The 61,746-nt window shown below is 38.3% G+C and overlaps 4 protein-coding genes across 4 annotated transcripts; 1 reads left to right on the top strand and 3 right to left on the bottom strand.

Moving 5' to 3' along the window:
- Window positions 1-1,199: 1,199 nt before the first annotated feature.
- LOC115628985 (GTPase-activating protein CdGAPr) lies at window positions 1,200-25,465 on the bottom strand. Its single transcript, XM_030525264.1, has 7 exons — window positions 25,310-25,465; window positions 8,394-8,792; window positions 6,410-7,680; window positions 4,711-6,333; window positions 4,076-4,394; window positions 2,050-4,010; window positions 1,200-1,981 (listed from the first exon to the last, which is right to left on the bottom strand). Exons 2-7 carry the CDS (start codon window positions 8,751-8,753, stop codon window positions 1,903-1,905), a joined length of 5,613 nt encoding a protein of 1,870 aa, XP_030381124.1. The 5' UTR covers window positions 8,754-8,792; window positions 25,310-25,465; the 3' UTR covers window positions 1,200-1,902.
- Window positions 25,466-26,817: 1,352 nt separating this feature from the next.
- LOC115629003 (probable RNA polymerase II nuclear localization protein SLC7A6OS) lies at window positions 26,818-29,255 on the bottom strand. Its single transcript, XM_030525289.1, has 4 exons — window positions 29,030-29,255; window positions 28,536-28,975; window positions 27,431-27,612; window positions 26,818-27,368 (listed from the first exon to the last, which is right to left on the bottom strand). The coding sequence occupies exons 1-4, from the start codon at window positions 29,195-29,197 to the stop codon at window positions 27,094-27,096; spliced, it is 1,065 nt and encodes a 354-aa protein (XP_030381149.1). The 5' UTR covers window positions 29,198-29,255; the 3' UTR covers window positions 26,818-27,093.
- Window positions 29,256-30,293: 1,038 nt separating this feature from the next.
- On the bottom strand, window positions 30,294-31,082 carry LOC115629041. Its single transcript, XM_030525344.1, has 3 exons — window positions 31,071-31,082; window positions 30,934-30,996; window positions 30,294-30,844 (listed from the first exon to the last, which is right to left on the bottom strand). The coding sequence occupies exons 2-3, from the start codon at window positions 30,965-30,967 to the stop codon at window positions 30,366-30,368; spliced, it is 513 nt and encodes a 170-aa protein (XP_030381204.1). The 5' UTR covers window positions 30,968-30,996; window positions 31,071-31,082; the 3' UTR covers window positions 30,294-30,365.
- A 117-nt stretch (window positions 31,083-31,199) lies between these two features.
- Window positions 31,200-34,168, top strand: LOC115628984. The gene is made up of 2 exons (XM_030525263.1): window positions 31,200-31,353; window positions 31,418-34,168. Exons 1-2 carry the CDS (start codon window positions 31,273-31,275, stop codon window positions 34,058-34,060), a joined length of 2,724 nt encoding a protein of 907 aa, XP_030381123.1. The 5' UTR covers window positions 31,200-31,272; the 3' UTR covers window positions 34,061-34,168.
- The last annotated feature ends 27,578 nt before the right edge of the window (window positions 34,169-61,746 follow it).

Below are 61,746 nucleotides of genomic sequence, written 5' to 3'. Positions count from 1 at the left end.
AAAACTGATGAATTAGTTCCAGGTAGCAAAGTTGAATACATCTCTGGAGAGACTTGGCTAAGGGTACTCCTTAGAACCTATTTCCGGAATACCAGGAAGGATAAACAAAAGGCATACCAAGTAGGGCTAGTTATTCGGATTACTTGTTGAATGTTGTTTATAATAAGAAATAAGGAAACATAGTAATTTCATGACCACTAATTTCATTGCCATTTATGCTCACCGAATATTTCTTCGAATAGTAATTATTTAATAGATTTTTAAATACTGTATTATTTTGTCTATATGTGTATACAATTTCAGTACATATAACAATATTGAAAAATCCGAACGTGCCTGCAATCATACCTATGAAAGCTATTCGAAATACTATAGTCCGCTGACTTTGCTAAAACTTCTGAATTTGAGACATTTAAGGCATTTAAGAAATTAATAATTACCAAATTTGGTTAAGATACCTAAACCAACAAAATAGTTGTTAGTATTCGGATTGATTTCCACAGCGGCCCTTTCTGTGGCAGCTATATCATATAAGATATGGTAAACTGATTTCGATATTACTTCAGATTTTGGTTACAATATTCTGAATAACAAACAAGTTCTTGGTACTAAGATTGATTTCTGCACTGATCGTTCCTATAGCAGCTATATAAAATATTGCGCCTATATATGTTTAGTGATGAACTTGCTGTGCGCATGGATAAGACAAGCCTACATACCAATGTTCGTGTCCCTAGCAGTATGGGTTCTGAGTTTATTGGTGTTCATACAGACGAACAAACGAACGGACGATAAGTTCTATATCGAATGTCATTATCTTGCTGACATCGGCCTCATCTCATACTGCCTGTCTCATACATTTGGCGCTTGGGCTTTCTATTACAGCGTTTCGCCTTGCGGATGTAAGTTATACAAATTCTCTATAGTATAGGTAAACATTTTTAAAATTATTCCTCAGTTTTTTGTAAGCTTCTTATTACAGCATAGTCCTTAGCTCATTAAATTTGTTAAGCAATCTCCGCATTCTTTTGAACTGCTTAGTAAAAAATGTATAGCATTTTTCCACACCTCTTCCCGTTTTTAAGTTTTAAACGCATTTTGAATTTTCAAGCGTAAAGCATTAGAATTGGAATTAATAAACGCAAGCGCAGAGTATTTACAAGTGTTGTATTTCGTGTTAAGTTTATAAAAAAAGTCAATGAAAATGCAGTAAATTTATTTCGTTTACAAATATAAATTAATCGTATAATAATAATAATAATCAATAAAAATGCACAAATGTGAAATATGTGTTAACAAATCATCATCAACATGAGCGCTTCACTTAAAACTTAAACATACATTTGAAATTTTGTAGCAATCAAACAAAACATTCGAGAACAAATCACATCATACGTCTAATTCGAATTTAAAAACATTCTTTATCTTCTTGTTTTTTTTTTTTTATAACAAACCAAAAACTAAATTTTGTTTAATTCAATGAAACTTAAATTTAATGTCTGTGGGCATCAAACTCGCATTCAAAATATGCAATATGAGGCGGTCTTTTTTCTGTTATTGTTTAAATATTTTTGTTGTCCATTACAGCTAATGTAAAACAAAATTAAATTTTGCATTTTTTAAGAAGGCATGCCAAAGCGAGGGCGTGTCTCTGCCTATGTCTGTGTTGTGAGTGTTTCATGTGTCTTTGGAGCCTTTGCAATATATAGCTATGTATATTCATGTATGTATGTATGTAGTATAGGTATGTATGGATGTAACGTGCTTATAAGTAAGCTAAAAAACAAAATAAATTATTTAATCTTATAATTCGCAAAGTCCATTTCAGCTTTGTGTGTATGTCTGTGTGTGTGTGTGTATGTGTGTATATGAGTGAGTGTAGCATTCGATGTCTGCCTAAGCCTATTGATTTTGTGAACGAGATTCGAACATAGCGGTCATGTCCCGAATTGAGAATTGTGGTGAGATCTTTTCTCTGTTGCTGCAAATAGAAATAAATATATATTATTGAGAATTTGCACGGCACTCTAACTTCAGAAAGTTACTTACTTTGCGCTCACATTGCTTTCGCTGACTCTGTTGGCACGATCGCGCGTTATGCCGCCCGCAAAGTCTATGGATTTGCGCTCAAATTTGGGCGCCACAGTTTTATTTGCGGCATATTTCTGGGCCGTTGTCTTAACACTCTGCAAGCTGCTAGCCACGCCATTGTTGGTATCACAATTTTGATTCTTCTCATCCGAAATGCTGCGGACACGCTGCGTAGCATAGTCAGTGGTTACGGCAACACCACCGATTCCAACTCCAATACCACCAGCACTGCCACCGGTGGTGTTCAGCGTGCTCTCCGAGCCAGCCGCACGCGCCAGCTGCTTCAGATTCATGTCCATGTCCTTTTGCAACGCATGCATATCTCCACGCGATTTCGATTTGATGCGCAGCGATTCCGTGGTCTGAAAGTTGTTGTCGTCCTCCTTGCAGGTGGAGTTGAGCTCCGTTTTGGAGCGCGACTTAAGCGAATCTCCATAGTATTTTTGTGTTAGCTGTTGGCGCCGCTCCTCCTTGATCTTGTCAATGCGTTCGCGATCCAATTTAACGCCTGTTAGCACACTCTTGCGTCCGGGCACATTGAGCGATTGCGTGGCATTGGAGTGTGTCTGTTCTTTGGGCACATTATTCTGCTGTATGAGGGAGATGCGATTCTCTGTGGTGGGCGTGATCTGTTCCGGCAACTTTGGCGGCGGCTTCATACAAATCTCTTCTGTGATGCTCATGCCCGGCAATCGCTTGGGGGGATTCAGTGTTTTGGGTCGCGTAAAATCAAAGCTTTTGCGTCGATTGTTTAGCTCCGGTAATTCCGGCAATTTAGCCATATCTTGCAGCTGTTTGCCGCCAAATTCGCGCACAAAAGCGTTCTCATCCAGCGAGCGTGTTATCTTTTGCGTATTATTTAGCTTTTTCAGCGCCACGGGCTTCGGTGCTGGCAGCGGCGCTGCTTGAGCTGGTGGTGGAGGTAGGCTGAGCTCATTTGGTTTCTTCATTGAGCCACCTCGCAGGCTAAAATCAAAATTGGGCAGCTGTTCCACGGGGGAACTTTCAAACTTGGTAGCCAGCTCTTTAACGCTAAATGAAGGTGATTTTCGTGCGGAGCCGGGTGCGGCCATTAAATACTCCTGATTGTATTCCATGTCTGATTGTTCTGTGTCTTGTTTCAGGCTCTCTAAACTGTCCAGTTCAATTCTATCACTCGGCTTAGTATCTGTGTCGTTCGTATAATTATCGAGTTTAATATTAACATTGAGTTTCATTTCCTCGCCCCGTAGATTCTCGTAAACCGTTTTCGGCTTTCGAAGCTCAATGTTCTCATAGAGCAGCTGCTCCATATTGTCGCTGTTGCCACTCAATCGTAGCAATTGCTGCGCCATTTCAGCCGCCTTGCTAGCACCACCATCCTCCTCTTCAATTTGCTTCAAACTATGCCGATTACTGCCCACTGTCTGTGGCTGTTCAGTGAGCATCTGATTTACCTCCGTGACTGAATTGCGAAAGAGTTTAACCTGCTCGTACACGATATTCTCATCGAAATTTGTCTCCAGCAGTGCCTTCGGCTTCTCCTTCTCCGGCGATTTGTAGGTAATGCTAATTGTCGACTTGATCGGACTTGCCAGCTTTTGTGGTGTAATCGCATTGCTTGGCGTATGTTCATAGTCCTCATAGACAGGAGAACTCTCCTCTGTCTCGAGCAGCGACCGCATACTAAGCTGACGCTGTAGATGCTGATAGCCGAACTCGCTCGGCGTAACCGACTGACTAGTGTTGTCCGTGAAGTTGGAGTTGTTTGGGGAGCTCATTGCCGCAACTGCGGCCGCAGCCTGCAGTTGCTCCTTCACAGGCAATGTGGCGGCTCGATTGGGAGCCTGTGGCGAGCGCGAATGCAGCGTCTGTAAGTCCAGAGATAACTCGCGCTTCAAAGCATGCATATCGCGACGCTCCAACTCGTTCTGATTGAACTGCAAAATGCAAAAAGCACATATAAATGAGAAAACTCAGCCTCAAACCAAAGAAGTATACTTACGTGCTGTCCCAGACTCTCGTGCGAGCTACCCAGATAACTGCTGGCTGCATCCACACCCAGCAACAGCTGCTGTTGCATGTTCGAGGAGACGCCTGACACGCCCGACATGGCAGAGTTCAGCATCAGGGGCTCCAGATCGTACTGCGGTGTATTGACCGCCGAGCTATTCTCCGAGCTTTCCGTTTCGCACAACAGCAGCGAGTAGCGAGGACTATGTGCTGGTGTAGTAGGTGTGGGTACCGATAGCTTCACCAGGCTATCCTCATCAGCCAGCTCGACAACTTGCTGACGCGGCTTGGGACGCTGTACGCTTCCATTGCTGTGAATAGATGGAATAATAAGAAAATTAGTATATAAAGTGGCTTTAACATTAATCGTTCTTTTCCCAGTTGCATGAGCTTAGTAAAGAACTTGTTATGCATATTGATGAGACAAATCTACATACAGAATTAAGTCCCACTTATTGTCAGGGTTTCAAAGATATTGATGGTCTTACAGACAGACAGAGGGGTGTACGAGCAAATGAACAGATGGACATGAATATATTGAGTTATCTCATTAAGATAATCAGCGGGTACACTTTCATTTATTTTTATACACCCTTCGTTTATAGTTTATGTGTTTGGTTTACTTACTGCACAGGTCTGCCTGTTGGTTGCTGTGGCTGCTCGACGGGTGCCAACTTAATGGATGGCTGCTGCATGAAGGTGCCTTGATAGCTAAAGCGTTCCTTGGCCGCCTGCTGCTCCTTGCGCTTGGCGCCCAGCTGCACCGAAGGATAACTATAACGTGCTGCTGCAGGTGATGTGAGCTCCGGCGGTGGCTGCATCGCTCGGGCTGGCTTTGGCGGTGGATGTACCTCCACGCTGGCAAATAGTTGCTGCGGTTGTTGCTGCGCCTGCGCATGCTCCGGCGTACCGCAATCTATGAACTGTATGTCCGAGAGCTGATCCTCCAGCTTGTAGCGCTTGCAGCAGTTTTCCGAGCTTGCAGCTTCATGACCGCAAGGCTGTGTTTGCATTGTGGGCTCTGTAGTGGCGCGCATGCGTGCCGAACTGGGCGACAACAGATTGAGACGTGGCTGTTTCTTTGGGCTGGGATTGACGCTATTCGTCTGACTGGAGAACTCCTCGGGGCGAGCGCGCATTATGCGACGTGTGGCACATCCGCTAGACGAGGCAGACGGCGGCACGTTCTCTTTGCCCACACGGGGCGAGCTGACCAGAGACTCGCTCTCGGAGAAAATGCGCATTTCCGGCTCCTCGCGATCGAAATTGAGACCCAGTTCGGAGAGTTCTCGCGAGGGGCAGGTGGTCATGTGTCCGCGCTGCGGAGACTGCAGCAAATCGAAATAGGAATCATGGGACACTGATCGGGAGTGTCCAACGGTGCGAAGACTATCAATGGAGCTGGAGCGTATGCATAGCTCTAGGGGTTTACTATTTAGTGAATCACGTGTGGTCTCCAGCAGCTCAATGGACTTGGGTTTCTCATGCTGTGCGAGCTCCTTATTAGCCAGCACATGTGAGGCGTCCACAAAGGTAACACGGGACGAGGCAGCCTCCTTGTCTGCTTGAGCCTGTGGAGCGCTTTTGTGCATCTCGCTGCCCTGTCGCTGACTGCGCGTGAAGATGGACTTCCAGGAGGTTGTCTTGTCAGGCTTCCTTTTTTGCCAACTGCGTGGCACTGACAACACCGTATGATACTTATCCGGCAGGCTTGAGGGACCACCGCCTACCTCAATGTAGGAGCCCATATTTGTGGCTGCATTGCTGGTTACCATGTTAATAGGCAAGGATTGTTTCATATCAGTGCCTCCCTCGATGCGCGAGTGCCGCTCCTGAGCCTCCTCTAAGCTAATTAGCTTAGCAGCACCACCGGTGCTCAAGCTCTTTGGACGCTCAACCACCTGCAGTGATTGGTCCTGTTCGCGTTGTTCCACCAACAAACTCTCACAGTCAGTCAGGGACTCCAAGCGTAGCTCAGCATGCGCGGCGGTGTTGGCATTGCCCACATAGCTCAATCGTGCATTCTGATCTTCCAGTGCATCGAATATGTTATGGCAATTGCGTATCAGGTACTCGGTGACCACCGCTTGCACGCCGACGCCACGCAGCGCAGCCACACCCCCAGACTCTAGAGCCGGCGAACGCAGCAAATTTGGTGCCCAGACTATGGCCAGATTCTTGTCAGTCATGCCAGTGCGCTCATGGTGCTGTGAGACCTTGTGCAGGTGCTCCGACAAATATTTAAGGGTGCTATGAAAAGAGAAAGAGAGAGAGAGAGAGAGAATTGAGATAATATTTCCAACAGAAAGGTTAAACCTCCACTTACCGGTAATGCGGGGGCGGTAGCTTCAGTACCGTCTCCTTCATCAAGCGCAACCGCTCTTGCGGCTCATCAGCCTTCACTTGTATAGCCTCCACAAAGTTATCGTACAGCTGGTACGTGCAGAGCGGATTGGGTAGCTCTCGGAAATACATTTTCAGCAGCGAGCTGACAGCATGTATGTCCTGCTTCATTTCGGGATTACCCAAGTCCGGCACACGCTCCTCATCGAAGGCGCGTCGCAACCGCTGTATATTGGAGGTAATGCCCGAGAGTCTGTAAATGCCGTCAATGACGCCATAGTTCTCAATAAACTCAGCGCAGGAGCGCAATACCATCGGTATGTCCTGGCCACTATTCAGTAAATGTTCCGAAAGATCGCAGGAGAACACACGCTCGCGATAAATGCCGCTCTGTTTGAGGCGTCGTCTTGAGGGACGCGACAAAATGAAGGAGCGAAAGAAGGCAATTAACTTGCCATGTTTGCGCAGCACTGGCTTCGTGGGTGAGGCATCTAAATGGCCAACCAGCGGTGCCGGCATGGGAAAATTACGCGGCACCTTGTCGCCAATGGTGGCCACACACGATTGCGGAAAGAATCCGACCTCGTAGATTGATTTTTGCAGATGTGACTTTTTGCCACGCCACCAAATCGACTCCGCCGGACTGGGCATATCAATAACGGATATCATATCTCCCACCTCGATATTTATCTCATCCGGAGCCTGCGCCTGGTAGCGTCGCACGCCATACGCAGCACCCACTGCGGGCGTATTAATCGTACGTTGTGTCTCACCATCGGCCAAAGGCAGTCGCCGACCCTTGTTGTCCAACTGCAGCCAAGTAAGTATGGTGCCACAGGTGAGCGAGTCTGAAGCAATTTTCGAGAAGCGCTCAAGATACTTGGCCACTGCATACTCCACATCCTGTTCGGTCTGCAGCTCCAGCTCCTGCATGTTTCGCAGTCCACTGATCTTGCGATCGTAGACACAACGATGCAGCATCTCATCGAACATTTGCATGTTCTCGAAGCTGCGCTTAATCAGAAAAGGCTCGTGCCGATGTGGACAGACTCGTATGATGAACCAACAGCTGTCCGGCGAGAAGCTGCGGAGCGAATTGTGCTGCGCCAGGTCTCCGATAATCGATTGCGAGGCAATGCTACTGCCCATCTGCTCCGATTTATCGTCGCTCAGCTGCACAGACAGCGGGCCCAATTGTACGCGTTCGTAATGAAAATGTGCGCATTCCTCCAGCTTGGGAAAGCGACAGGATTTCTGTGGAGTAAGTTATAATGAGTAAGCTTGTTGGGAAGATAAAAGTACAAAAGATTTTGCAAAATCGTAAACAAAAGCTCTCAAATTAAGATCTTAACTGTACTTAATTTCCAATCGATTCACCTGCAAAAAGTATCGCAACTAAAATGTCTATGAAGTCTATGAGTGACGTCTATAGTTCCTATAGTAGCTATATGATATAATGCGGCTACTTATGATTTGTAATAAACTTGACATGCATATTAAAGAGACACATTTTCAAACCAAGTTTGCGGTCTCTAGCTCGTATGGTTCATTTGTACTGGCTGTTCATACAGTCGAACGAATGGCCGCATCGTTTCATCATTTATACTCGTTCTAAGAACATCTTTGTAAAACGCACCTTATTGACAATAAAATTTAGATACCACAGAATCGACAGTATCTATTGAATAACGAATCTTTGACAATTGCCATTTTATGATGTATTTTCATTTTAAATAGGACTTCTTAGGATGCGTCGCAAAAGAAGGAAATAGATCTTTGTTACATAGACGACAAAATTCTAGTAAAAATAATAATGGTAATAAAGGTCTATTCAATTATTTTGGATAAAATATGTTCTCATAATCGTAAGGATTCCTGTTGCTTTGGATCTAATGCCCTGTAGTTAGAAATTCTCAAAATGCTAGACTGCTCTGAAGAGCTTTTGATTCAAGGATTTCTCTGCTTACGCTATTCAGCGACTGCACAGCCATGTGTCGACTGGGTTTGGGTGGCGCTGTCATCGTTGGAGGACTGCAGCTGGATTCTGTGGAGGCATTGGAGATTTGTGATGTGTTCATGGCCGCAAAGACTTCCTGAAAGCTGCTGCTCTCGAGGGGCATTATTTTGAAATTGAGCTGAGCGCCAACAGCGGCAGATGTCGACGCGTCTGCCTCAAGCGATGTCGGTGGCAAGATCGGCACATCCTTGGTGGTAGCGGAGGAGCCACTGTTCGCCAAGGTTGGACCATGGCAGGGCGCATCGCCAGTCATCAGCACATGCGAATGCATTTGGCTGACCAAGGCCGAGCTAACCTTTTCGGACATCATGGGTGGGGCGTTACTTTACGCTGCCAACTGGAACTGCATCTGCAAGTGAGGGAGAACAAAAATTGGGTGCGTTAGTTAAATAGTGTTTCTTGCAGTGTAGCGCGTTTACTTTCCACGCACGTTTTTTTTTTTTATTATTATCAATTATCCAGACTACCAGCATTGTTGTTGCTGTTCGTTCTACTTTCGAGCAACAACCGCTTGCCTTTATTTGGCATCACAAGTCTACGAATAACTGAGCATTGAATAGGGTCAGTGGCTCAGGCGATGATGATGATGACGGCGACGACAATGGCTTAAGGAAGTGGCAAATGGTCAACTTGCCAGCACATATCTACCACACTCGTATATCCCATCGATATACATCTTTATAAAATTCAATTCGACTCAATGTCGTACGAACTAACGGCCGAAGCTAGTCAGTCGGCCGAATAAATCAGCCAAGCAGCCAGCCAGCCAGTCAACTGCTCTTGGATTTATGCAGATGTTGATGATGCCTAGCGGTTGTTCTTTTAAAATAATGCGGCACGAAATGCAATGCAATGCGCCGTGCTGGCTACGCTTAGACTTTCATAAACTAAACGAGACAGACGTCTCGGTCTCGTGTCCGAGCACCGATCGGCGCTGTCGAGGCACAACTGCGGAGCGAGACGGAAACAGGTTTTGGCCATGACTGCGACCCGTTCATCAAATGCAGCCGCAACTCAAGCCCGCCGATCCGCAGCACAACTATTAAAAATGCTAGTGTTAACGGTTCCAAAATGCAACTCATAAAAACCAATGACAAAACGCATATAAAAAGATCGGTAAAAACAATTTGGTAAAAACATACGGAGGCAATGGACGCTGTGGGGTCAAGATAACCAGAAAACAAAAACCTGTCCCTGTAAGCTGGCAGCTGTATACACTATGATATAAAATACTTTTACTGTTGATCATGATTATTTAAAACAAACCTTTAAACACCTATGAAAATGATTGACAATTTTGATTATAATTTTCTTAGAGGTCTGAGTTTAGGCTTATAGATAAAAGGCTCTATTTTTATTGTCAACTTTATGAAAACGTCGAACGATTTTGGGACCAAGATTTGTGAATCCAAAAATACACAATAAAATATACAAAACTGATAAAGAGATTGAATCAAGTTCATGATCTACGGTTTATCAATTAAAAAGTACACAATAAAATATACAAAACTGATAAAGAGATTCAATCAAGTACAGAATTATGTATTTTCAACTTCATAAAAACGGCGAACGATTTTAATAAATTGGCAATAATCCTTAATGTCAGAGGCTACCTAATCTTGCATTGTGAACTTTATGTAAGATTTCAATCAACCTTGGGGAGTAGGTTGTTGTTAGCCTTACTCTGAAAATTATAGTTATGCTCAATAATATTATAATATAATAATAAGATAATTATAATTATGTTCATAGATGTAATTGGCAATAATCCTAAATGTCTGAGGGGAGTAGGTTGTTGTTAGCCTTAAACCGAAAATTACTTATATGTTACCTGTTCTTGCATTGCTAACTTTATGAAAACAACGAACGATTTAGTTGAAATTTACGGATATGATTACCAAATGAAAATTGCTTAACATTCAAATGACAATCACAATAAGAGGCTTAGAAAAGACTCATTATAGGCAATCTAGATTTGCATTCTGAACTTTATGATAACGACGAACGATTTTAGCTGAGCTTTAAGAAGCCTAATAAATATGGGAACAGAAAGTAAATGAATTCCATGAAAATTGATTTCCAATTGCATAGAAAAATATTAATTACGTAGGGATAACAACAAAAGGCCAATTAACAGTAACGAACATATAATCCGACTTTATTTTCCATGCCAGCTTTGTGACAGTCACGGGCAATATTAATCAGGCTTTAAGCGAAACACGATATGGGAAAATGTATAAAGAATATGATAATATTTAATGAATACTTTGAAGAGTACAATGTATATAGTCTTTTAGTTTAGTACAGCAATAATTAAAGCAACTAATAAACACTTTTTAATACAGTCAGTAATGAAGCAATTTATTATCGAGCAATATATTTTAATTTTCTCTACAAGAAGCTAATGTACTTGTATAATGCCCATCACAAATGGCCTGTTTAGGCCTAAGAAGCAATCTCTACTTAACCTAACTTTATACATAACATTGTTAGAAATTAACATAACTTGATTACTTGAATTAGTAATTTTAACAGCACGTATATCCACAACGAAACATAGTAAGAGCTCATCTGATAGAAAATATTATTGTTAAATAATACTACAAACTGGGGTAGTACGTAAATAATATTTAAAGCCTCATTACGTTTTGGCGCCTTATATTCGTATAAAATAAAAGTTTGACTCCAAAAAAGGCACAAAGGCACTGTACAATTCCTATAAATCTACATTGTTTTACTCTATGATAGGATACTTTTTTCTACGCATACATACTTTATTAACAAACTGTACTTTAAATGCGACTCTTTGACAAGATTTGGGAAGTTTAAGAATATAATTGGGTTGGGAATTTTAGTACAATTTAAAAAAAGCTGTGCTTACTTTTTGTTAATTTTTAGAAAGATTTACAAATTGTAAACAATTTCCCATTTTAAGGTTTGAAACAGTTATAGATTTTGATTTCTTATTTCTAGTTTGTGTCCTAAGCTTTAAATATTTAGAGTACTTGCAGGAATAATCAAAATAAAATGATCAACGATATTTAAAAGGTGATTAATTTAATTGATTCTATCATTAATTTGGAAATAAATAAATAAACTGCCAAGCTGCATTGATCCGATTCTTGTGTTTCCTTACATATAGTATGATACAACCTCTTAATATTCACTTCCGTCGCTAGTTGCACATCAAAGTCGGCATACTCTGTTTCTACTTTTAGGCAAATGCTTGGCGTTACAATCATTGCAGTTATATCGGGAGATTGTATTGAATATGTATCTTATCTCAACTTCACGTGCATATGCGCGCTTGATTAGCCTCCAACAACAGCAACAAGAAAAGCAGACCCAATCGAAACAACAACCAGTTACCAGTGTTGTTGTTGTTGCTGCTGCTGCGATTACAGTTGATTTGGTTGCCTATGCACTTTGGCACCCGGCATTATGAAGACATTTTCCCAGGCAATCGAATGGAGCGGCAATCGAACAACAACGGACCGACCGGTCAAGCCAACGGGCACAAGCAGCCGTGTACGTCACTTTCTCCAATCAATTAAACAGCATTGTCCATGTCTGCCTGGGTATACGAGTATCTATATAATGATGTTGCAGTTGTTGCATTGTTGGTTGTTGGTTGTTTAAGCGTTTCAATCGCTTAAAGCAACGCAGACTAATTATTGCTATGAAATAACTTAATATTAAACAATAGCTAATGACTTTTTAATGATGGGTTTTTACTTTTTATGTCGCTCACTCGGCACAGCCGCTGACCCAATTGTATCTGGATGGGTACTGCAATCACAGCTACACCGGCTCTAAAAGCAGCAGCAGCAACAACAACAACAGGAACAACACTAGCTAAGAAACCGAAAGCTTCAATTAACTGACTTGTGTGTAAGTACAGTATAATCTCGTTTGTTAGGAGTTACAAATTTTGTCGAAATTTTAGTCTTCTTTTAAGATTACTAATTTGTTGTTCTCCAATTAATTTTGTTTTCTATTTGATCGAAGTTAAGACCTAACTGAGCATCTGGTTACCAAGTTTGTTTATTCTAGCTTCTAAACTTTGTGAGATCTTTGCGTTCATACAGACAGACACGCGGAAGGACATACAACCAATCGTATTGTCATGCTGTTGTGTATTTACGGATACAGCCTTTAGTAAAAATTTTTATTATATGAAAGTATTTAAAAGAAGAGACATATTAAAACAAATTTATATGTAAAAAGTATTTTAAAAATATGACAAATTATATTTTATAAATATAAAAAAATTGGTTTATAATAATAAATGTATTAAATCTTATAAAAAAATGTTTTTAAATTAATCAAAAATTCTTTTAAGAATAAAAATTGCAATATTTCGTAAAAAATCGAATTACTATATTATAATTTCCGTTTTTCTTCTCATCGAATTTTATCTCATATTATACTGTGCGCTTATTTGTTCTGATTGTAGAGATACTACTGTACCATGAGAGCGATCTACGAAACCGATGCTGTTTGCTGTGGCGAATGCGTGTGAGCTTAACTTTAACCAGATGCGTTCGTTTCTATCTCTACACATAGAGTTGATATCTACGAGTATGTGTATTTAATAAATGCACGTTCTATGTACACATACGAGTGCTCGTACATGCATCTACAAGATATAAAAGTTGTCCGACTATAGTTTGCGCTAATTTATGTGTAAACTAGGTCAGCAGTGACGGCGTTTCTAGAGCGGCGCAATTGCAGCCAACAACGTTGCCGACGCCGACTCTTACGATGGCGATGTGGTGAATTGTTACACATTAACTGTGTCGGATATAAAAGAAGTGTATGCATAAATAATGCGTCTTGTGGATATACTATATGTTGGTACATGTGTGTGTGTCTGTGTGTGTGTGAGAGAGGGAGACTGGCTTGCAACAATGAGTAACTGTTAGTTATGGTTACAAGTTACAAGTGGAAAACGAAGCATTGTATTGCAAAAGATGTGAGAGGGGAATTGTACTTTGTGCCCTGATCTTTCAAGAGAGTTAGCCAAAAAGATATAGCCATGAGTGGGCTCGATTAAAAGCTGCTGGAAATAGTCATGAAGACAGTGATTCACACTGTGAGATCATTTATGATTGTTTTTGAAAGATTGATTGAGTTACGTTTACTGGAAAGCTGTAGTAATAATTGTGAAGAGATAGAAGCGTTAAAGAAACGTTAAAAAACTACTGAACACCATAATGTGAATTGGTTTGGAATGGGCATTGAAGTTCATGATCAAAAAACTTTTACATAGGTTTCTTTACGTTAAGCAACATTAAATGATTAATTTTTAGAAAATGTAAAGATTACTGAAAAACTTATAATCACTTCATTATTTCAATTGTTTTAAGAGTGTCCAAAAATGTATTATTTAGAACTTAATTACACACTTCTAATCATCTTAAGCATAAAAGCAATTAAAGCTAGGAAAATAAATATACATTTTAGGGTCAAAAAGCCCGACATTATGATTATTTGCAGATAGTTTTTCAAAACTAAGTACTACACACAACTATGATCATTTTAAAAGAGACTTTCTGAAGCTGTATTTTGAACCAAGTAAACAAAAACTGTAGTTGGCAGGAATAAGTAAATACAGGGACATTTTTGAATGGTATTTCTATGATCAGGATCACTTTTAGTTGATTCCATAAGTTAAGAACACGCTTATGATCAGCTTAAGAGAGATTATAGCACTATTGAAAAAACCTCGATCACTTAACTCACTAATGGCAAGAAACAGCTAAGTACCATCAAAATTTTGAGTCAAAGATCAACAGTGAGATAGACGATGAAGCCAATTTAAAACGCTTTACCATTTAATATTAGTATGTTGCCATTAACAAGTAAGCATGTCACTAGAGCGAAAAAATGTTTAAAATTAATAATGTGGTAATGATCAGTTTTAGAGAAATTATTAAGCTATTGAAAAAGTTAATCATTTGGACGCTACTATCAACTACAGCCAAGCAGCTACCATTAATATTTATACAAAATTGGGCAGTTTAAGTTGTCAAGAAGAAGGTCTACGATAATTACTTGTTTATGTGTTGGTTTATTCGTTAGCATTTGAATATTAAGAGCACCACAGCAAACCTCTTTGATTGCCAGTATTGTTGAAAGTCTTACACACAGAGCTGTTTATACAGAAAAACAGCACAATGCTTGAGATCGGATTGGAATTTGTAATTTTTTATGTGATCTTTACTGAATTATGATCGCCTTAAGACACACACACGTGCACGCTTACTGATCGTGGTTATTTCAACAAAGTTGAAAAATTGTTAACGAACGTGATCTTACGTTGAGAACAAAGCTGGTGCTGACACCATTATGCTAAACGATCATCACACAGCTTACATCAAGAGAAAAAAAATCAATGTTGACGTTTTTATAACGGCAACAAAAAGAGATCCATTCAAAGAAAAATAAAATACTTTACAGATCGCGAGCTTAGAAAAAGAACAAAACCCAACAATGTTGATGTTATTATGGCTTTTGAAAAATGATAATATCAGGTAGGTATAGAGAAAATGGTAAGTGCTGGAAAATCGTTTGATGATCATCAGCTTACAAAGGAAAACAATAAATAAAGAAACAAATTGAAAGAAAAATGGGAGGGAAATTGTGTTAGTTCTTAAAATTTATAGCTGCTACGTGATTGATTGTATAACACAACGAATTAAACAACGAACCTTCATTGAAACGGATCATATGGATTGTAAAACTATGAAACAAACAATAAACTGATATTAAATAACAACGAATTATACAAAGCATCTGTCATAAAATGGCAGAATTTCGTTAATTTATTTGCTTATCAATTTGTATATTATTCAAACTTTATATTCTGTTTATGAAATTCTTTTAAAATAATAAATAATTTGTGTTTAAAACAATTAGAAGCTCTATATAAACATTTTTGTTTGATCGAATGAATTATTATTACAAGCCAGACAGGTATTATCATTACACTTCACCTGTATAACAGGTGAAAATTACAATAAAAAATGTAATGAAAAAACCGATGCTGCAGGAAAAGCGGCGGTTTAATACCCTCTAATTCCCAAATCCCAACAACAAACATTATTTTGAAAACGTATTTTCACACATAATTCCCAACTATGTACCACTCCCCAAACACTAAGAATGATCATCCAAGAATTTAGTAAGTTCCAGCAAGATCTGTTAGTAAGCAGACACGAATTCTCATAACCCGCATTGTTGACCCAATTCAATTACATTATCAAACATTTGCCTTTTCCCTTTTAGGCCTTCTTAAGACAACTTTAAAATATGTACTCGTGAAGTTTCTAAAAATGTTAAGTCTAATACACGAATTATATTTCTTACATTAAATAAATCATTTTCAATTTCTTCAAATCTTTTCTTTACATTTTTCATCGCAGAGAATATAAAAGAGGACACACAAATTTACTTGTTTAGCTTTACTTTATTTGGTTTTTACTACAAAATCTGACTATCCCTTCAACAAACACATCCATTAAGACATGATATAGATAAACTATCATCTACAAGCAGACCAATTAGTCATTACTTTTGTGTTAAGAGCCTTCACAAATTCTTAAAAAAATACCTGAAAAGCTCTCCTATAAGTAATAAAAAAATAACTCTAAGTCTAGGTTAAGGCCCTCGAGCTTTTTATCCCATAGAAAATCACAGTATTTAGTATTTAGCGAGTCAAAGGAACTTATAACAATAGTGATCTATATAATGATCAAGCTTTCAGATTCTTAGACTTTTTTATATATGTATACATACCCGTATCCAGGCATATTAAAAGTATTATTTCTTAGTTCGAAGTGTAATTCTTTTTAAAGAAATTCCTATGTTATTTAAGTAAATACTTTTAAACTAAGGAATTCTTGAAATTCAAGCAACTTTACAATAATATGAAATGTAAGTAAGTAATAAAGTAGGTAGATAAGTATGGGATTCAAAAAGTTGATCTTAAAATGCATCTTTTGTACTTGGAAAACCATAAATAAATATTTATAATAATGATACTTCAAATGTTAATAGGAGATATTGATAAACAATTCTCTATTCCTCATATTCAGAATACAATTTTCATTTCATTAAAAAAGTCCACAAATTTGCAATAAATTGTTGAAATATAATATCTTAGATTTGAAATAAACTATGTATATGCAGATTTTACAAAAATATCTTTGATTTAAACACTACTGTATTTCCTCTCCCGAAATTGCCAAGAAAGTGTCGAATTATAACTAAATAAACGATATTTTTTGTAAGCAGTAAGATCTTTAATTTGATGTAAACTTTCCAGAGATTACCAATAAAATGAGAAAAAATCATAAATTAAAATTTGAATAAGCTCTATAATGTTACTTTTCAAAATTCCATACAGTAATATCTAAGATTGAAACTGTAAATTTCCTGTAAACAGTAATAAGTATATTAGATTTAATTTTAACTCTTTTGAGGTTGCTTTTATTAGATTTTAATTACAATTTCCTGTAGTTTCCAAAGCCTTTTGCAACAATTGTTTATCTTTTGGATTTATGGATTTACTTTATCTCTGAAATTGCGAATCTACTTTGTAACAATATCTATGAATTTAATCGCAAAATAAATATGGTATTTGTCACGACTTGAGGCCAATTAAATATTAGATAGCCCAATTATTTGTTGTTGGTTTTATTTTAAAATACAATTTCTCATCACCACAATGACTAATGGTTTTCATGAAGTCATTATAATGAACAATTAAATGACTATATAGTATGTTTATGTATGAACAATACAGTAAGCTTATTCCTCACCACAGTAGCCCGCATAAAATGTGAAACCAATGTGCGGCCACCGCCCCCTGCAACCAACATCTCTATTTTTCTCTGCTCGTCCGCGCATTTGCGACTATTGTGAGATAACTACGAGACGAAATGATGCCCCAAGGCTGCTGCCGAACTGCTGTTACTCTTCATCTTGTAGTTGGTGGCACTAATCTGTTGAACGGCAGCGTATCAATCTACGCCTCAGTTGACAGCTGGCACTTGCTGTCGTAAGAAATCTGATCTTGGTTGGCTGACTGGTTGGCTGGCTGGTTGGCAGGCTGGTTGGCTTACTCATAAAACAGACGACTGTGGCGCAGTGAACCTTTCATTGACACAATAACAGAGTCCCCCTCTTACCATGTCAGCGTTGCTGACTCACATAAAAGTTTTGTGTGTGTGACCGACCGACCACAAGTAGCTCGCACATACAATGCAATTAGACTAAATGGCATATTAGTCAACATAGCACTCTCCATCTCTCTCCCACTGCTGCCGCTGCCACTTCCTTGCTGCTCTGCTTCCTTGCTCCCTTGGTGCGAGTGTGCGCCTCAAATGGGCTTGTCAAGGGTTATTTTTAAAACAGAGTTGCGGTGGCCGTTTGCCATTTCCTAGGCCATATAATGAACGGGCTTAATTGGACCATCCACATAAATGTTTAGAGTGGGATTTTTTTAAACTTCCGGCCATTTGCTTCCGCCAGCCAACTAGCCGGCCAGGCCAACAGCAAGTGGAAAAACCACAAGCTGCGAAATGAAGGCAAAAATAAAAAAAGAAAAGCGAAATCGTTCGATCTTCGACTTGTCCATGTAAATTTTCTACTTTGACATTAGTGCAGAATTTCGCTAACATTTACACAAATACGGCCTGTCTGTCCCTCTGTCTGTCTGTCTGTCGAGCCATAAAACCTAACCTAATGTCATTTAACGACGACGACTGCGACGCGGACAGCGCTGCCCTCGTCGTGCAAACAGGTACAAAAAAACTTTTTAATGGAAGTGAAAGTTTTTGCGCGGCAGCCGCATCTACAAAATATGTACACACATATAAAATTATACGAGTATATACACATACACGAGTATATATACATACGAAAAAAGTATAACATACGAATAGTTTTTGGCTGACAAACAAGCGCCACCATGCCAAATGGCCACAAACGAGTGAAAAATATATTTATATTACAACAAAAAGAAAAAATCACATTAACAAATATGCGAAACAGCTGCTGGAAAGCGCGTTGCGGCGTCGACAGCCAAATATTTAGAAACAAACGTCAGCTATTTAGCATTTAATTCAATTATTCATTTCATTTGAAGTCAAACACTTTGGAAGGAGGGGGTCTGGGCTCTTGGGGGGTCATCGGCATAAATAAATTGTTGAACGTGGTGTTGAATTTCAATAACAGCAATGAAAACAATTACGACCACAACAACAATTGACAAAAGTATTGAAACTCAAACAAGCGAAGAAGAAAGAAAGCAAAACTGTATGAGAAATGTAAGAAAAGGTTTCGCGTTTGCGCTGCAAGGCTTGGGGAACTTCAACTTTAAATTGCGGAAACTTTTAAATTAAGCCACTTTTTGGAATGTTAACAAAAGGTAGGGTGATTTTTAAAGTTATATGTTCAGTGAAGAGTATATAAAAGCAGTGCCACCAAAAAGGATTTTGTCAGGACAGGTCCCTTCTACTATTTTCTCTATCTAACCCAAAGCAACAAAGGTTGTTATTAACAAGATATCGGCTGGGAGAATTGGCTGGAAAAATCATATATTTTATATTTTAATCCCAAATGAAAGATCTATTACTGACAAACAAAGAAAAAGGGATGCACTTAAACATATTTGTCTAATATGGTACACCTGACTACTGTAACAAGGATCACCAGAAGTGCTCGATCCATGCAATAATTTTTGAATAATATGAGAATATAATAATAATAATATGAGAGTATTTGCCCGAATATATGCACACTGGAATGTGTTTTTGACTGGGATCGACCATCAAAAAAACTCTCCCCGCAAAAAACGTGTTGCGATCTGTGTGCTGGAAGCTGCGAATAAATGCTGATTGCTATTGTGCGATCAATTGTTTTAATTGTTCTGTTAGTTGCGATCCCTATTCAATTTTTAAACTCATGCGCCCCTACGAGAAATTTCCAATGTCTGTCTGAATATATAGGCGCACAACCAGTTTAGTGTTTACGTTCACATTTAACTAATATACATACATATGTACATACATATGTTTCATTCCAATACGGTACGTCAATGTCCTGTGGAAATGCCAGATGGCAGCTCAAAGTATTTTGATCGATATGCAAAGATTACAGAAATAGTGCGACTATAATAACCGAAGCCGTTATTGCTGTGATCGAAAATATTTTCTTCCCTCTGAGACGAGGAGACGGAGGAAAAGATAGATAAGATAGATAGATAAGCCGTCTCTAATACATCAGTTATATATCTTTGTATAACTTCGTCATTCCATGTTCTTGTATACTTTTCATAAATCGCCTCTTATGTAAAACTAAATAGAGGTCAATTATATATACTTATGCATATATACACATAGCTCAATAAAATGCAAACAACATTATTGTAAATATTGTTTTTCTACTGATCAAGAATCTAAGCTTGTTGGTAAATGTGATAACTATTATCTAATCATGCTTTAATGCGCTTTTTTATTTAGAATATACAGATTTAAATTTGCGTTCTTACGACAAATATGAATGTGTGTGTGTGCGATTACTTGAGTCTACAATTCATTTTTAGTGGAAAATATTTAAACAAAAATCAAATCAAACAAAGCTTAAGGGCCGTCAAACTAACTTATTGACCTACATACATAAAATGTAACTTTTAAAGCTTCAACTAGAATAGGCGATCTCTTCAACATAGCCTCGTGCCCAACTCTTGAAGAATGCGTAGGCAAATCATTATGGATTTAATTGTTAAGTCAATTTCCTATAACATACGATCGACTTGGCGGACTTCAAATTCGACTCAGTTCATTTAACACATCATTCTTGTGGGGTTTTGTTTCCATATGAGTAAAAACAACAACAACAACTACTACAATGTTGAGCGACAACAAACAGCAGCAATGCCACCGCCGACACAGCGACTTGTCAGTTTTAATTGAAATCAATTGAGCTCAATTATTTGATACTCACACGCACACACACACACACATGCATATGTACACAAATAACTATGTATGCGGCATGGTTTACCATTTCAATATGAGCGCGTAGAATGCTAAAGCAGGGAAGGCCCGACTCTTGTATACCTTGTGTCTGGCCCCTCTTCTAAATCACTCTTTTGCTCTAAACGTTTCTATATATGCATGGAGATTATAGAAATAGCTGCATTTGATGCTGTGCACCGATTTATTATGAGAAGGTTATTAATACCAACTTTATTTACAATATGTTATCGTACAAATAAGTTTTTGGTGCTGAGATCTCACTTTGCCTTGACTGTTCCTACGACAACCGAATGATATAGTGCCCCGATTTTAATTAATCTTCAGTAGATGGTTAGTTGTTATCAAAAACGTATATATACTAAATTCTGTTACGTTATCGTAAATGACAAAAAAAGCTCTTGTTTATAAGAGTAACAATAGCACCGATCGTTCATATGGCAGCTATATAAAATAGGGACGCTATGTGTGATCTGCAATAAACTTGATCTGCACAAGTTGAAGACACGTCCATATGCCAAACTTGGCGTGCTTAGCTGCTTTGGTTTAAAAGCTCTGGATGTTCATACAGACGAACATATGAGTGGAGAAACGTACACGCCTTTTTCTGCCGCTTAAATACATTGAGACTACTTTATATGCCCTTTCAGTGCAGTGTATAAAGAAAGGCAAAGGCGCGCGCGTTTCCAGCTCATGTACGCATCTGATTGTGGGCGTGGTCAGCGTATATGGAGCGGTCATTGAATTAAAAAGAATTTGCATCAAAATCGAAATACCTGCGACGAAAACAAACAAAAAACAAGTCGAAATCAGCGCAAGCAGCTGCACAGGTGTAAATACAACAAACACAAACACGGCTAAAAAGCAAGCACACATCTTTGTCGTTGTTTGTGTTCGCTTTTTGATATTCACTCTGCAGTTGTTTCGAGTATGCGCTAAAATGCGATAAAAAGAGCCAAGCAAAAAACACAACAGATGTTGAAGTGGCAGAGTGGCGGCCATCAGGCAGTCGGCCCAGTCAGTTGGACTAATGGCCAATGGCCAGTTGTATGCTTTCGGCCACATGCGCGCAAGGGTTATGCGATGTTGTTATACGATGCTTGACGAGTTGTGCCTCCCCCTTGCCAACACCCTGCCCTCCACCTCCACCACTAACTGTCTTGTCCAAATGTGAATACATTATATATGTATGTATGTGTATGTAGGTATGTATATATGTGAGTACGAGTATGTGCAGCCAGCGGATGTTTAACTTGAGTGCGCAGCTACCGAGGCGCATCGAAATTAATCGAACTCTATGTGCACCGTCATACTATATATGTATGCAGTTGTTGTTGTTGTTGTCTGTGTGTGAGTGTGTTGGTGGTGTAGACTAAGTTTTCTAAAACAGTCTAACATCGCTAAAATCAATTTGTCAATTCTGCCACAACATCAAGTGCAGAGAGCTTTAATTTTGAACTTAATTCCACTTACCACTTTTGAATGCAATCGGATCTACAGAGATTGGTTTCAAAAACTGAAGAACCTACTGAGATCATTAAAATATATCCCAAATGCAATTCATTTCGCAGCCGAGTTGAAAAAAGATGATCATATCAAAGAGATCTCTCTATTAAGTATCAATTATGTAGAAATTTAATTAATCTCTTCATAACTATCAGATATATGTAGATATATATTATTGAAATAACTATTTTACGAATCAAATTTATGATCCTGGGAAGAATATTTTGTTGTCGGAGTTAGAATGTTCTACAAATGCGATATTTGGATGGCCGTTGGAAAGGTTTTTGGGGAGCCCAGTTTAATGAGTATACACCAAATAAAATCAATCGTAATAATAACAGCATTTGAAAACTATAGATATTTAATAAATAACAATTAATAGAACTTCTTCAACATTTCTATTTTTCAGAAAGTGAACGTTACAGTGAATGCCAGATTAGAAAATAAATTGCGGATTATTTTTATATTTTAATTTTCCCATGGATGCTGCGCCAAAAAAACTTATTAACAAATGAACTTTGCTAAGGACTCTGCTTTAATTTACGCTAGCGGGGCTCCACTGTAGCTGGTTGGCTGGCAACTTGACACGTTTCTGCAACAGCAAGCGCACTCAACTTTGGGGCTGGCATTGTGCTATGAAATGTGCCATAATCGTGCGGCGACTGCGCAACAAAAAACAACCAACGAAATACGAAATGAAATACAAAAAAAAGCGAAGAAGAAATAATAACTTGCGTTGAACTTTTTTCAAAATTACAACAGACGTGAGGCACATAACAATAATAGCAATAAAAAATAATAATAATAATGAGAAAGCTGTTTGTGCCTCACAAAAAAATTGCCAAAAATAAATGGCCGTGCATTGCGCATAGAAGAAACGAAAAACAAAATAAAAAGCGAAGAAAAAAGTAAACGTAGCGACGAAAAATGAAAGGCAGGAGTTGCTGGGAAAGTAACGAGGTCCAGTAGTCCGTTGTCCAGTCCAGTTCAATGTCAACGGCTCGGACATGGACAGTACAGTTTTTTCTTTACACAATTTTATTTTTTACTGCCACTTCCGCTGTGGTCGTGGTCGGGTCGGCCGAAAAGCCCGGCCACACCTAAGCATTAAAGAAAGAAGAAATATTTTTGCGTTGACAACAACAAGAGAGAGAGAATGTTACAGACGAGCAAGTCCGACTGCGAAATACCTTGTAAGTAGAGATTTGGTTTATGTAGCTTTGGAATTGTGATCAGAAGAGCGAAGCATCTACTATAATTTTGGAAATGCGTGGTGCTGTGATTAACCTTTTTTTATTACGAAGTTTGTAATAGAGGTGAAGAATTAGTTTATATGGCTCTGGAATTATGGACAGTATTGTGCATTCTTCTAAAGCATTATAGTCACAGATAATAAGCAGAGCAGACCTTTTGAGGTCATGCTTAAGAATGCATATAATTGTTATATTTTACTAGATTTTCTAGCATTCCAGAATATCTTAAACTTGGACGTGCCAAAGATAACTTCTTCATCGTTTTGACCAAGTTTACTTTTGTAACCATATTTCTAAGTTTTATAAGCAATTTCGAAATCTATTGTTTGCAAACATTTCCGAAATAATATGAGACAGAAGAACTCTTAAAATTTTATTATTAATTAATTTTACAATATACTTTTGAAACACATAATTGAGTACTCATGAAAAAGTTGTTTTTTGTCTTTCTTGGACTTGCTCCTATCCTATCTATCTCCATTTGGGACTTGCCTTGTTATATATTTAAAATTCTTCAGCTTTACAAGTATTTTCACATTTTAAAATTAAAAAATTTCAATAAAATTTCGATGCCTATGAAAAAGGACTCTACATATCAAAGTTTGGGTAGCCGTTTCACAAATCGCCTGGATTTCATACAGACAGACGGAAGAGTGTGACCAATTTGTACCCGGCCGCTGATCAAGAATACATATACTGGTGTAGGAAAAAGGGATTCTACATATCAAGGTTTAGTCAGGTTTCAATTGTAGCCATTTCCCACAATGCCAATTTGTTTCGTCCGGCTGATCAAGAATAAATATACTTCATGGGGCCGGAAGTGCTTCTTGCTGCCTAAGTATTACATACATTTGCACAAACCTGATATATCCTGTTTTACCCTTCGAGTACCGAGTACACAAAAATACAGGACCGTAAAGGCGGGCAAGCTTGTCACACAGACACACACACACACACACATTCACAAACATACCTATGTTTGTACATATACTGAGGCGTCAAATGGGGTGGAATGTGTTAAAACAGATAGATAGACAGACAGGCATGGACATGGACTTTGGGCATATGGTGGAGTTCTTGTCGTTGTAGTTGTGTGTGTCTCAGGTGTGCCAGTGTGTTTGTGGCGGTTAAAAAACAGGCACAGCAGGGTGACAGGACCTCAAATGCAACAACAACTACAACAACGATAACAACTTTTTACAATTCTAGTTTTTCTTTTCCATACCAACTATTGCGACAGCGAGACGCTGGCATTAATGTTAGCTCCATGCGTTGGCGTCGTATTGCTGCGCGGATGACGGCGTTCGAGTGTGAAAAGTAGTAGAAGAAGAAGAAGGCAAAGTCGCAGCAACTGAGGCGGCTGAGAGAAGGCCGTTTTATTGACCCCCAAATAGGGCGTTATTGTAATTTTTGCAGTTATTTGGCACAAAAACGTTTGCGCGCGTCTTGAATAAATATTATGAGAGAGTAGTGGAGAATATAACTGAAATATATACACACACAGATATTAGGCAACAATAACACATTAAAACAACAGCGACGTCGGCGGCGGCGAATAAAACGGTTTTGAATGCTGAGCTACGCTTTTGTTTATGTAAATGTTCGCATGTTTTATGTATATATGCACGTATGTATGTATGTATGTATGTTTGTATATACATACATATGTATGTATTTATGCACACGCGGCGGCTGCAAAGACAATGAACATGAAAAGAGCGATGCGAAGACAGGCGGCGGCTGGGCAGCCTATTATTTATTATGCCTTCTTAGCACTGCTTGTTGGCGCTGCTGCTGCCTTTTTCCACCGCTGCCGCTGCCGCTGTCAACGTTTCTGTTGCTATTGCTGCTGCTGTTGTAGAGCGCACAATACACTGACACACATTTTTAAATAGAGAAGAGATACTTTTTTCTGCCGCTGCGCTGCTCAGCTAGCTTTTCAGCATATCTTTTCTTTGCTTTGTACGCACACAGAAACATACACGGACACACGAACACACCAACACACTAACATCAGCTTGGCGTGCGCTAGTGGGCTGGAAAAAATGCCAATTTTTACACACCTTAAATGCACTTTAAACACTTGTTTTCGCGACGCGTCAATTGCAATCGTAGTTACAACATTCCGAGCAGTTTCATTTGCACTAACAAATTAGCTGGTTTTGGTAAAACAACAACAAAAACTACAGACGCACCACACACGGCAAATAACGACGTCTAACCCAATCAACAGCACAACGAGAACTCAAGCAACATACGACGAAGTGATGCCATGTGCATTTTCCATCAAGTTGGCAGTTTAACTAAAAGTGCTGCCCAATGTTAGCTTAGCTATGCATTTTTCGCACAAAGGCGGGGCAGCATTGTAGAAATAGGCCACAATAATTGAAAAAAAAACGGTTTTTCATTATTTGGCAGTAAATGTGTAAAAACTAAAGCTGAATACTGTAATCAAGTTTAAGCTCATTACAATCTCTAACGTGCGAGGTTCCAGAATAAATAAAGTACATATTTTTATAATAAACTCTTGAAAACGATAAACAAAATGTATACACATGTCCCTTTTTTTTAATAAGAACAAATATTCTGAAACCACATCTTAAGTCAACATGCAGTCAACAAGCAGTCAGCATTTTAGCTCGGTAAAGATAACTATAATGACTAATGGGTAGAATTCTTGCAATTTAATATTATTAAGTATTATGGTTATCAATAGTTGCTCGACTGCAGCGTTCTCTCTTGTTCTATAATTTAAAGAATAATAATTAATTTACATATTGAGTTCCGAAAAAACGAATCCATTTTTTTACACTATTTTCAAATTCTCTCAAAGAGGTTTACGTTGTCCGGTTTAGGTCATATTCAGTCTTATTTCAGTTTTCATAATACATAGCTTTATAATTCCTCTGACATAAAAGCTGTCACTGATTCATGCTTGGACTTGTTCAAAACTTCAAATTCGCCTTTAAAACAATCCTCAGTGAATTCCTGATTGGTTGTTTATAATATAAAAGTTTGTTAAATTTTACAATTCCATTTTTTTATTAAGGCGAAACTGCCTAAATTTGAAGAATGCTTTTGGACTCGATACTATCTCTGGAAATTATGTACGTATTTGGTTTCTGACTTGATTCCATTCCGGATATTGGCTGAGGTAGATGGGCCGTCGAAAATTGTAATGAAATCGTAGGAATTTATAAAGAAAATGCTTAATATCAGCAACAAAACAATAGCAATATAAAAGAAATACGTTTAATAATGTATTTTAAAGCTGTTTATCATAATGTAATCCAATCACATTTTAATTCAAATGGAGCGCATGTTTTAGTATTACTTTCCAAATAAAAAAATAAAATAAACTCGTATTGCCTGGGCTCAACCGTGTCGGGAATCTAGCCAGACAGACAGACGTACATGACTCTATCGATTCATCTTGTCATGCTGATTAAGAATACATACTCATATACTTTATGGGGTCGGAGATGTTTTCATCTGCCTGTTACATACTTTGCACAAAAAAATATATTATATACATATAATGCGTTTTGTATAAACAATTTTTTTGAAATTATTTAAGAAGCAAATTCATAGCCTAATGGCCGGTTTTGATTTATTGTAGAATAAAATTGTTGGTTGACTATAACGATGGAGGCTCTCGGTTCAGAACAAGCCTGTATTTATATATATTTCATTGGCAATATTCGATTAGTGGGCCATAAGCTTAATCTAGTTACTAAAATGTTATAAGTATATGTATGCGAAGCACGAAAAAGGCCATTTCTAAAATGCCTATAAAATGTTTCGCATTAACATATTTGTATGCTCATCATAGGCATTGGTATTTTGCTCAATTGCTGTGCTCGCTGGCACTTTCAAAGTTGGCATCATCATCATCAGAGTCGGAGCAGTGCTCAAGACCCTCGGCCTCGCGCAGCAGACGACGCTTGTAACGCTCGTAGGCGCTGCCCTGATTATCCACATTGCAGAAGTCGATATCGTCCACAAAGCCAGCGGCATCAGTATCAATGGTGTGCACATATGGATCCTGGAATGTGTTATAGTCTTCGTCCTCGCTGGAGGCTAGAAACTCATCATCATCCTGCTTGTCCTCTTCGTCCTCATCTATGAACGATTGATTATATAAGTGATTATTGTGAAGCTATTAGTATTTAGTAGAGTAGTACCGAGCACGAATTTATGCATTTGTTCGCACAAATCACCGAAATTAGAGTCCGCCTGCTCAAACTCGTCATCATCGGGATAGTCGTTGGTGTAGTAGTTCTCCTGATTCGAGTCCTCCGAATCAAATTCCTCGTCATCGTCGTTGTAGCTGTCTTCAAAAATGACTTCACCCGCGCGAAATATGCTGCAAGGATTGAAAAGTTCAATGAAAATGCAGGCAACGGTTTTATATAAACATGTTTTGTTCTTTATTGAAGGAGGCTTACTATTATAATTATTATTACTATTATGTATATGTATTGTTTTGTTCATGCTAAGCGCTAAACCCTATTAACTACAAGAGAGTACTTAAATATTTTTAGCACAACTGTGGAACGCTTTGGAAAACAGAAGGAAAGCAACTGGCAAGAGGGTTAAAGAGCAGCAACAACAATTTACAAGGCGAACAAATTATAAATTAAATAAAAAGAAACGCACTTAGTCCACATACATACATATAGGATATAGTATATATGTGTTTGTATGTATGTAAATGATAATGTGATGCGTAAGAAGCGCGCAAACTAAAAACTAATTAAGTCAACATTTCGTTTCTTTTGATTTGCTTTTCAATTTCTTTTACTGGAGGAACTGTCTATCTGTCTGTTGGGGTGTATATGTGTGTGTTAGGTGCTTGCTGTTGTTGCTGCTGTTGTTGGCCCGCTGTGTCACACATGTGTTAGCCTGGCTGTCGCAGTTGCTGCTGCTGTTGTTGTTGTTCTCGTGTGTTACCAATAGCAGTTGTTGTAGTAATTAAACGGATAATACAACCTTATAGAGAATCAGACATACAAATTATTCTTCTTTTTTTTGTTTTGCGAAAATTATCTAAATTTAAATGCAATGAGCACATTACGCGCAACATATTAATACATATATGTACACATAGGATGAGAGAACTTAGGAATACAAAAACACACATAGCGCACCCAAAAAAAAGGGGGGAAAAGAATGATTTTAATCAAACCCAAATCTCCACTGCCTGACATAACCACTCGCACTCCCGATCTCTACATATAGAGGTGTCTGACTGTGAACATTTGCTGTTCTTCTATGTGTATGACGAACCTTAAATAGTTGTCGTCCATCATGTCTACAACTGCCGCCTGCTGCTCATTCTCCGGCACATACAGATCGTAGACGTAGCCAATGTCCGAATCGGCGGGCAGTTGTGAGTTCTGTGCATCTGTTGTGGGCGTCTCTTGCGATTCTATGTCCACTATGGTGATTTGGCTGTTAGTGTTGCTGGCGCTGGCAACAGTTGTGGCAGAATTTGCCTTCTGCTCTCCACTGCCGTCCGTTTCGTTTGCATTCTGATCATCTAAGGTGGTGCGCAGACAGTTAACGACACGGAAACGCTGTTCGCGTGCTGCCTGCTGTGTCTGCTGACGCAGCTTTTCGCGCCTATTGACGCCACCGTCGCCAACTCCGCTCTTCTGCTGCACAAGTTCCTTGGCGCTTGCCTTATTGAGGCGTGCAGCTGCAAACTGTTTGGTAGCGCAATCATCCTGCAATCAATATTCATTAGCATCAGCATATTATGATCATTATCTGCAACCCACCTGATTTTCCAAAGTGCCGGCGAACCTAAACGTGCTCAATAGTTCTTTTTCTTTGTCTGGCGTCGATTCGCTTTCATCTTCTTGCAAGCGTCGTCTTTTTCCATTCAGCACAAACGCTGTGTGTGGTTCCTCATCAATGCGTCGCTTGATGCGCACCACGGCAGGCATGTTTAGTTAACTATTTTGTCGAAATTTAATAAAAATTTAATCGTGCGACGCCACAGCTATATTAGACTCGTTGTATTCACAATAGTTTATAGAGATGCGCAATTATCGGTGGCACTATCGATAGAAGCGATGATTATCGGCTGCCATTTCGTGCTATCAGTGCTGCCAGCTTGTGTTATTTTTTAAATGTCTACTGCGAGATAAGTTAATGTATAGCTGGTTGGAGCTAGCGTTAGTATATGTAAAGCAGTTTATTTATCCATATTTATGCATTTATTATTTTAATTTAATTTCCCTTATACAAGACAATAGGGCCAAAATGAGTAAAACAAATACCCATTGAGCTAAAGCAATTCAAAATTAGATAAGATAGCTGCCAATTACGAACATTTGTGCAGCTGATTTTGATTTGTAATACAATAAATCAATGAAACTTTGTTTACGGAACTTATTTAATAACTTAAAGTGCACAAGAAGGCTGTAAAGTTAAAACTTCAATATACGGATGTTAATTTTTAATTAAATGGAATGAAATAAAATGGCCATATTATTTCTTCAAAAAAACCTAATTTCAATTAGCTTTGGAACTTTTTGTTAATTTTAACCCGTGTTATTGTGCACTGAAGAAATTTATGAATAATCACAATTAGTTTTAAAATGTATTGAATAGCTTGAATAGCAGTTGCAGGTAACCAATTCACAATTTAAACGAATAACAGATTTCGGTGCTTGCAGTGCTACCCAGCTCTCATTGTGTTCGATCACTAGCTCGATAGATCGTTATCGCTGAAACGGCTAATGCATGTATGTGTGTGCTTTAGAGCTGGGGAAACATCGATGTTTGCCAACATCGATGTTTCGATTTTTTTGGAGGAAGAACATCGATGTATCGATGCATCGAAATTCCACTAACAAATTTTCAAAAAAAATTAATATACATCATAGGGCACTTCGTTTTGATTTGTCTGTTTATAAAGGAAAAAAAGGGTTTAAAACAAACGATATTTTTATAACTTCAAATAATAAACTAAAAACAAGAGAAAGTATAACATAAAAAATTATAGTTAATGACTAATTTCAGATAAAACAACAAAACAATATTTTCATAAATTGAAAGAATATAAGTATAACAAAATGAAAAGCATAACATAAAAAATATAATTCATGACTAATTATTTGAGATCCACTCATTTTTGTTAATAAAAATGAGCATGTCTACATTCTTTGATTTAAGCGAACTCCTTTTTTCGCTAACTATAAGTCCAGCTTTGCTGAACATGCGCTCACTTTCAGTGGACGTTGCAGGAACGCAGAGGTACTTGCATATACATGCCTTAAGGGACTTATCATTTGAGATCTGTAAATAAAATGCTTCGTATTTTTTGTCTATAAACGACAAAATAGAGCTTGAGGTCGTTGGTAGTTCTTCAATTGTCAACGTAGGATGCATTCGTTTAAAATGTGCAGATAAATTGGTGGTATTGCCACATGTTTGATACACTTTACCACATTTAAAGCATTTAGCAGACTTGCCATCCTTAGACTTATTGAAGAAATTCCACACAGTTGACTTTCCATATTTTACACGTTTATTAGGACCACCTTCCTCAGGTTCCTTATCCATTTCGGTTGAGTTTGCATTACAATCTAAGTACATAGAACAACATATTAATATATGTACAAATAATGAAAATACACATACACAAATAAGACTGCAGCTGCAAGATAAAAATTACCTTTGCTATTAGATTCTTTTAAAAACTTCTCCATTTCCAAGCACTGCCAACACCAATATCCATCTATAATATTAGTAATTTGTTCTGTATTATATTAGGGGTTTTATTAAAAAATGCAAATTTTAGCTTTTACTTACCTAGCTTTTCCCGCGTTTTTTTTACAAGTAGTAAAAAACATCGAAAATCGGAAATAAAACATCGATGTTTGGAAAAAATTGCAAAACATCGATGTATCGATTTTACATCGATGTTTCGCACAGCACTAGTGTGCTTGTGTGGTAAAATTAAATCGCACAGATAGGCTCTAGTTGGCGCGCGTTTCCAATAAAGAATGTAAATATGTCGCTCCCGTTGTTGGACGAGGAGGAACTCGAGGCATTAGTATACGAACGCTCAAAAATCTGGTCGAGTCTTCTGAAGGTAAGACAAGAAGTTAACAAATGTCTGAATGTACAGTTAATCGCATACACACACATACAATTAGTGCTTCGAGGAGCAAGACGATGAGGAAATAATAGAGATGCACAATATTGAAAAACTATTCGAAAGCGATGTTGAAGATAACGACGAGAGCGTGGCCGGCACCGATGAGGCCGAGGAGGACGATGTGGAGGACGACATAGCAAATACAACAGTAACCAAAACGCGAACCGAGCTTGCGCTAATGCTTTATAGTGGCGAGAACAAGCAGGAGACACAGGAGTTGCAGGTAATACTCAATCAGACGCTGCCCGTTTTTGAGGAGCACAAGCGCAAGTGGCGGGACGCAGGCCTAGATCGCATTCTGGACACATTCGATGAACAGAAAATTGAGGTGCATGTGGGCGATTGGCTGCGTCGCAACAACAGCGTTTACGGTGGCAAACTAACACCCGAGAAATCGGCCACAAAGCGCTCAACTTCCTCGGATGAGACGGACAGCGGCAGCATCAGCAGCGCTGAATACGAAACCGTGGACACGGCGCGCTATGTGCGCAAACGCATTTCAAAGCCCAGGCTGCCCATACCGATGAAAATTGACCGCACCCACATGCGCAAGCGACAAGAACTGCGCGCCGAATTCAGCGCCACTGACTATGATGAGGTGCGCCGATATCGAAAGCATGAGAGAGACACACCACTGCGCATACCCAAACCAACTTACCGCCAAAGCCAGCAACATCGCAGCCGTTGCAGCCACCAGCACTATAAGCATTATTCTCGCAAGCCACGGGCTAGTGCCCTGTGCTCAGACTCCTCATCCAGCGATATGGAGGTGGACTACTGCGGACCCCATTGCGAGTGTACCGCCTCCAAACGCCACGATAGGGTGAAGACTATGTACCATTGCTGCACCTATCACAGCCACCATCGGTCCAGTGGCTGCGGCAGATCAATGCGACTAATTGAACGCAATGTGCGTCATCTGCGCCGCCAGCATGCTCTCGACGAGGACCTGCACATGGATATGCGGCCGCGGGTGCGGGAGAGCGACTGCAGCTGCTGTAACAGAAAGAAGTTGTGCTCGAATGTGGTGCATGTCGCCAACAGTTCCACGGAAGAGTGGATTGTGGAGAACGGCAGCAGCAGTAGCAGTCCGTATGTGGAAGCGAATCTTATGAGAGTGCAAACTCTATCTATGAAAACTGCCTCAGCTGAATTGACTTCAGCAAAGGCTAGAGAGGCGCTTTCACAGGCTGAAAGGAAGCTGCTTCCAACACCCAAAGCGCACAGAAAGGTGCTAGGCGTGTTCTCTAAAACTGATCCAGCTATACTGCCTTTTATTTCAGAGGAACCAGTTAATACAAAGAAAACAAAGAGAGCAACCGTTGAAGCAGAGAAAAAGAAAGCAAAGCCAACAAATACAAATGAATCGATTGTTGCCCACGAAGGACAAGAAATTGTCAATGCAACGCCAAAATCTCTTCAAAAGCGAAAGCCAGGCTGGCAGCTGAAGTGTGTGAAGGAACCAGAAAAAGACACCCCACTTAAATCGATTAGTTACGTGGAGAAAGAGAATTCCTCAAATATAGCAAAGGCGGGGGCGAACGAGGAAAGAATTGTGAAAGCCAAGACCACAAGTTTGGCAGTCAATCGAAAAACCTCTCAAGCGCTAACGGAGCTGCCAAGAAACAGAGACCAGGAGCCTCTGTCGCCGCCAAAAGTAACTGAAACGCCGACTAAAACTAATATTCAAAATAGAAAATCAGGCAAAAAAACGAACAGCAATATGAAATCAACAGCAGATAAAAAACTAAAGCCAATTAAAACTGCGCCATTAAAGCGAAATGTGAATAACTCTGCCAAGAAGAAAAATCTTACTACAAGCATTGACGATTCGACAGAAAGCGATGAAGTCGTTGTCGTCAGCGACGATAACGATTCCAGTTGGTTGCCATCGAGACAAAGGACAAAGAAGACGCCCCAAGCGGTATTGGTTGAGGAAGACATAAAGCTAGCCCTATTGCTCTCGAAGGAAACATATATGTCGGAGTGTACGAAGCGCCAACAAAAAGAGGAAACGGCAAGCTCGCCACAACTGCCGGAGCCCACAACCTTTAACAATCAGAGCGTGGCTTGCAACTCCACAGCTCTGGTAAATAACACCGCCTGCGATCGCGCTTTGGGCAGTAAGCGTAACATGAAACGCTCCACCGATGTCAGTTCTACGCTGAAGAAATCATCACCGCCCTCCACAGCCTCATCGAAGAAGCAAAAGCAAGTCACTGAGGAGGCCGACTGCACGGTGGTTACATCGACGACGTGTTGCGAGTCCTCAGGTGTGGTGCAGCCAACTGCTAAACACTCGCTTCAACTAACCGCCAATGGCATTTTGCTGTATGCCCCGCCTGAACGGGGTCCAGCGTCCAGCTCCTCCAAATTTGAGCTCACAGAGCAATCGCTTGGCGGCATCATTGGGGAGCGTACAGCGCGCAAGTTCCTCAAATATCATGTGGGCAGTCGCAGCTTTGATAGCCGCCTCAGCGTCTACTATCGTCCCTCGCCAAAGCTGAGGGCTGCTCTGACCGCGGGCGTCGATTCCCTCGATTTATGCAGTTCCAGCTCCAGCGACAGCGACGATGACATTTTCGAATATGCCCAGCGGTATGGAAATATACACACGGTCCTAGAGCAAGCATCTAAATAACACTATCCATTCAGTGGTGATCTAAAATAATTACAAATCAAATATATTTGCAACTTGTTAACTGTAACTGTAATATTATTGCATTAAAAGTTTTTAATTTACAACTAATTAAGATATATTTCGCGATTTCCCCTCAAATTTGTGTTATGTTACAAGTAGGTTTTGAAAATAAATCCAAAAGGAGATTTTTTTGCAGTAGAAAACTATATTATAAATATACCCTGTGCCCGACACAATATTGATGTAAAAAAGTATTCTATTAAAACTGTACGATTCTAGGCACGACTACGTACGTGTTATATATTTTTATACCCTGTTTAAGAGTTAAGCCTGATCGACTTTAGTAATTCATTCTTGTTTTTATGGGCTTTCATTAAAATAACATTAAATTTATGTTTGAGAAATTTGTATGCAAATTATTTGCACATCGCTGTAATTTTATCGAGTATCGATTTTGAATGCTGCCTTTTTAAAAATGGAGGTAAAGTTGTCGTTAAAAGCTGAGTTTATTACGATAACTAACAGGACCAAAGTCGCTCTATGAAATTCTATACTTCAATAGGAAGCACCCTATATAAAACAGGACTAGAGTCGCTCTACACTCTCTTAATTTGTTGTTCTCTTGCCATTTAGCGGAACTGCAGAAGGCGTGACAAAGCAGGGAATAGGATGATTGCCTGCAATGAGCGAAAGGCCTCACTGCTGATGCGTGCAAAAAAAAGCTGAAGCTAACTAAACACGGAAAAATGCTGAAAACAGCTGCTTAATAAGTTTTCTTAGAAGTAATCAACTAATCAAGGTTTTCATTGAGAAATAAAACAAAAATCTTGAACTACGTAAATTTTTCACGAATTACAATTAATTTTTTGGTAAAAATGACCAATAATATTATATATAACATAGTTATGTTGCTTGCAATTTGAGCGATATGCCTCACTGTTGATGCTTGAGTGCAAAAAAAAAGCTGAAACTAACTAAACAGGCAAAAATGCTGAAAACAGCTGCTTGATAAGTTTTCTTACAGATAAAATACAAATCTTGAACTACGCAAACTATAAGAGTTGTATCGTCCAATAGCTGTCAATTTTTCAGGAATTACAATTTTTTTTCCACGACCAATAATATACATATATTACATAGTAATGTATTACAAAATAAAATTTTGAATTAATAGCTGCTGAACAAATAAGTTTACGGGCTGATTTATAACAATCGCTGGTATGTCAGTTAATTACAAAAAAAAGAAGTAATTATCACGATGTTAAAGCGAATTGAACAGAAAAAACCACAGTCACATTTTAGACCGCAATCGGCATTTGAAAAGTCAGAAAGTGACGGAAAAATAGTTAAATTGGCAGCACTGTTGCTCATACCCGTGCACAAATGTGGGTTTACATTTTCCTTCTCTTTGACTGTTTCTGTGCGTGTGCTGTCTCTCTTCCTTTTTGTGCCTGGCTGCAGATTTTAACTCTCATTCGGTTCCTGCTCGTGGCGGCGAGAAGTACGTTTGTGCGGCGCGCGGAGAAATTGAAAATTTCGTGGTAATATGTTTGCCATATTACGTCGCCCACGCGCTTGTTACTTTGGGCAGCAAATGCAAACAAATTAAAGTGCGCGCAGCTCGTTCTGGCCAAAAACAGCGCCACCGCCGCCGCCAAGCTGTCTGCAAAGTGTGAGATTTGTTTGTCTAGTGTTTATGTGTGTGTGTATGTGCGTTGTGAGTCCCTGTTGTTGTTTTAATCAGCGATTTTCAAGTGCAATATTTAGGCTTTAACAACCATTGAGCAAAATTAAAGCCGGCTAACGGTAAATACATGCATATATGTGTGTGTGTGTGAGAGTGATTTTTTGTGTCGCGTCATTGTCTCTCTCGTTTCGTATTTCGCGTTTCGCGCGCATTTTATTTGTCGTTTGTGTGCTGCAATTTTTACCGTTACACATGTGCCGCCCACCATCAAACAGCAGCATCAGCAGCGGGGGCGCCCAAAATGATTTACAACGGGGCTTGATGTTATCAACGCTTGCCGCAATTATGTTTTAATTGGCGCACAAAAACGCGCTAAATGGTTTACACACGCAGGATTTAGTAGCAGAAACAATAACAACAAAAGGGATATTGTATGTACGTGTATGTGTGTGTGTGTACATAACACATGTGGCCTGGTGAGTTCATTATTGTGCGCTCATTTGTTGTGTTTTTGTTTTTCACACTCATGCGGTTAATTTATGTCAAATAGGAAAGTCTAGCCTGAATCTGCCGCTTTGCGCGCTCCCTCTCTTTGTTATTTGCCTGTTTTTGTCATTTTCTCACAAAACACTAAAAGTAAATTGAATTCTGGTGCCAGCTTTTGTGCCACTCACGTGTCACAAAAAGAAAGGAAGGCAGGCACAAAAAAGATGAAGTAATCTCTGTGCCGCCGCCTGACTATAAAAATATTTACGAGTAAATATTACAACCTGCCCACGCACGATCCACCGCCAGGTTCAAACATATGTTTGGCAACATTCTTTCGGGGGCCCGCTTTTATTTATGATGGGCGGCTGATGCTGCGTCACAAAAATTTGCGCATGAATCATGCCACACGTAATATGAGAAGCGTCTCGCTCTTTCTGTGTGTCAGTCAGGCACGCGGGAGTTGGGTGTGGATGTGGACGTGGACGTGGGATTTTGGGTTGGAGTCGACGGGTGCTTCGTCCTGATGCGTTTGGCATAATAATGAAATAATAATGTCGCCTTTTGTTGTGAGGTGTTTCTGTCTGACGCTCTTGGGGCGGCAATAAATTAATGGCCTGCACATAAAAAGCACCCTGCAGTTTTTTGATTATGTGCCGCACAGGCCTCATATGACTTGGCGCTACCAGTTGGGCCAAGAGGCTGAGTGGTTGCATAGATAATTTGGGCTGAAGGGGTGGGTGTTAAAAGCAAAACTGGTGGGTGGTAAATTGGCATTGAAGTAGCGTCTCAACTCTTAACACTTACAAGCAGGAATAGGCGCGGGAAATGAGTGAACATTTCAAGCAACTCTCATTGCTGCGCTTCAATTAAGTCAATTGAGGACAAAAATGCTCCTTTGGATCCCTTTTGGCTTTAGAATTAGCCGCGGCACAACTATTGGATTATTTAATAAATATTAGTAAGAACATTTTCAATAATAATAAAATTAAGATGCCGTAAAAGTCTATTAAAAATAATTAGCAAATATTGAGGTAAGGCTGAGCAAAGCTACTATAGAATTTTTTCAATGGACCGCAAATAATGATTATTTTGATTTTTAACAGCGAAAAAATCATTCACTTATAGTAGCTTTGAAAAAAACATACTGATACTTATACTAATATCCTGCTTTTAGGATTATCTATGCATATTCACCATTAATTTCAAAATGTTAATTTTCATTCGTTCTCTCACAATATAATGATTAATTTATGTTTTGTGTTATACTTTGCAACTCAACCAATAATCATAATTTTTGAGCAAACAAATATTCTGTAAGTTAAATTTTTTTATCCAAAAATAAAACTTCTGTTGTTATTGTCCTTGCCTTTTGCACAAGGAAATAGGACAAAATGTATATACATACATATCCTTAAATAACAAGCCAAGACAAACCCCTATAGTACAGTTTTTGGCTTAACAAAAATTTCAGGCAAAATTACATCTTGAGTTTTATATTTGATCAAAAAAATTAAACTTAAAGGGTAATCACTATTTTATTAGTTTCATTTTTTTGTTCAATAATACATAATAATTGTTTGTTGATTTGGAAAGTATATCTCAAAATTAATTATAATGTCGTAAGAGAATGAACAAAATTAAAAAATTATTATTTTTTTTTGTAATTTTTATAACAACACTTACAATGATTCACAGTCCCTGATGTTTTCTAATCTCGAATGATGCCATATTATTCCAAATGCTGTACTGTCTTGTAATAAGTAGTATCTTAATAACGAACATATTATTGTTTTAGTAATTGTTTGGTTTTGGAACCGATTATGGGAATTGGAACAAATAATTTAGATCTTAAGAATAATAGTAAATTAATTAAAAATAATTAATTGAATTCCTGTACATAGTGAGGAAAAAGGAGGCGTGGCAGAATGGTTCATTCATATATTGGTAGTATGACGAGATGAGTCGATATAGACGTCAGTCATTGGAGTTCTAATTACACCGCTAGGAAGATATCATGTCTTCCTCTTATTTACGTAATTGAGGGCTTACATTTTTATATCAACAATTTATTTAAGTACGATAATCTTTAAATGCGATAATTGTTAATAAAATAGTAACTTCTTGGCGTTCCAAATGAGCTTGTTTAAAATTTCAAATACTATTAAACACAAAATGAATCACATTCAGCTCAAATTTTATAACGTATTTTTCCCCATCAGTGTGCCTACACTATTCGTTACATCGAAATCCCACCAGGCACTTCATTATTTAACTTTTATTTGACCGTCTACTTTGCGGCTGACCTGCTGACCAACTCACGCCCCAAATTTGAACCCACACAGCCCTCTTTTTGTCTAACTTTATTAGTGCCGTGTCAGGATGATGATGAATATGTTATTGGAGTGACCGAAACAACTTGACCAACACAACTTGTCCCAACAAAATGCATTATAATGATTTATGAACCAGAAGCAACAGCAGCAACAACCACCCCCCTGACCCGCGTCGTCTGCCCAGACAAATTAACAAGGATATATGGCTAGAACAAATTCGTAATAAGCAGCTTACCCCAAAAACAAAAAAGGCTGTCAAACGCAGACACACAGACAGACAGAGAGGGAGAGAGAGAGAGAGAGAGAGAGAGAGAGAGAGCTGCTCGCATCACGACCCAGGCAGTGGGTGGGTGCGGCAACTGCCCCAAGGTGTTTTGCCAAGTTTAAACAAAAATTAAAACACCTACCCCCAAACAAACTTCTACGGATGGGCTAATCAAAAATGTTACAAGCAAACAAGCTACGAACCAAAAAAAAAATCAAATAACATGGAAATGGAAAGTTGTGCGAGCAGAAGAAAGCGAAGAAAGTTTACAAGAAGTTTGCCACTTGATTCTTGTGGCAGCCACCACCAAAAAGGGGGCAAGAGTGGTTGCCTGTTAAGTTTGTTATTGTTGTAGCTGCTATTGTTTTTGTTGGTGTTGTTGCTGTTGTTGTTGTTGTTGTTGTTTGCAACATTGGCAACATTGTTGTTATGATTAGCATTTTATCACAAGATCTTTTGCTCATCATTTTGTGTCTCAGGACAGCAGACATGAACCATTTTTGCAGCTGGCAAACATTCCAGCGATAGTCCAACACACTTATTTATGTTAATCTTCCCCATGTCGGGGCAACAGCTGACAACGATGGGCTGTTTTGGAGTGGGCAGCAGACTTGGGCTACATTGTAGTTTAAAGCACAGGGAGTTTACATTTGGAAGGCAAAGTATATTATACTTATCCATATCACAACAACAAACACTAGTACTTCCCTGTAAACAGAAAGTTTAAGGAAACGCCAAAACAAAATAAACTACGGACTTGGAGGGTCTACATAACAAGTTGTACAATGTTAGTAGAAGCTTTTCGAATGGCTTTACTTTATTTTCTGAAAACGTAATACTACTTGTTACGGAGCCAAGCCAGTCGAATATTGCGAGTGGTTGATGGTTAAAATGCCGATTTTTGTGAAAGCCGATGATTAGCCACATGGTTCGATCGAAATCGGCGAATACGATGCAACAGCACCGCCACAGCATTAACCGTTTGACCAGGAGGAACGAATTTCCGATCCATTATTCACCCCCAATAGTAGAAACAATTCAAGATTGTCTTCACTTTATTGATTCATTGCCTTTTGGTCGCCATCGTATAGAAAACAGCATTGACAATAATGTACAGGAAGTTTTGAAGTTTTTTTGATACCCTAAAAATGTCTTACATAAAATTTAAGATGTTACATAGTACAACTTAGAATAAAATTCAAAATGTGAAATAATTAAAAGAGTAGGATCTATCCTACTAACGACTAAATCTATTGATTGTTTGTATCAATCTCTAGGATTGTTTGTATCAAGGTGCCAGTATATTGTTGGGGAAACAGCTTTAATGGAGTATTCTAAAGATATGTGACCAAAAAAAAGGTTATAATTGAAGCAGAATAGACGAAAGGGTTAAAGTTGGCAATCGAAGCGTACGAAATGCACGGATAAATCTTAGGAAGAAGTTTGTGAAGGAGGTTGATTCCCAAACAACTTGTACTGCGATGAAGTGATGTGATCTATTAATTTTTGTCTCGATCTATAAGATTTAGATTCCCAAGATAAATTAGTAAAAATTGTCTTTGGAGGCATTCAATTATTTTCTGCTGCTAAGGATATGTACAGTGATTAATGGGTCTTCGAATATTGCTCTTAAGTCATAATTTATTATCAAAAAGTTAACCGAGATCAATAACCGTAGATATTCGATGTAAGTAGAATTCCCTAGAGTATGGGAAATAAAATAGGCAACAGAGAGAATATCCATTTTGTACTGATACCTCAAACACAGTGTTACTTTGTGTGTGATAACTCAGCATTAATACATTCGAAAGCTATGAAATTTTGATGGTATGTCAATAAAAAAATTGCCTACCACCCATTAATATGTGGCGCCACTAGAAATGCATATATTTTAAACAGTCCTTTTTACTTTGGGATGCTCCTTGAATGAAAACAAACATAATTAAAATCCTCTTAGCAGGATATTTCACGAAAGATGGGGGCGAAGCTCCGCAGTCTATAATGCAGTACTTAGGCGTATAGTATAAGCATATCTGTTCAATCGGTTCTATTTTCAGCAGCTTCTTTATCACTTTATCTTAAATTTAATCTGTCCTGTCGCTCACTCATCCTTGTTGTCCTGTCCACTTTGTGCAACATCTCTCTACTTCTTCTTGTTTTTTTTAGCAAATTGTATTTTGGAAAATGTACACATTTTCAAGTTTCCAGCTGAGAGCAGCAAATGCTTTAAATGACAATTTTAAACATTTACGCTTTACTTTCCGATTGCGACTCGTCATATATTATTAAAGGACAGCATTTTGCAGCATTGGATTTATGCGTCTTCTTTTGATAACTAATTCCCTTTGGGCAGCTGTCGACGAGCAGATAAACTGCTAAGCAACCCAAAAGTAGTAAGCGGCCTATGCCCTACAGGCAGACATACACACATACATACATACATACATACATGTACACACATACATAAATACAGTGATATGTATTCAGGGTTTTAGGGAAAGAAACTTAAAGTACTTTGCTGCTGGATGACTTGGCAGCAGGATGACTTGCCAGCTGACTGTCTTGGCACTTCATATTAATTTCTTATTAAATGCCAAGTTGAACATCAACCCCTCATAGCGTCTGCTGGCCTGGTTTGGGGGAAGGAATTGCCTCTTGACTGCTCCAAATGTGCTGAAAAAATGGCCGAAAACAATTTGCGGCAATCAGGCTGCCACGTACGTGACGTGGCGACTGTTTGTGGCCATTCTAGATGCCAACTACTGATAACAAAAGGCGAAAAGCTCTGCAGCTTTGGGCATCCTTTGGCCAAGCTGGGGCCGTAGAGAGAGAGGGAGATGTGGTGCGAAAAATGCAAACAGCTGCTAACCGCTCGGGCTGGTGTCAATGACCGGCCAACTGGACTGCTAACGAGCACGTGAGTCAAGTGAAGCGCTAAATGAGCTAATTTGGTAGCTTTGGCAACTTTTCGGCACGTGGCCGAAGGTGGAGGACTGCGAGTATAGGAAAGAAGTCAAGAAATTCAATTGCAAACATAAATCATGCCTGACAGTGCCTGCCATGCAATCAGCTGTTTGTCACGACCATCCGGAGAAAGTGCCAATCAAGCGGCAGTCAAAGGTAAAGCCACCATGAGGAATACAAAGGAAGAAAGCGAGGAAATATCAAGCAACGCTCAAGCAGAGAAGCGACACTGTACAGCAAATTATGGGAAACATTTGCAAAGCAATATTAAAATTGTATTCGTCCAATTGATTCGTAGAAGCGAAGCTACAATATTTGTATCTGCAAATTCGAACGAAACGTGGCCCTGCCTGACCAACTAATATGGGTTAACTGAAAAATGTCGATGTCGTTTGTACTTCAAAAAAGACAAAGTTAACAAAGTTAACACTTAAGGCATACTTTTTTCCACCATAAATACAGTTATCCAGAGATATCACTAATCTAAAAAGCACGTACTTACCTTTAAATATAGGCCTCGCATATCAAACGCGATATTTAAAACAGCAAACAAAATATTTAAAACAATTCATTGATATTTTAAGCGAGAAAAAAATCTACTTTACACCAAAAAATAAATCTGTCTATCTATTTAGGAGATTTTTAAATTTATAAAATAAATAGTTTAATAATAAAATAAAGTAGCAGGCGGCTTTTGCTATAAGTCCAACTATTTATCGGAGCTTAATGGCCAACGATCTGGAATCTGAGGCCGATCCGGGTAGCCAGGAATAGTTACCGCAGTAGTTCAGGGAATAGGTTGGTGATCGGCTTAGCAATAAATTAAAGGTATACTGAGTAGAATTTGGGTATTTGCCTTTAATCGACTTTAAGGAGATGCAAGAAGTAGGGGGAATCGTAATATCCTAACAAATATCGCTATGCAACCATTTCTGGCAACCGACTAATAATTCTTATAAATGAAAACGAATAATCGACAAACTAGTTTTATGTTGCTGCTGCTTTGGCTTCACTCCTAATATTTTCGAATTTAATGTTTATTTAATGTTTAAGTCTGCCCGACTTTCGCATTCTTGTTTATCTAAATGGCGAGTTGCTTTTGCTATTAAATAAAAGATGAAATTCATTTGAATTCATTACAAAAATTGCACGCAGATGATATTCTTACAAATATTGATTTCCGTCTGATGAATTAAATTATGTATGGTAATATTTTGGCCTGATCGCCATTATCATAAACACAAAATCAACATACAACTACATAGGCTTAATTTTTCTATAGGGGGAGTCCCACAATGGGGGTTTGTTCCAGAGTACGTTATTTGGGTCCGATCCACGCCACAATAATTATCGCAGCGGCATGAAATCGAAGTCACGAGTTCTCACAAAATTAAATAATTGTCCAACCCAAGAAATATATAAAATAAAGAATAACACAGGAGAAAATTGTATATATAAATAATCTACACATACTATGTAGATACGAAACATTTCAAAGATCTTCCGTTCATTTTTTTTCTGTCGTTATTGGAATAACTTACATAAATGTGCCTACAAATCACAAAAATACAATGAACTTAAAAAGTAATGATGGCCCTGTCTTTACTAATTGATAAGCCACAAAGAATGTCTGTTGGGGAGATTCACACGATGCGATCTTTTCGTCCTCCTCACTACCCTGATGCTTCTTAGTCTGCGCTTCATCAGCAACTTCATTATACGAGTACATATATACATATATATATATATATACTAGATTAGTAGATTAGTGGCGTTCCTGAAACTGGCTTTTATTTAATCTTTCCGACGTCACATCTTTCCCAATACGTCTTTCGCTTTTGTGGCTTCGATTACGTCCTTCATTGAGAACCGATCCACGCCACAATAATTATCGCAGCGGCATGAAATCGAAGTCACGAGTTCTCACAAAATTAAATAATTGTCCAACCCAAGAAATATATAAAATAAAGAATAACACAGGAGAAAATTGTATATATAAATAATCTACACATACTATGTAGATACGAAACATTTCAAAGATCTTCCGTTCATTTTTTTTCTGTCGTTATTGGAATAACTTACATAAATGTGCCTACAAATCACAAAAATACAATGAACTTAAAAAGTAATGATGGCCCTGTCTTTACTAATTGATAAGCCACAAAGAATGTCTGTTGGGGAGATTCACACGATGCGATCTTTTCGTCCTCCTCACTACCCTGATGCTTCTTAGTCTGCGCTTCATCAGCAACTTCATTATACGAGTACATATATACATATATATATATATACTAGATTAGTAGATTAGTGGCGTTCCTGAAACTGGCTTTTATTTAATCTTTCCGACGTCACATCTTTCCCAATACGTCTTTCGCTTTTGTGGCTTCGATTACGTCCTTCATTGAGAACCCACTGTCGTCCATCTTTCGTCATTTGTTGCTGATTCTCGGATGAGATGTGGATGCCGACATCCGTTCTTGTTCCGTTTCTATGGCCCTAGACGTAGATGCCCTTTCGCAAAGATCTTTCAAACGTTATGCGCGTTCATCGGAATTTTCAGCTGCATTTTTTTGAATTCGATTTAACAATTTAATTTATTTACGAATGAAACACTGACAAACAGTGTCAAACATATTAAAATGATCAGAAATAAGCCAGAAAACGATGATTGATTGATTGCGTTGACGAATCGCCACGAAACTTCAGTGGCTTACCCATTACACTATTTTAAATATTGCCACAAAATTTGATCAACATCGGTTGAGCGGTTTCGGAATCTATACGGAACATATACACTCGCGCTCATAAAATTTGTCGCGATAAACCGTTATGTTAGGATACTTTTTAAGTTTGTTTTTTGTTTAATGGGATTCAGGTGTAAAAATTGCATCGATTTGAAAAGAATTAGAAGATCGCGTGCCACACCCACCATTGAACAAAACACTAATTTATATAAGTAAAAAAAAACTAAAATAAATTGAGAGACAAGTAATAACTTCAATTTAAAAATCCTTTGTTTCCCCGCAAAAATGTGTTTTTTCTTCTTTTTACGATAATGTTTTATCATACGAAAAATAAGTTTTCGTAGAAGATACTGACTTTGTCATGAAATAAAATCTTTTAAAATAATTATGTTATTTGCAGAACTGAAATATCTCTTTAGTCACTTCGACAATATATATTTGTAACATAAAATTAACATTTGAGGGAAATTTTTTACGACTATTATAATATTTTTTTACAATGAATGTGATGACAGCATTGCAAAATAAATTCGGTTTTTTTATGATACATATACACACATACTTCGATTTTTATATACTTGTATATAGAAAATGTGATCAAAGTCCGTGCAGCATAGTGTAATAAATTTAATAATGTGTGGTATGCATTCGGTGGGGGCTTGGCCATCGGAAAGTGCGTTCGTCTAGAACAAAAGGAGCAGAAGGAAGTTAGGGTAGAAAGAGCTGGTCGGAGAGAAAGTAACGTTTTTATCTGCCACAGCATCACTCCTTTATTTGCCAAGTGCAAATTGCAAAATGATATTAGAGAGTGGCGATGCGGATGGCGACGATGGATGCTGGCGAGGGTGGCTCTTGCTGTTGCACTCCGAACAGGGGGTGGCTGCCAGCCAGACTGTCTGGCCTTTCGGCGCAGAGCAGCGGTGCAGGAGGAGAGTGAAAGTAGAAATGCGTTCGAACCGGCTTCAGGCTCGTGTCCGTAATGAGCACGAGCAAAATTTAATGTGATTTGTTGAGGGTGCAGCACTTTTTTTGGGGAGGGGAACAACACGCTCTATTTGCTTTTGTAATTGACGCATTGTCCAGGCGCTTTAATCCTCTGTCCAGTCAACGGACTTCAGTGAATTATAGAGCACACCTTCAATGCTATTTGGCATGTGCAGAAATGAACAAAATGTCTATATCTTTATTCGTATTTGTTTCACCCGCCTGCTTGCCATTTATGACAGCTGCAGCTGTTTAAAGTCCTGCCAAGCGTTATGAAGAGTGCTTGCTCAACACTTGGTAAGATGGGGTATTGGTCATCTGCTTGCTGAACACTAGAAAGAGGTTAAGTTTGCTGGTTGTTATGCAAAATGTGGAGAATAAGTTAAATACGAAGAGGATGTACTTATCTTTCTACGGAGAGTTCTTTCTCAGCCACCGACAGTTAAGATTGCAGCACTTAGATCAACATTTTGAAGTACTTGAAGAATAGTTGGTTGTTAAAGGAAAGAAGAATAATTAGTTAGTGGAAACAGAAGTGGAGATTGGATAAATATGAAAAGGCTCGATAACAGCATAGTTCAGAGGATAAGTCATATATGTATTTAAGCGTTTTTAGGCCAAGATGGTGCGATGATTATAAGATGATGATCTCTGTGTGGAGATTGTTGAGATGCCAAGATGTTGCTATAACATACTATTAACATTAGATGTTTGTTGTCACTCCTTTAAGCTAGTTTTCGCATTCTCAAGTCGAGGGAATTTATATTTTAGGTGACTTTTTGGATTATTTGTTTGGATTGTCTGAACATTACTTTACTATACAATACTTTACTATATACTTATACTTTAATCTTACGATAAAGACTTTTGAATATCGAGGCTAATTTGTAGGTTTGCCTTGCCCTTAATTCTTCTGGCCAATAATACTCCTTAGTCTTATTTTAAGTTTGATTTTTGTGGAATTTGCCTAACGTTTTTCGTACTCCAGTTCCGCCCTGTCCTTTGCCTTTTCCTGCCGCATTTAGTCTGCTCATTAACACACTCCAAATGGCTTTTATTGAGGCCACTAACAAAGTGCGTTCATCCGGCCAGTCGCGCAGCAACAAGCCTCGTTCTTATGGCTTTATGGCTCATGCAAATACGGCAAGCCTAATAAAATTATTTCCGCCATTGTTTACGCGCGTTTCCTTTTCCTTTTGCGTTTACATTTCGCTTTCGACTTTTTTCTTTCGCATAATCAAAAAGTGGCGCTTGATTTCTTGGCACGCTCCGTTCCTTCTACTTACTGTCAGCCTCAAACAAAGGCCGGGGCTTGATTTAACTCCGTTGAGATAAAATGCGCTTTTGTGACCAGCATATGATAAGCATAACTTTCTGCTGCCAACAATTCCGACAGGCAGTTGGCAGCACGTGGCATTGGCCTCTGTGGCATGTAAAGCTATGCCGGGCCAAATGTTTGCATTTTGTAGCACAAATGTAATGGTTTCCACTCTGTGGCATAGACAATGCTATACCTATATGTGTGTACGTGTGTGTGTGTGTGTGTGTGTGTGTGCGTCTGTATGTGTATACACTCGAAAAAATGCTACAGTTTATTTATGAATGATCACGGAATCGAAATATGTCAAGTTTTGAAAAACAAATTATTTTTACTTCTTTTTTATTAAATTACACAGTAAATATTCCATTAAATTAACTTTAAGAAATGTAATCTTTGTGTACATTTTTCGACCAAAAAATTGTAATATAGAAAATACCTGTTCACAGAAAAAAAAGACAAAAAAATGTTTTAGTTCAAATTTAATTTCTACTTTCGATTGATGAGTACAGTTCAACATCAACCGGTTCTTAAAAAATGTATAATTTAATGTTCCGAGTTAATATCGGTCGATTTCGGTTATTTATTATGATTTCGATTGGATTTATTCAATGCACAATATTTGTAGCGGACTTTAAACTACAAATGCTACACAGATTCATGCGTTCTTGAATAGTATGTATGTACATCTGTACCATATACCTATTTAAAGATATACTTGTATGTATATAAAAAGAATCTGTCCTTTAGTCTAAATTTAAATGAACTGCAAGCTAAGAATTCTACATACAGTTCCTGTGATTTTTTTTGATTTGCAAGTGATACAAGAAACGGATGACTATGTTGCTCAGATGTCGTAATGGTTCCGCACTACCAAAAACCATATCAACTATCTAGTCTCATCTATTTTGCTGTGATACCCAAACCTGAAACTCGAACAGCCAAGCTGGAACAATAGACGAAAACTATATCCTTCAGCGGTAGTATGCTTCTGCTCTTGAGGAGTAGTGTAACTTCCCCAATCTTGTGTTGATGTCACACTTGTAATGTGTAATTTAAATGTGAGCCGCCTATCCAGAATTACTTTAAGAAAGTTCGCGCATCAGCTGTTCTTCAATAAACAACTTCGGAATAAGGCTTCTTATTATTATTCTATTGAGGTTGATGTTAAAATTCCATTGTGTTGTCCAGAACTGGACATCCGAAGGATGTCTATGTCATCTTCAAATTTTGGGCTTATTATATCCTGTGGACTTTAAATCATTGTACAGATAACTGTGTGTTTTCTTAAATGAAATTACTATATATCTGTGTACAACTTAAGTCTTTTCATGTACATGGAAGATAGACTTATAAATTTATTAAAAATTCCTGCCTGCCCGAAAAAAGAGAACATTCAACAAAGAACTCCAACAATCAGAGTAGACCTCTCTCTACATAGGATGGTGGTGTCGTTTTTATAAATTAAAATATATATATATATATATATATATATATATATATATATATATATATATATATATATATATATATATATATATATATATATATATATATTATTGGAACATTCGAAAGAAGAAATATTCCCATTATTTATTCATTCATGTGGCTGCCTCGCTTCCAAGTTTTTGGCGACTGTTTCTTGGTCTATTTCAGGATAGATGTTCGTCTTATGGGTCTGAATAGTTCATGGATTGTACGTTGTTTGGGAAGAGCCATGGCTGGATTTATTGTTTGAAGCTATTTTTGTGGAGAAGCTGACATATTTTATTTAAAAGCTTCTACTTTCTTGAACCAATGTAAGGGCTCTATTTGAGTGACTTTATTATTTTACAATTTCCCTGTTATTTAGATTGCTAAAATGTTCTCAGTGTATGGGTCTGTATGCGTGTGTTTGCATTTTAAAACCAACCCTCTCGAAAACGTTTGCCAACTTCAATTTCAGGCGCTGTCATTTGAACCGACAGAGTCGGCATTCGATGCCGCTGCCCCCCTTCCCCCGTGCTCCCATGGGAATTGCTGCGTTGTAACCCCATTTGGCCTGCATTTTGCGCGCATTTTGATTTGGTTTTATATATGTATGTATATACTTGTAGTATGGTGAACGATCCATAGTCCCTGCCGCATTGACTGGGGGTGCTGTCTGCCTCAACTGACCCGTCATCTGCCGCCCTCCTCCACCTCTACTCCCTGTCTGGCAGTTGCTGTCCCGGCTCGTCCAATATGTTGACCACTTTTGCAGTTGTTTTCACTGCTCCAACAACTTGTTTCAGGTAGTAGTTGGTGCAAGTGGCCTTTGGCCCATTCAGCAAATGGGTCCTGTTTCTGTTTCTGTTTCAGTTCCGACCTCTGTCCGCTTTGTTAATTTTTTATTCGATTTCTGCAATTTCTGAAACAGCTCTCATGCAGGGTGCAAGGGTGGGTGCATAATTTGTTCCTGTGTGGCAAATTGTTGCGCATTTCTGGTGATGCCTTGAACCCTCCTCCCCCTTCCTCCCTCGCGGTGAAAATTCAATCAAAAAACTACAAGCGTAAACAAGTGGGTAACATTGTAAATTTTACAGACACACACACATGTATATGTATATGTATATGTATATATCTATGTGCATACACTTCAAACTGAAGTGGTTTTCTTTTGCAAACAAAAGTCAAAAACCATGTCGTGAAAAGTTGTGGAAATTCGTCAGAGGTGTTATCTGTCTCACGAAATCTGACAATATATTTCTATTAGCAAACGGAATGTATTTAAAAGAAAAGCTGTGAATGGTGATTAATTCTTTATTATTATTGCGAAGCTGTACTATAGGGGCTCGCCTTGACTTATTGTTGAAAGATATATAGTATATATATAAATGTTGTCCTTATTTCCTGTGAAAAAGGCAGGGACAATTATAACTTAAAGTTTATTTCTGATCAAAAAAAAAAAAAAAACAAAGAAACTTGAAGAATAATCATTAATTTATGAGTTTAATCTTTTTTGTTCGAAAATAGTGATTATTAGTTAAGTTAAAAGTAAATCATTATATTGAGCGAATGATGTAAATTAAAAGAAATCAATATTTTGTAATTTTAATAATAACACTTATAATGATTACAGTCCCTGAAACTATTCATAACTAAATTGATTTTCTACATTGAAAACGATTTTAATTGATTCAATAAGCCTCTACTTGCTTTGGATTTCGAATTCATATTTGTAGAAGTTGATTTGACTTTTTTTTTCAGTTTGTATAAAATAATAAAGTTTAATGAATTCATTTCAGTAACATTATATAATAAGAATGTGTACTACCTTATAAGAAATGATATTGAGTTCAATAATTCACTGGGCTGTGGTTGGTTTCAGAATAAAACAGAATAGAATTTTCAGTATTTTGTTATATGTGTTAGATATTCTGAAAAGGTTGGAGATATTGCTGCTTCTGACGTCATCGCCTGTCCAAATGACAACAAAAAATGCTATTTATTTCCACTCGGTATGAGATGATTATTCGACATACTTTATTGGCTTGATCATCATTATTTTCTAAAATTACACCAACTATTGACCGGTCTGAAAGATGATGTCATTAAAAGAATTGAAATAAATACGAAATCAACTTTCGATGCCCCTCAACTACACGGCCTGAAGATTTGTTATAAGAACTATTGCACACATCTGGAAAGCCATCCCAGCCACTTATTTCAATAAATATAGAATATCATGTTTTATATAAAGTTCAGATTCTGTAGAGTTGGCATTTGTATTAATTCATGATATGAAAATAATTCAAAATAGTTATAATTCCACGAAAATTATGCAAATAAAACTAAAAAAGGAATGCAATGCTAGCGTCGAGTGCGTTCAACTCTTAAATTCCATGTACCAACTCCTACAAATCAAATGAATTAAATAAATACGTGGAAAAGCTAAAGTCGGGTGTCCCTACTTTGAAATACTCTGTACATATGTGTAGAATTATCACTATTATCACAGCTTGGGCCTGGCTATGTGGCTATAACTTTCTTTCTAATCAACCTACATTATGAAACTTGGCATATAGATATATAATCACTAACTGGATGTGACTACCAAATAAGTTGAAAATTCCAAGAATTACGGGAGTTATAGAAAATCGCGAATAGCGGGGAGTGGCGGGGTGCATCAGAAAAAATGAACAAACTCGTCCTTTCTGGGGCTCAGGAGAATCTTGATAACAAGTTTGGTTATTCTAGCTCTTATACTTTCTGAGATACTTGCGTTCATACAGGCAGACAGACGGACAGACAGCCGGACATGGCTATATCGACTCGGCTTCTGATCAAGAATATATATACTTTGTGGGGTCTGCCACGCCTCCTTCTGTGTGTTCCATGTACACCCGCACAAAACTAATATACCCTTTTACCCTTTGGGTAAAATGTGAATTGAAAACAATTGCTTTAAATGAATTTCTACATTCGAGCTGTAGTAGAATTTAAAACGCTTTTCAAATTAGGCTAAATATATTTTAAGAGATCATTTTAAATCTTTTACCTATTGCCAGATTGATCGATAAATATATTTTAAGAGATCTTTTGAAATCTCTTACCTGTTGTCAGATTGATCGCCTCACGCTCCCATCTCTAGTGAGTACGAGAGTTGAACAGCAGCTCCCGTCGTGCTTTTTTTGTTCGCGGTTGCCGTTTTTTGTTTGTTTGTTGTTGTTAGGTATTGAAAACGCAGCTGGCGCTTAAGCTGGCTGCCCTGCTTCCCACCACCCCCTCCCGTGATTGGCAAACAGCGCCACCTCAGCCTCTTAATACACCTAAACGGCCGTGCTAAGTCCCAAGTATTTGGGGGCATTTTGCGGCGGCCTAAAAGTATGCTAAGCTAAAAATACTTGGCAAAGAGAGGCTTGCTAGGAAGCTGCTGCTGCTGGCTGCTGGCAGGTCCTGTTCCTTGTTCCCTTATCTTTGCCTTGCTATCTTTTATTTGTGTTATTTACTTTTCTTTTATTGCTGATTGTTTCACTTGTTTTAAGGATAACAATAAATTTTTATTGTTGTAGCGGCCGTCGCCTGCCCTTTTGTTGTTGTTATTCTTCGTTTCGTTTGTTATATATTTATTTTGTTTTAAGCTTTTTGTGTTTTCATTTTTTTATTTTTGGCTGTCAAGAGGCGCGTCTCATGTTCTCATTTATTGATTTCTGTTTCTCTGTTTTTTTTTTCGTTTTGCTTTTGGTCCTTTCTATGTGTTGGCTTTTATTTTTTTGGCAAAGTTTGGCAGTGGTTTCGACGGCTGCGGCAAGCACTGTGGCTGACAAATGGTTTGAACTTTGTCTACAATCCGCCACTTTTTATCCTCTACTTTTTGTTGTTTGGCATCGCAAACTTCATTTAATCTAATTAAATTTCTGCACAGCACTGTAAACTTCATTAAGTTTTTCTAGAGCCAAGCAACATCCTTTCGGAACTTTTGCAAAATTTACCGTCTACTGTCGTCGCTTTATCAACAATGCGCCAAGTTAATGTCCCCGAACATCCTCGAGGGACGTTGTGGGCGAGCGGGCAGAGCGAACGACTCTGCTCGTTGCGTGTAAATTGTCATAACTGTGGCACTCTTTGAAGTTCGTTCTCAGTCGACAGTCCTCGTAATTAGCCAAAGCTCGTACGCACACTCTTGCCTTAACCTGTTGGGCTTTTCGAGCAGCTGCATATGCAGCTTAATTGACTTTGGTGTGGGATTTTTCCTAAAAAGTCGTTAATTTATGACTTATTTGTGCACAGAAGCACTGAAATAAAATGTTTCTACTATTATTTATTTGAAAATATGTTTGAAATTATGAATTTTGAAAACTAATGTAAGGGCGTGCATTACTGATTGATTGTTTAAAAAAATGTAGAGCAATTTATTTGTACATAATTATATATTGCACTGTAACTTGGGCTAACAACTTTTGTAAACGTAAATTTTGTATTAAAGCAATAAAAACTATGTTTAAAATAACGCAATTGTGGTGAATTCTAAACTCATTCATGAATTTTTAATTTTAAAACCATGCTTTTTTGATTAAATTTTGATCAGATTTTTTACATTTTGCTTATATTTTAAAGATCTTGGAAAAATACGAAAAGGGGTACACATATGTATATATGTGTTCCTAAGGTTGGTGATGTCATGCACAGGCAGCCATTGAAGCGCTTTGGATGCCAACACAGCTAATTAGCGAGACGACTGCTTTGTAGGCTAAGAAAGAAAAGCCTGAAAAAAAGTGACATCCACGGATCTCTCCACGAGATTCCGTGTTTAAATCATATCAAATCTTATTTAAAATAAGAATACCTCGAAATTATTTTCAAAGATGTACGTCTTATCCTATATTTATTTATTTTTTTTTTATAATTATTTGGACAAGTATTTATTTATTCATCAATATCCATTTGCCTTCAGAGCAATCCCCCTCCGATATAATGCACTTTTGCCATGGCACTGAATAAATAAATGCTTTTCAAACAGGCTATGTACATGTAAATATGCACGCAAACGTTCCATAACATCCTTGTAGTATTCCTTATTATCCGTACGACCTATTAGCAAGAACTCATGATGCTCCACACATTGTAATCGAGGAAAACAAACGAAACCTTCACCTTTTCATTTGAATAGACCACCTATATAAGTACATTTTTGTACTATTCCCCTTAAATATACAACAGCTGTTCAATAAAAAGTAATATTAAAAAGAAAATTCAAAATCACAATCGGCCCCTTAAAGTATGCAAAAAATTTTGTCTTTGCCACATCCTTGCGCCACTTCTTTATAATTATTTACAGCTGCCACTCCACTCGACAGTGCCAGCAACTCTCTAACTCAGCACTCAGCTCGTTCTTATTAACTGCTCAGCAATTTGAAAGTTTGCATGAAAGTTAATAGACAGCGGCGGGGAGGAGGAGAGCGCCTGCAGGCACTAGACAACTGCATGTGCTCCGTATTGTTGTTGCTGTGGCTGTGGTTGTTGCTGTTGTTGTTGCTGATGTTGCAGCTACATAGTTGTGCCGTGGTCGTTGATGTCGTTGTTGGTGTCGTTGCTGTCCTTTGACTATGTCGCTGCATAATTTATGACTGCTTATTTGCTGGCCGTGTAGTTTGCCTTTTTTAGCCATGTTTATGGTCTACACCGCCACTAGGCAGCCACTTGGAGCCACTTGGACGTTGTTGCACTTGCCAATTGTTCAGTGTGCAACGTGGCATGTGCCACATGCCAAGTGCTGACCTCCACCGGCCCCAAGCATTCTTTCACGTCTCTCTGCCTGTCTGCCCCTCTGTCCGTCGTTTCATTCGTCTGTCTCGTACGTGCGCTGCGGGTCTTAAATCAACTTGAGTCGATTGATACGACGCGTCGAAATTTGCATAAAGCCAAACAGCTTTAAGCCCTTGGGCCATGACTTTGAATGTGGCCCAACTTAACTCAATTATTGAACAATTTAATTTATTACACGGTGCATACAAATGCGAGGAGTAGATTTCTTGGTCCTGCTTATGGCCAGCATAATGAGTTCTGATGCTGTTGCACGTACTGGACACAGTGGTTCAATTTTTCCACATTCAAAATGATTACTTATTTGAAATCTATGACGGAAGAAGCCAACATGATTTGCATATATGGCTTATTACACAACTTTGGTGAAGCATATCAAAGATAAAGGTACTAACATTTCAGTGTGGGTTTTCACAGATGTTCCTCGAAATATTCTCTGTAGCACTAATCGCATCTTAAGAATTGTACACATAACAGAAACATTTAAAGCGTATTCCAACTCGAAAGCTAAAGCATTAAGAACTGCTACAAGGTCATTCTCTTATAATTGGATTTCACAAAAAAAATTTATATTTACGTATGATTTTAAGAAAGCTAAATCTAACTAGACTTACTATATATAGGCTTCAGCGCCATTGAAGACTATGAATTGAAAGTTTAAGAGATTAGTAGCTTCAACTGGAAAGCTAAAGCATTAAAATTAAATTAATTAAATTGAAAATTAGAGGGATTAGTAGATGATCAAATGTTAAAACTCCATTATTTGTTATTCTTCATATTGTATTGACATCATTCAGGAAGGTTTTTTGTGTTGTTAGCTGCAAATACTTACTATTAGTCTCTACTTCCCCCTATCTATTTTGTCTTTCCAGCAGCTTTTGATGCTCCAAGTTTGTGGAATAAGAGTCGTGTTGTATTTTATCAAAGTTGTATGCGCAGCTTATTTGATTTTCATTTGAATTGACACTACTAGTAGTAGCTAAGAAAAGAGAATTTCTGAAAACGCAAAACTATATAAAAAACTTCATCTGCTTTTGCATAAGACTTAAAGTTATTCCAACTTTAAAAGTGACCTTGTCTTCTTCTCTCTATGTTTTCTATAGACTATAGTAGTAAGTAAATTATTGTTTTACAATTCTTTTTCATAATTATTTTAACTCTCTGTTTAACTTAAAGTGATTTAAAAATTAACCTTATTTGTTTTTATACAGATATGGGGAAACTTTAAAAAATTTGTATAGTTTTATTAATTATGAAAAGCCCTTAGTAATATTTTTGCATTTCCCTATATTGGTTATCAAAAAACGAACTGAAACTGAGAAACTGAAACATAAACTTCACATAAATTCCTTTCGATTAGCTCAGCACTAATAAATGCTTATTTCGACAACATTTCAACCACTGTGTACAGAATATAACCCTAATAAACAGGCTGTGGGTCCTTTTCCTTTGTCTTTCCATCAGCAGCTAATAAATGTTGGGGCATGCAACATATGGATAAATGAAGCTGGCAAAGGCCTGCAGCGCACACATCCTTGTTGGTCGACGCTTAATTAATAAAATGGCGCATGGGCTGGAAAATAACAAAGCTCTGCTGTTTTTTTCCTTTGTCAACCCGTCCATCTTAAATTTATTAAAGTGTGGCACATTTTGGAGCGGCCAAATGAAACGCATCATTAATTTTGTCCAAAAACAACGCAACAAAAACAACACAATCAGGAAGTCAGGCAGGCAGGCAGCCAGGAAGCCGTTCAGTCAACAAGTCCCTGGTTTTATGGCCTCCGCGCTCCAGAAAAGTTTACACACACATTTTACGATAATTTCTCATAGTTGGTGTGCAGTAATTTTTGGCTTGTAAAATGTCTAAACATAACATTTAATAAGCGTTTCCAAATTGCGCCACTTGGCGCCTGTCGGCATGCCAGCATATCGTGTACAGGATATCGAGAACATACATATACATACATATACGTACATATATATGTATTTGGCATGTCGTTTATGACAGCAACAAAAGTCAATTAGCCGTGGCCCGCCCATTAAACAATGTGCCAAGTCGGAGGCGGATTTTGTAACAATCTCGCATTGACTGCAAGGAAGCGAGGACGAAAGGCGGCAAGGAAGTTCGGGCCATGTTGTAGGATTTTGTCATGCCAAGCGCATGCGACGCGTCTCACAAATTAAACTGCAGTGTAATTAGTTACTTGAAGCGACTAACCCATGATGATGAATGCCTAAGCAGGGGACGTGAGCTGCCATTTCGACAATAATCTAGATGATATAGGCAACCATCTTGGCGAGAGGGGACGACGACTGCTGCAGGTCGTAATGGAGACTGCCAATGGTATTGCTGGTAATACATACGAGAGATACATCTTTCAGATTTAAATCCACGACAGTACAGTGCGGGCTAGTAAGGTAGAGAAACGAAATTTGCAAATATGTACTCGTATTTGTATAGTTTATGCATTTACTGAGCTGCGACTCTAGTTTTTCACAATAAAAATGTATAAACTTATATAAGAATAAAGAAGAAGAAATAAGAAAGTACAAGTATATATGGCCGTAACCGATTTACATTCAGCCTTCATCAATTATGAAGGAATATTAACATATTTCATGAGCCCGGCAACTTAAGCTTTTTCACGAAACTGATGTACTAAGATGAACAAATTTGTTTAAAAATAATGTATTAGTATCGGTTGAGTAGTGTCGGAGTCCGTCGCGAACAAACACTGTTTCAGGAGATTTCAATATACATATAGATAAAGATATAGATATACTAGGTGATCCGGTGTGCTTCGCTACACTTAAATAGTGCTGCCAGTTCGTCGTAACTTGTATGCGATAATCGTATGAATTTATAGTAAATTATTATTTTATCAGCATTTTTAGAGTCATAATATAATACTTCTTATTACAGGCAAACATACACACGTATGCATTTTTTGTCAGTCTTACTTTTGACGTACATATCCAAAACATATTGATGAAATAAAACGAACAAATTTCTGAAAAGTACTTAATACGCAAAAAGTATCCAAGCGATTAATAATTGAGATGAAAACCTACCAATGTCTTAAGTTAGACCAAATTACAGATACTTGTGAAATTTGATTAAAATCGCTTCAGTAGTTTCTGAGACAAACATTGTATCAAAATAGTTTCAATGACAAGCATTGTGACACGAGATTTTTACATTGTACATGAAACGAAATGTAGAAGCGTTTTTTAGGTTCTTGAGAGGTGAAAAATAGACAAGACGAGTCGATCTAGTTCTGTCTGTCCGTATGAACACCTTAATCTCAAAGACTGTAAGAGATAGAAACAGAAAATTTAGCGCAAAGTGTACGCTACACGAGTTTGTTTTATTTTTTTGATTTTCCCCCACTTTCCTCATCTGGGGGATTTTCAGTAACGTCATTCGTATAATCATCTATAGCTCGGAGATGCCTTATGTGAATACGCAGAAAATGTGTATTTCAGAACTGCCCAGCCTCACCCCTTAGCCTCACCCCCACAATTAGTCCAATTTTCCATAACTCCCGTAATTCACGGATCTCAAATTTCCAGTTGTTTTTTTAATTTCTATAATATTTCTACACACATGTACAGAGTATTTCAAAGTCGGGACAGCCCACTTTAGCTTCTCCACTTGTTTTTGTACTTAAAAATGTTCATGCAAAAATATTTATGTGTATAGTATCAGTATGATTTTTATTCTCATTCGAAAACCAGTTCTCTTAGTTACACTTCGGGATTGGAACTCAGCTTTAGTTTTCAATCTATATTTATTTTAAGTCTTTAGTTCTAAGATTTCGTACTTGGTCGAAGAAATTAAAATTTAAAAAGTATTCGACTCTTTAAGATCCCTAATTTCGAGCTTGTGACGACATTTTTGTTAGTAAGCGTTTCTAAACAGCTGAAGTAGATAGTGGTTCAGTATTTGGCTGCCTTTTTGGCCAGAGTTTTGTTTGTGTGTCGCTTATAAATTTAGTCCGAGCACGTAACGTAAACTTGGCAATAAATCCCAAAACGCAAAGGCCCATGCTGCCAAGCTACACGCTTTTCTTCGCCCTCCTTTTTATTTTCTGGCCTCCTCATACACGCACCCTGCTGAGAATTCACGTGTCGCATTAACAATATCGACATGGGTAAACAAGCTATGAGAAGCTGGTTGTCTGAGCCGGGGGGAGGGTAGAGGAGAGTAATTTACACTTTCCAACATTGGCTTTAACCTTTCCTATTATTGTGTTCGCTATCATCGCTTGACATCGACTGTTGACTTGAAGGCTTTTCAAACTTTAATGCGTCTGCTCTCTTTCCAGGGAAATTAAACCATTTGGAGCGGCGCAGCTACAACAAAAATTAACACAAATGTATCATAATGTGACATATCTGGTTATATCGCCGCAAGAAACGCCAAGGCAAGGACGTGCCTCCAGACACGTGCTAAACGACCTTATCGGCTGTCATTATCAGTGAGGAAGCAGACAGAGAAACAGGGAGAAAAGTGTGAGACAGTGTGAGAAAATGCCGAACCTTCATCATGTTGACTATAATCGGAAATATTCCGCCACGGAAACGATACAGGTAAGTGATGAGCCCAACTTTCCCCCTAAAAGGGCGCACCCCCTGCTATCATTATTTACATGTTACGGGCCCATTCATTGCCCGATGTCTGTTTGCTTGATTGCCCAACGATGTGGCATTAAAAATTCAACTTGAGTGTCGTAATTAAAAATAAGACGAGAAATTTACGAGCTGATGCCGGCACGCGACCGGAAATGGCCGCCCGACCGACCGACCGACTCTTCTCACACGATTCGACTTGAGTTTGAACTTAGTGTGGACCTGGTTTGATGTTTGTCCTGTTCGAGCTCGTGCTCGACAAATTAATTGTAGTTGTGCCACGCCCCCCTTGGGCGCTAATTGATGTCATAAATTTGCAGGCTGCTTGTGCTAAAAAAAAAAAGCCTTTACTCGGCTCTCACTGTTGTTGTTTCAGCTTTTTGCGGGGCGACCGTTGTTGCCTTTTCTGCTTTAGCCGTTTTGCTTGCGTTTTTTTTTTTTGTTGCATACCAAACGGCGCTTCCGCCGCCTGCCTTCGTTGCACGTCGCGTCGTCAGCTCTGGATCTCTCTTGATTAAGTAGTTTCCGCGTGTTTTTATTTGCACAATAAAAGCATAAAAGTTGTTATTGTTGCTGTTGCTGCTGTTGTTGTTGTTGTTGTGTCTGTTGTCTGCTGTATTAAAGCAGCGGCGTGCAAAGTGGCTGAGCAAAAAGTGTGAAGTGCTTTTTTTGTGCTCCGCAAGCTCTTTGGAAAGATGCCCAGAGTCCAACCCCCACTACGTTTGCTCGCAATTTCAGGCGCACTTTTAATGGTCTTTCTCGGAATGGTGGTTAAAGAACTGACTGAATTGGCAAGATTACTTACATTACGCTCCCGTCGAAGCTCTCAAATCAGATGAGTATATAAGGGGTGTCTCTTTAGGAGATGTATTAATAAAAACCATGTTTAAATGTAGCGTCATAAAGGGCGCATCCTGAAATTTAACACTTCGTTAAGTTTCGAAGGCATAGATTTAAGCAGAACAAGTATAGTATCTATGAATTTATTATTCAGTAACTATCGATATATTGAGGCGATTCACTTCAATTATAGCGTGCGACACAGAATTTCATAGCGTAGAGAGAGAGAGAGAGAGAGAGAGAGAGAAAAAGGGGGAGAGAGAGGGGGAGAGAGAGAAAATATAAATACTTTTGACTCTTTATTTAAAGAATATCGTGACCTTCCCGCTTCCGAATTCAATTAAACATTGTGGAATATAACTCGATAAGTGTGTTCAACTCCAATAAAAGCTATTGACCTATTTGGTTCGAAAAGATGTTTCCTAGTTTTGACATTCTACTAGTGTTCAACTAAAAGATTTTTGAGTTCAATAACCAACTATTTCATTTTTGAATTATTAACGAAAGTTGCTGTTATGTAGAAAATTTAATGAATGGAATCCATATAGTTAATATGAACTCTCAAATATTTACTATCGTTAGCTTTCTAACCTTGTAGAGGGTGTTTCTTTGAAATGTTAGACAGAATTTTTGAAGTTGACACTTTTCGATATAGCCTTACTATTTGCAGGTCCAGATCATAGCTCTATTTGAGTTCCTTAATAATTACTTAATTAATTACTTCATTACTTAATTATTAATTTTTTTTATTAAAGAAATTTTGTAAATGTAACCGTCAGGACTAGAATTATGATAAATGTAGAAAATGCGAAACGTCAGATGTCAAATATAAGATATCTAGTCGTCCGATAACGATGTAGACCTATCAGATGTCGTCATATTATACATCAAAATATCCGATGTAAAAGCGTCAAATAACAAAACTTCGGATTCATTTGACATGCAGATTTATTCTTTATTCGTTCCATATCGATCGAGTAAGCATCAGCGTAGGACCTATCAGATAATATCACAAGAGACATTAAAATGTCGAATATGGAAACGTCAGAAACGAACACGTCAGATGCACACCCATCAGTTGCTTTTAGGTAACATAACTAAACACCAATTATCATCCAATTATCACCAATTGTTATCCAATAAAAGATGAAACAGATAATATAAATATTGAAATTCATGATCACGTTACAATTATATTCAGCAAAGAAATTTCTTCTAGCAAATTTAAAGTAGGAGGAGCTGCTATATTTCGTGAATTTAATAAAAACTCATCATAAAGTTATATAAGTAGAAGGTATAAAATTTAATAATCCCTTATTAATTAATAATCTACGACTTTCTAATCGTTCAAAAGAAATATAAATATGGATGAAATACAATATGAAATGGGAACGTTTATATAGTAAATTGTATATTTATGTTCGCAGGTCAAGTAGTTCGATGGGCTCCGAACTTTTTGCTTCTATTACTTGGGACTTAACGTTCCGAATGAAATTGTTAAGAGTCCTCTAATGTGCGTCTCCTAAGTGGCGTCATGCAACTAATAACAACATTTTTGGCTGCATACTGTGCTGGAGGATACATAGATATTATGGCCATATGCCGTTCCAGACGCGCGAACCATTAAAAATGATTACAAAATGCGGCTACACTCCCCCCGCCCGCACCCGCCTCCTGGGCACGCCTGCCAAGCTGCCTTATAATTTCACTTTTCGCCAACAAATGTGAGTCGCATATGCTGCCTGCCTAGAGTTTTTGCACAAAAACTTTTCCTTCTGCCAAAACAAACAACATAAATATGGATTTCTCATTAAAATGCCAAAGTTATGCTGCGTTCCCTGCCGGCACGTATTCCGTGCTCTTCCTGCCGGGTTGACGAGTGTCGGGGGAGGGGGAGGCGGGGGAGGGCGAATAGAGTAGCGCAGGCGCCTTGCGAGTCGCGCTCTTCAGTCTCCCAATGTCAATGTCGTTCGCGCTCTTGCGCCGCGTCGCGTTTTGCTTAGCCAAGTCACGTGCTGCCATTGAAGGAATTTCATTGCCTGTTTGCCGGCTTAGTTCATGTCCTCCATGTTGTCGCCCCCAAACCCCAATCCCAATCCCATCCTCATCGTCGTCTGAGCGCGCTTAACACCCGACAAGGACAATG

This window comes from Scaptodrosophila lebanonensis, unplaced genomic scaffold (assembly GCF_003285725.1).
Source record: "Scaptodrosophila lebanonensis strain 11010-0011.00,11010-0021.00 unplaced genomic scaffold, SlebRS2 tig00000131-arrow-arrow-pilon, whole genome shotgun sequence".
Taxonomy (NCBI): Eukaryota; Metazoa; Arthropoda; class Insecta; order Diptera; family Drosophilidae; genus Scaptodrosophila; species Scaptodrosophila lebanonensis.
Note: the sequence above shows the minus strand (reverse complement) of the source record. Positions and strands in the feature narration are given on the sequence as shown.

Excerpts from the sequence above, each read along its gene's own strand:
- LOC115628985 (XM_030525264.1), bottom strand. The coding sequence starts at position 8,753 with ATGATGTCCGAAAAGGTTAGCTCGGCCTTGGTCAGCCAAATGCATTCG. Across the intron at positions 4,011-4,075 it reads ACGAGAGTCTGGGACAGCAC|TTCAATCAGAACGAGTTGGA; the intron begins GTAAGTATACTT and ends TGCATTTTGCAG. Across the intron at positions 1,982-2,049 it reads GAAAGCAATGTGAGCGCAAA|CAACAGAGAAAAGATCTCAC; the intron begins GTAAGTAACTTT and ends TTCTATTTGCAG.
- LOC115629003 (XM_030525289.1), bottom strand. The coding sequence starts at position 29,197 with ATGCCTGCCGTGGTGCGCATCAAGCGACGCATTGATGAGGAACCACAC. Across the intron at positions 28,976-29,029 it reads CCGGCACTTTGGAAAATCAG|GATGATTGCGCTACCAAACA; the intron begins GTGGGTTGCAGA and ends TATTGATTGCAG. Across the intron at positions 27,369-27,430 it reads AATGCATAAATTCGTGCTCG|ATGAGGACGAAGAGGACAAG; the intron begins GTACTACTCTAC and ends AATCGTTCATAG.
- LOC115629041 (XM_030525344.1), bottom strand. The coding sequence starts at position 30,967 with ATGGAGAAGTTTTTAAAAGAATCTAATAGCAAAG. Across the intron at positions 30,845-30,933 it reads AAAAGAATCTAATAGCAAAG|ATTGTAATGCAAACTCAACC; the intron begins GTAATTTTTATC and ends CTATGTACTTAG.
- LOC115628984 (XM_030525263.1), top strand. The coding sequence starts at position 31,273 with ATGTCGCTCCCGTTGTTGGACGAGGAGGAACTCGAGGCATTAGTATAC. Across the intron at positions 31,354-31,417 it reads TCTGGTCGAGTCTTCTGAAG|TGCTTCGAGGAGCAAGACGA; the intron begins GTAAGACAAGAA and ends ACATACAATTAG.